This window comes from Sapajus apella, unplaced genomic scaffold (genome assembly GCF_009761245.1).
Source record: "Sapajus apella isolate SASKATOON/1434 unplaced genomic scaffold, GSC_monkey_1.0 scaffold52, whole genome shotgun sequence".
Lineage (NCBI taxonomy): Eukaryota > Metazoa > Chordata > Mammalia > Primates > Cebidae > Sapajus > Sapajus apella.
Genome location: NW_022436992.1, coordinates 11,336,463 through 11,407,829, shown reverse-complemented (window position 1 = coordinate 11,407,829; position 71,367 = coordinate 11,336,463). Strand labels below are relative to the sequence as shown.

Here is a 71,367-nt window from a genome sequence, read left to right as displayed (position 1 = left end):
CAGCCCAAGAGGAAAAACCTAAGGACACTGGTGCTTGGGTGACCCAGCACCATCCACACATGCTTAATTGATGAGGAAGTGTCACCTGAGGTAGGCCTCTGGGAATTTTAAGAGGACTTACAGAATTTGGGATGGGAGGAATCACATAAAAAAATGTGCAGAGGCTGGGTGCAATGGCTCACGCCATTACAATCCCAGCACTTCGGGAGGCTGAGGCAGGTGGCTCATTTGAGATCGGGAGATCGACACCAGCCTAGCCAACATGGTGAAACCCTGTCTCTACTAAAAATACAAAAATTAGCCAGTCAATAGTGGTGTGCACCTTTAATTCCAGCTACTTGGGAGGCTGAGGCAGGAGAATCGCTTGAGCCTAGGAGGTGGAGGTTGCAGTGAGCCGAGATCATGCCACTGCACTCCAGCCTGGGTGACAGAGTGAGACTCCATCTCAAAAAAAAAAAGAAATGTGCAGAGATCATGTGATGCTGTTCAGAGAAACGGTGAGTAGGGCATTGAGCCAGTGACCAGGAAGAGGAGAAGGAAAAATAGGAGATGAGGTTGAAGAGCTGGCTGGGACCAACAGGTGCCTGATAAGGGACCCTGGGGGTGAGTAGGTAGAAGTCAAATTCCCCTCTCCAAGGCTGCTCACCCAGCATGAAGCTGTACCAGCCAGTGAAGACAGTGCATCTAACTCTGGGGACCAGATGGAGGAAGGCCTCTAACACTGGGCTTAGGAGACAGAAGTAAATTTAGGAGATAATGGGGAGCCTGCTGAGAGTTTAGAACAGGGGAGGAACATGGAGGATTGAGTTAGACTTAAGGAGAATGAATTTCTGAGCCAGACACTGTAAGAAGTGATGCTGGGCTACACCAAAGTTAACTGGGAAACTCTGAGGAACTGGTATCTGTATAATAGGAGGAGATGAGAGACTAGAAAACAGGAATTGCTCAGAAAAGAATTGAGTTTTTTGGATGAGAAACAAGAACTCTGATGGAATGCAGGAGGAAGGATTGAGCAAGAGAGAAGGAAAGAGGCTGCCAACCCATCCAAAAGGAGAAAAATACCTTAAACACAACAGGGGACTTCACACGTCTCTAATGGCTTTGGCAGGTTTCTTTGCCTATATCAGCCTCACACTGGAAATGCAAGGAAAAAATTATTTCTTTTTCCCACTGCTGTGGTATTTCAGCTGAAATCAGCCTCATTGACGCAGCCACTGTGTACCAAGGAGTTGACAAATAAAGGAAGTTGGGCTTCTTGGTCAGTGTTTTGTCCTTGGAAATTTTGTTCCTCTCGGCCTTCTGCACGAGGACTTCCCTTACATAGCAACAAGGTCTGTCGCCTTAGGAAGACAGAGGGCAACGCCTGCTAAATGCCCAGTGGAGGAAGCAGCACCACTGAATCAGAAGTTGTTCCTCCTTTCTAGCCTGCCTGCAAACTTGGAATTTTTTCTTTTTTTCTTTTTGAGACAGGGGCTCGCTCTGTCACCCAGGCTGGAGTGCAATGGGATGATCACAGCTCACTGCAGCATCAAACTTCTGGGCTCAAGTGATCCTTATGCCTCAGCCTCCTGAGTAGCTGGGACTACAGGCATGTGCCACCACGCCCAGCTAATTTATTGTTTTCTCTTTGTTTTGTTTTTGTTTTTGTTTTTGTAGAGACAGTGTCTTCCTATGTTGCTCAGGCTGGTCTCAAACTCCTGAGCTCGAGTGATCGTCCCACCTCGGCCTCACAAAGTGCTGGAATTACAGATGTGAGCTGCTGCACCCGATCTGAACTTGGAATTAACTCCCTACTCTTATCTCTGAATAAACACATTGAAAGTTTTGGTTACAAGTACAAATAACTGTCTAGAAAGGGAAGCAAAAACTTCATTACTAACTATTCACATCTTGGTTTATTTAACAGGACCCAAAGGAGATAGGAGAGTCCAGGATAAATAGCATATTAATCACACTTTAGAGTACAGTGAACACTTTCACACCCATTATCTTGATCCTTATTGCAATGCAGAGGGCCTTATGATGATCACCTTCTTACAGCTCAGGACCCAGAGAGGTCCAGTGGCTGCCCAAGAATACACTGGTGGCTGTTGGCAGAGCTGAGACTTGAATCCCAGGCTCCTGATCTCCAGTCTGATGTCCTTTCCTAGGTGTGGATGGTGGCATGGGAGCTGTGAAGGTCTGGGTGTGGGACACCACCCCAGGGTTATGTGTGGTGGGGAAGGGTGTCCAGAGAACCTGAGAGTACAAGCTGGGAGCTGCTTTGGGTCCACCTCCACCTGCTAGGTTGAAGTCACATTCAGGTGCCCCAAATCTCACCTGTTGTCAAGGCCTCTTCCCTCCAGGCACTCTAGCCTGGGCGACAGAGCAAGACTGTCTCAAAATAAAAAACACGAAAATTATTAGCTGGGCATGATGGCACAGACCTGTGGTCCCAGCTACTCAGGAGGCTGAGGCATGAGTATTCCTGAACCCAGGAGGCGGAGGTTGCAGTGAGCTGAGATCATGCCACTGCACTCCCGCCTGGGAAACAGAGCAAGACACTGTCTCAAAATAAAAAAAAAAGAATTACCAGGATGAGCATTCATCTGTGACCCATTAGAATGTCTTTTGTGCTTTAATGTTCTTAATGGCCTAATGAATGCAGCTTGCTCAATGTAGCCCTATGAAGGGCCTACTTGAATCAGGCGTGGTGGGCGATGCTAATGATACAAAGAGGAATTCAGTGTGATCATAAAAGCAGTCACAGTGTGGGCAGGAAAACACATACACTACTTGTCACTATTCAAGCCAGTGCTAAGTAGAGTTATGGGAGGACAGGGGGGCAATTATTATTTCTGGAAAGAGAGGGAAAGTTGGACCGCAGGTTTTGAGAGGAAGAGATGTAGGAGGCTTTGGACCAATGCCAGACAAGACTCCTGATCAAAGGACAGTGGTGAAACACAGGTGTGCTGAAGAAGAGGCAAGGCTCTCACGGGGCTGATGCATGGCATCTGGGAGTCCTGGGGAATGGGAGGAAAAAGGGGAGCTAGCTCTGATTCCATTTACATCTGAGGTCCAGCAGAACAGGGATTGGGGTGGGGAAGAAGGTGTGAGAGTGAGAGATTTATAAGAGGACATGACAATATGAACACTTGGGCATTGTTAACAAAACTGCCCAGATTCTCTCTGAGAAGCAGTATCTATGGTGAGAAGCATATGAAACACGTATACCATTCCTAACTCTGGCACTCACAGGCTGGGGGATATTGGATAACGTATTCCCTCCTGGGTGTCAGCTGGCGCCCACACAGATAAGAAAAATGTGTGCTCACCATGGGTGGGGTTTGATACTGCATTCCCCCTAGCAGGAGACAAATGGCCTCATGAAAGGGGGTAGGTGAAGAGGGCTCAATGAAGGGACTATTTATAAAGGGATGGCCATGGTTAAGGAGCCGGGAAGAGATGGGGAAACTCTGGGGACTTGCATCAGCTGGAAGCACTGTCACTCCTGGTCCTGAAGGGGGAAGGGGTTGAAACTCTCTCTACAGCCATGAGAGAGGGGCTGCCTGATGAGACTCATGGCCTTTGCTAGAGAATGCAGCCACTGCCAACTAGGACAGGGTAGGGTGGGGGTCAGGGTGATAAATATCCCAACTTCTAACTACCCTTCAGTGCCTCTTGGCTGAATACATCCCAAAGCCAGAAGACAAGAGAACCCGTTGAGCTTAGCCTGTAGAGGCCAGCTTCCCCCACAGAGCAGATCAGAAGGAGGAGTGAGTGGGAACTATCTCACACAGGTGGAAGGCTGACACATTTATTGTAATAGTTGTATGTTAATTTTAATGTGTAATAAAAAGAATATACCTTGCATATCAAAACTATGAGTTCACAGCTGTTATTGCTTAGGATAAGGCTAAAGCAGACATTTAAATGATAAAAAGACAATTTAAAGAAATATATAATGGGTGGTATGAGGATATGACAAAAATCACAAAAAGAACGTTTGTAAAGATGAAATTTGGGAAATTCTGGGTAGGATGATATATACAATTTCTCCCAGCTCTGACAGTCTGGGTTTCTAAGTGTCTACATGCAGCTGTACCAAGTACAAGGAAAATACCAGGAACCGTGATAATGAACTTTCAGACCATCTTAGTTCAGTACAATGTTATGATCATGAGCAATACGGTGAGATGATCACAGAACTCCTAGTTTGTTCCACTACTCTTTTTAGATTTTTTTTTTCTTCTTTAAGGTTAAAAAAAAGCACAAGGCTACTGAAAGATTTGAGCACGAACATTCATAGCAGCATTATTTGCTGTAGGCTCCAACTTGAAACAACTCAAATATCCTTCAAGGGGACTGAAAAAATACTGTGGTCTATCCACACTATGCAGCAATGAAAATGAACACATTTAAGCTACACGCAGCAACGTGGATGAACCTCACAGATGCCATTTTGAGTGAAAGGAAGCAGACACAGAGTCCACATTGTAGGATTTCTTTTAAACAGAGTTCAAAATCTGGCTAACCTAACCTATGGAACAGAAGTCAGAAGAGTGGCTGCCACAGCAGGAAACGGGTGAGGGTGGTGACCGGAAGCAGCCATGAGGCAGTCTCAGGAAGGCAGGCAATGGTATGTTCACTTAGAGATAATTTACTGAGCTGTACATTTATGTTTTTTTAACTTTTTGGCATGCCACTTATAGTTCTGTGAATATATGTATTGTTCTAAGTGTATACAAAAATGAAAAGGTATGATTTTTTTTTTTTGGACCCCAGAAAAATGGCCACAAAGGAAGACGCTCTCTGGGATAAGCAGATGTGATGTGTCCCTGATGATTGAAGGCTTGGTTAGTTCTCCCATTTCCACTGTCTCCCTCCTGCCATCTGTTTCAGCCTCCATTCTTGGTGGAGCTTCTGCCATCCACAAACATTTTGCAATGTGATTGGCATTATCATTGTTTATAAACAATCCCATGGGATTGGCAGTAACAGTGCTCTTGTTTTTCTAAATCTGGTTCTACCTGGTTGACCTGATTTTAGCCTATTTCTTACATTGAGTCAGAAGAACAGGTCAGGGGTCTGCTCCTTGGTCTGTGATTGGTACTCTTGTTCCTATTTACCATTAGTTTGGCACTGGATATCAGCTGCCCCGGGGCCCACAGCAATGCCACCACCATGCATAGCCCAGCCACAGTCTTGACCACAAGACTTCTACCTTCTTGCACAGCTGTGGCATTTAGCGGTCAGTACCTGGGCATTCATGGACATTTCTATCATGCACTTCAGGGGAACTGGGCATAGGTCCCGGCCTCTCCAGGAAGCCTCACCCCTCTGATACTGCTCCATCCCACTAGACCTCAGTCAAGGGAAATCCAAATCCCTAGGGTGTAGATCTCCTGAAGGAGTGAAGGGAAGAAACAACATCTCCAATTCTCTGAGAATGAGACTAGGGGGAGGAGGAAGAAATAACTATCAGGTTGTTTGCCCTACCCACTAAAACCCAGGCACTGTGCCCTGTTCCATGGAATGTTCAGAGAAGGAAGTTCCTGCCTCTAAGCACCTGACAGCCCAATTGAGAATATAAGTGCATCCCTGGGTTTAAGAAAACACAAAAACAAAAACTGGCCAGACAAGCTAGTGTTGGAAGAGGCAGCAGAGGCCTGGGACCGACCTCTCCAGTCTTGCATACTCTACCATATTTCCATTTCCGCATCACCACCTTATCAGACCTTAAGGTCCTCCACGCGGAAGTTCTGTTTCACCCATACAGCATTTGTCTGCCCTGCAATTAAAAAGGTTTTCAAGCCAGGCGCGGTGGCTCACGCCTGTAATCCCAGCACTTTGGGAGGCCGAGGCGGGTGGATCACGAGGTCAAGAGATCGAGACCATCCTGGTCAACATGGTGAAACCCCGTCTCTACTAAAAATACAAAAAATTAGCTGGGCATGGTGGCACGTGCCTGTAATCCCAGCTACTCATGAGGCTGAGGCAGGAGAATTGCCTGAACCCAGGAGGTGGAGGTTGCGGTGAGCCGAGATCGTGCCATTGCACTCCAGCCTGGGTAACAAGAGTGAAACTCCGTCTCAAAAAAAAAAAAGGTTTTCAAATTTGATGTTAACATTTAAAAACTGAGATCATTCAACTTTTAAAAATCCAGATTTCTGACCTTCCTTGAAAAATCTAAAGATCTAGCAACAATTGTTGACTCCTATAAGCCAACAATTGGCAGACGCTGAGCGGGGCTGTCCTCTTTAGATGGAGCTCTCCAGCTGCTGTAGTCCTTATCTATTGTCCCCACTTACTATTGCCTCACACTATTTTGCCCTTGATCTTGAAAGATTTCTTTGTTTCTGCAATTCTAGGTTGACAATTATCTTCTAGAACTTTGTAGACACACCCTGTCTTCTGGCAATTTTCAGCATAATTTTGATTTCTCTGTAGATAATTTGTTTTTTCTCTGTGGCTTCTTTTAAGAGCTCCTTTTTGTCTTCACTGATCAGCAGTTTCACTGTGATGTTTCTAATATTTCTGTTAATTTTCCTGTTTATTGGTTTTGGGGCATTCTTAAATCTGAAGGTTGTGTGTTTTTGAATCTGGAAAAAAATTCCATCACTATTTCTTCAGTTGTTGCCTCTGAACCATTTTCTCTATTTTTTATTTCGGGAACTCTGAGTAGGCATGTGCTAATCTTTTGGCTTATTTTATTCTCCACATCTCTTAATCTCATTTGCATTTCCTGTAACCTTTTTTTCTCTCAGTGTTACATTTTGGGTAATTTCTTTGTATCCATCTTTCAATTCACTAATTGTATGTTTATCTCTCTCTTTTACTGTTTAACTGGTTTACCAAATTATTGTTGGTAGTCTCCTCCAACTCACACTTTCAATGTGTTCTTTTATTTCTAGAAACATATTGAACAACCTTATTTTATGTTTTGAATCTTTTAATTCATTCATTCTCTGAATCTTCATTTTATTATTTTTGCCAACTCTCATGTAAAATGACACTTCCTTACCTGTACTGTGATGTCTTAAATTGCAAATTCAAATTCCTTGGAATTTCGGAGAGACTGTCTTACGCTTGGGTTTAGAGAGAGCATGCCGCTAGAGGTGATTTGCTTTTCACGAGTGTCTAAGGGAATTACCAACCTGGGACCACTTTAAAAGAATGTTTGGCTTGAAGGTTTTTACTCACAAAGGTGATATAAATTCCTGTCCCAAATACCTGAATGTGGGCTTTTGGTTAGGAATTCTCAGAAGAAACTTTTGGCTTTGTTTTGCTTCTACTCTGAGCTAAAATCAGATATCTTAAGGCAAATTGACTGTCTATGGCAAACATTCGTTTCCTTTGGGGAGAAAAGTCCAACCACCCTTGCTGAAATTTCCATCTTTTGAGGGCTCTGGTGTGCATAGGGATTTCCAATCCAATTTCACCCTCTGTTCCAGTCTAGATTTTGTCTCCTATCTCCAGCCTGCTGCTTGGCCAGGATTAGCAGGTGGCTCCAGGGCAAGCGCTGGCTCCTGCTCACCTCTCAGGATGAACACTTCCTCACTGTTCCACCCCAGAGGAGCTTCCTCTCATTCCTGCCAGCCCAGTCTTGCTGTGAAACATGGTTTTAATAGTTTCCGCCATATCTTAGGGGTTTTGAGTTGGCAGATTTCTCCAGAATCTGGCTTGCCATGTTGCTGGAGACATGACACTCACTTTTCCAGCATCATTTTCCAATAGTCCCCCAGAATCCTTTGTACATCCTATTTCTTCTTCCTGGACCACCTTTCCTCATCTTCTCCATTTGCTGAATGGTAGGCAGAATTCTAAGATATCTCTCTAAATTCCTGGCTCCCAGGATATACACACTTTCAGTCATTCAAACATGAATCTAAGTGTTGCTGTGAAGAGCTTTTGCAGATGCAGTTAAGGTCCCAAATCAGTTGACCTTAAAATAAGATGATCTGGGCAGGCCTGCCCTAATCACATGAGCCTTTTAAAAGCAGAGAGTTTTGTCTGAGTGGCAGCAGAAAAGAAATTTATAGAGCTATGCTCTGACTACCCTAGAAGAAAGCAAGTGTCCATATCAGGAACTTCCCATGGGCCCACATGGCAAGGAACTTCTTATGGGGCCACCCTGGGAGCTGAGGGGGGGTCTCTGCCTAACAACTAGCAGGAAAATGAGGACCTCAATCCTATTATAAACTGTAAGGAAATAAATTCTGCCACAAAGCAGTGAGCTTGGATGAGGACCCTGAGCCCAGATAGGAACTGCAGCCCTGGCCACCACCTTGATTGATTTCTTTTTTTCCTTTGAGAAAAGGGTCTTGCTCTGTCACCTGGGCTGGAGTACAGTGGCATGACCATGGATCACTGTAGCCTTGACGTCCAGGGCTCAGGTGATCCACCCACCTCAGCCTTCCAAGTAGCTGGAACTACAGGCATGTGCCACCACAGCTGGTTAATTTTTTTTTTTTAAGAGATGGGGTCTCGCCATGTTGTCCAGGCTGGTCTCGAACTCCTGGGCTCAAGCTATCTGCCCACCTCAACCTCCGAAAGTACTGGGATTACAGGCATGAGCCACTGTACCCAGCCCTACCACCTTGATTTTGAAACTGGCCCAATTGTCCCACAGAACTGATATTTATGGTTTCTTTTGAATAACATGGAAATTGAATCAAGTCTTGAAAGTTAAGGAATTACATTTGTCTTATCTGGGTTCCTTTCTCTGGAAATCAACCATCAGGCCTTCCAGATAGTATCAAGAACAGAAACTTACATATCACTGAATCTTCTAGGCAATGAGATGCCAGACCCCTCATCTGCCAGAAAACCACTTGGTTCCTGTTGACGAACTCCTCTTCCTTACCCCTACCTAATTTCTATTTTCTCACACATGGTTACATTTCTTCCTGGCTAGTTAAACCTCTAATTTCATTTATTTCTTTATTTTTATTTATTTTTTTTGAGACAGAGTTTCACTCTTGTCACTCAGGCTGGAGTGCAATGGCACGATCTTGGCTCACTGCAACCTCCACTTCCTGGGTTCAAGCAATTCTCCTGCCTCAGCCTCCCAAGTAGCTGGGACTACAGGCATGTGCCACCATGCCTGGCTAATTTTTGTATTTTTAGTAGAGACAGGGTTTTGCCACGTTGGCCAGGCTGGACTTGAGCTCCTGACCTCAGGTGATCAGCCTGCCTTGGCCTCTCAAAATGCTAGAATTACAGGTGTGAGCCACCACACCCAGCCTAAACCCCTAATTTTAGCATGTCAGGTAAAAGATTGATACTGGATCGAGACCATCCTGGTCAACATGGTGAAACCCCGTCTCTACTAAAAATACAAAAAATCAGCTGGGCATGGTGGCGCGTGCCTGTAATCCCAGCTACTCAGGAGGCTGAGGCAGGAGAATTGCCTGAACCCAGGAGGCGGAGGTTGCGGTGAGCCGAGATCGCGCCATTGCACTCCAGCCTGGGTAACAAGAGCGAAACTCCGTCTCAAAAGAAAAAAAAAAATGATTGATACTGATCTTTTATAACCTTGGCTGCAGCAACAGACTAAAGCCTTCTTCCCTGACAATACTTGTCTCAGTAATTGGCTTTCTGTACTGGGAGTAGTGGAACTTAGACCAAACCCCTAGCATTTTGGTAACAGTTTCAGTCATGTGAGCCCCTGGGTGGAGAATCCAGTAGCACTGTACCTGACTTAAACTGTGAGATAATAAAGATGTGTTGTTTTAATCTAATTTGTGGTAATTTATTATATACAGTAAACGAAAATCAATATAGCCTGAAACTAACATACCTATCAATGTATCTGCATTATCCTTCAAAACCAGTCTCATCCCTTAAAGAGGTGGCCTTGAGCTCTGAGACAGATTCTGCTGTGCCCCCTTGATGCTTCTAGGGCTCTTTTTGGGGGGTAGGGGACAGGGTCTCACTCTGTTACCCAGGCTGGAGTGCACTGGTTTGATCATGGATCACTGCAAGCCTCAACCTCCTCAAGTAATCCTCCTGCCTCAGCCTCCCAAGTAGCTGGGACCACGTGTGCAAGCCACCACATCCAGTCAATTTTTTTGTAGAGATGAGGTCTCACTATATTGCCCAGGCTAGTCTCAAACTCTTGGGTCCAAGCGATCCTCCCACTTCGGCCTCCCAAATGCTGAGGCTGCAGGAGTGAGCCAGTACACCCTTTCTTTGGCTCTTTGTTAGTAATTTTTCTCTCATGTCTTGTTATTTTATTGGTTTTGTTTGTTTGTTTGAAGCATCTTTCTCTTCTGTTGGACCATTAGATCCTTCAGGGTGAGGACTACATCTTAGTATATTAATCTGTTTTCATGCTGCTGATAAAGACATACCCATGACTGGGTAATTTATAAAGAAAAAGAGGTTAATGAACTCACATTTCCACATGGCCGGGGAGGCCTCACAATCATGGTGGAAGGCAAAAGTCACGTCTTACATGGCAGCAGACAAGAGAGAATGAGAAACAAGCAGAAGGAAGTTTCCCTTTAGAAAGTCATCAGATCTCGTGAGATTTCTTCACTACCATAAGAACTGTATGGGGAAACTGCCCCCATGATTCAATTATCTCCACTGGATCCCTCCCGCAACATGTAGGAATTATGGGAGCTACAATTCAAGATGAGGTTTGGGTGGGGACACAGCCAAACCCTATCACTTAGGTAGGCTTGAGGCAGGAGAATAGGGTCTGGAGGCAGGGAAGCTAAAGCCGATTTGCATTGACTTCCTATAATTGAATCAAATGGAAAACCTCACCTCTCCATACCCAAATAACAAAAGGATCAGAGGCTACTCCCTTTGCACTGTAACACAGATGAAAAATGGAAAGTACCTCTGACTGGTCCCCTCCCACAACCGATGAAACTGGTCACAGTCTATGCCTTCGTTTACATAAGGTATAACCAAGTAACCAATGGGAAACTTCTAAAGGGTATTTGAACCCTAGAAAATTCTGTAACCAACCCTCTTGAGCCACTCACTTGGGTTGCTCCCACTCTGTGGAGTCTACTTTCATTTCAAGAAATCTGTGCTTTCTTTGCTTGATTCTTTTGTTCTTTTGTTTGTGTATTTTGTCCAATTCTTTGTTCAAAACACTAAGAACCTGGACAACTGCAGATTCATCAGGACCCCCTACTGGTAACAGGCCCTGGACTCTGACAGCCTGGGTTTGAATCCTGATTTTGTGACCTTGGGCAGTTTATTTGATCTCCCTAAGTTTCTCTAAGCCTCAGGTTCCTGGGGTAAGATGGGGATAAGAGGCCCTACCTTAAAGGTATACTGTGAAGATAAAATGAAGTAATTTGTTATACACTTAGCATGATGCCTCACACATGGCTTTCAGCCATGTTTGTGGAATGAATGTATGGGTAGGGGACAGACAGAAGGGCGGCCTGAAGATGTGCCTGGATCTGTCAATATGCATCTCGCCACTTCCAGAAGAATTCATTCCGTGAGGGACTGTGTCCTCAATCTGAGCCTCCTCTGCACACCACCAGCCTTCCCATGCTGTTTTTGTGTTGTCTTTGTCCCTTCTTTGTTTCACTCCTGCTTCTCCCGAGATTGCTCACAGGAAAACATTGCTAGAAAAACCTCAAGGGACCGACTTCCTTTGTGCTTCAGGGCAGCAGACAGCCTGTTTTGTTGGCTACAGCTGCGTTACAGCCCGAGGACCTGCGGAAGAGATGGCATCTCAGGAGGACCAGGGGGGAGTTCAACAGAACAAGGTTGTGTCACAAGACAAGGGACTCCTCACCCCTCCAGCCTCACAGATGTCCTCAGTCTTGGCTTCCACCCACACCTTTCTTCCCTCCTTTCCTTCTGGCCACCTACAAAACAGTCACATCAGCATCACCCTAACAGTTTCAAAGACACCGGGCCCTCAGGGAAGACCCAGCTTCTGTCGTGGTATGGATGAGGGCCATTTGGCAGGCAAAAAGAAACAAGCCATCTGGAAAGGCCTCTGAGACCTCAGTAATTTGAACCAATGACTCCCTTCATTTTTACTTATTGCAAAAAACAATATTATAACAACATTAAAGCGGATTTGTTAAGAAGGAAGAAAGATTACTCATGATCCCACCACCCTAACACAACTGTTTTCTTTTTCCAAGTTCTCTTTCAGTTTTTGGCCACATGATAGACGTTTGCATATAATCTGTAGTGCCTTTATTTTTTTCACTTAATATTATATCCTAAGTCTTTTCCAGTGTTGACATATGATCTTCACATTGGCCACATTTTTTTTCCCTGCAAATAGTCATGCCAATCAGACTGGGGCATAATTAATGATTTTTTAACCTTTGGGGATTCTTGTTCATCCCCTGGAATCTTTGAGGTTGGCTCTTGGCAAAGCTGTAAATGAAAGTAAGTTTGTTTTTTGGGCCAATCTGCATCCCTTACAAATCTTCTTTCTTCCCTGCTAGCAATTCTAGCCTAAGAGTTCTATTGCCATATCCCAGTCCCCAACCTGTTCTCTAATACTGCGCTGCCAGTCATTGTGCTATTAAAAAAGCAATAATATAGGTTTTAATTTTTCCTCAGTGTAAAAGCAATGCATATGCATATTGTCCAATTTGGGAAATACAGAAAAGCAAAAAAATAAAAATAAAAAGTAAAAATCTGCTATAATCTTGCTGTTTACGATCATATGCCACTGAAGATCCCATTTGCCTGAGCAAGGTACTTTCCTAGACCCTGCTCTCCCTTCCAGCTTCATTTCATCATTACAACTTCTGTTGTAATGTCATGGCTGAATTAGTAAACCCCAGAAAGTTTACTTAGGAATCTGTTTAGGTAAAAATATACATAGGTAGGTACATGGTGAATCAGTTGGGGCACCTGGGGTTGGCTAGTTGAAACCACAGAGGAACTCACTACCTTATACAACCAAAATGTACAGCGGCAAGATGGAGTTCAGGGTTGGTTTGATCTAATGGCTCAAAAACGTCATAAAGGAAATGGTTTCTTCCTAACTGTGGTCTTCTGCTTCCCATAGCATTATTTTCTTCCCATAATAAGCTCTTCTTGTAGTCCAAGATGTCTTATTAGCAGCTTCTGAGGCTACTTACTGCCTGGTTCCTGTCTACCAGAACATGAAAGCATCTCTTCCCCAGCATCCAATAAATTCCTGAGACTTCCACTGATTGGATCACTGTGGTTCCTAGGGGACCCATGAACCAATCCTAGTGGCAAGGAGGATGGGGCAATGGAGCTACTCTGGGTGGCTGAGACCAGTAGGTCTCAAACTCTGGTCTCAGGATCAATTTACACATCTAGAAATTACTGAGGAACCCAAATAATCTTTTTAACATAGCTTTATATCTTGATATTTGCCAAATTAGAAATTAAAATTGAAATTTTTTAAAATAATTACTAAGTCATTAAAAATAATAAATCTGGCTGGGCATGGTGGCTCACACCTGTAATCCCAGCACTTTGGGAGGCTGAGGTGGGTAGATCACCTGAGGTCAGGAGTTTGTGACTAGCCTGGCCAACATGGTGAAACCCCATCTCTATTAAAAATACAAAAATTACCTGGGCCTGGTGGTGCACACCTGTAATCCCGGCTACTCTGGAGGCTGAGGCAGGAGAATCACCTGAACCTGGGAGGTAGAGGTTGCAGTGAGCTATGATTGCACCATTGAACTCAAGCCTAGGTGACAGAGCAAGACTCTGTTTCAAGAAAAATAATAATTCCATTGCATGTTAATATATTGATTAAAAATAACTTTTTTTTTTGAGACGGAGTTTTGCTCTGTCACCCAGGCTGGAGTGCAGTAGTGTGATCTCAGCTCACTGCAATCTCTGCCTCCTGGGTTCAAGCGATTCTCCTGCCTCAGCCTCCTGAGTAGTTGGGATTACAGGCATGTGCCACAATGCCCAGCTAATTTTTTGTAGTTTAGCAGAGACAGCGTTTTCTGATGTTGGCCAGGCTGGTCTCAAACTCCTGACCTCAAATAACCTGCCCACCTTGGTTTCCCAAAGTGCTGAGATCACAGGTGTGAGCCACCATGCCCAGCCAAAAATTAACTGGTTTTGGCTGCATGCAGTGGCTCACATTTGTGATCTCAGCACTTTGGGAGGCCCAGGCAAGAGGAAACACTTAAGCCCAGGAGTTTAAGGTCAGCCTAGGCAACAGAGGGCGACCCCCGTCTCTACAAAAAATTAGAAATTACCCTGGCATGGTGGTGGGTGCCTGTAGTTCCAGCGACTTGGGAGGCTGAGGTAGGATTGCTTGAGCCCAGGAGGTGGAGGCTGCAAGTGAGCTGTGATCATGCCACTGCATATGGCCCATGTCTGAGTGACAGAACAAGACCCCATCTCAAAAAACAAAAACAAAAACAAAAAAACTACTGTTTTCCAAAACAAAAATATGAGTGAAAAAAATGACTTTTTTTTTTTTCCCTTTTTCTTTTTACTGAATCCCAAATGTGATAGTAAGTTTTGTTTTAACATTTTGGGAAGCCTCTTTAGGTCTGGTTTAACAGAAGACAGCTGGATTTTTATATCTGCTTCTGTATTCAATCTGTTGCAAATTATTTTCGTTGAAGTACTTGAAGAAAACCTGGCAACACATTGATCTGTAATTGGAAAGGTATGAGTATTTTAATAGCCTTTTAAGATAATTGTGAATATTTGTCTTTGATACACCAAAACTCTACAAGAGGTTGTTTCTTAAATGTTTGTTGCACTGTGGAATCTGAAAACTTATCTGTAAACTTCTACTCTTAAATTAAAACCCATTGTCTGCCTTGTACCTTAAATGGATCTTTACTCATGGATGACTTTGTAATGTCATGTGTTAACTACTTGGAAATCAGTGATTCACTGGGTAAATGTAGGTGTTATACATTATCCAGTATCCAAAAATCACATTCATTAATGTCACCATTGATTTCATCAGAAAAGTCCTTAAATATTGAGAAGCTGTCAAGCTCATGGTGATCCAAGTTTTCTAAAATTCTAAGTTTCTCTTGAAAAGTTGGAATTTTGTCATCATTGGCAACAAATAGTCAATTGTTTTCCTTGAAGACATAGGCTCATTTAGCTTATTTTCAAGAAAATACGTACCAAATAAGTCAGAATAATCATAGTTTGTCAGATATTTTCTCAAGTAAAAGTGGTGTTTCACGAAGAAAAACAGCAAGTTAGGCTTGCAATGCAAACAATTGCACATGTGCTTTTCTAAGTTAGAAAACGATCGCACTTAGACAACCATGTTACATAGACAACTATCTAACATCAGTTGCAGCAGAAGTATTTTACGTGCAGTTTTCGTTTTGTCATATGAAATATTAAAAAGTCATGCCTCCACTTTGGAAGGCTGAGGCAGGTGGATCACTTGAGGTCAGGAGTTCAAGACCAGCCTGGCCAACATGGTGAAACCCATGTCTCTACTAAAAACACAAAAATTAGGTGGGTGTGGTGGTAAGTGCCTGTCATCTCAGCTACTCCAGAGGCTGAGACAGGAGAATGGCTTGAACTTGGGAGGCAGGGTTGCAGTGAGCCGAGACTGCACCACTGCACTCCAGCTTGGGCAATAAGAGTGAAACTCCGTCTAGAAAATAAATAAATAAATAAAAAAGGGCCATGACTCAAAGTTTGAGATTTTAATAATTTTGGTGCCATTGCTTTGATTTGTGAAGGTGCCAGTTGTTTGGCCCACTTTTCTTTTTTTGCTGTCAGTGAAGAAGATAACTGATGTACTAGATTATTATGAGACAGTTTTGACTTCAGAGTTAACCCTGAAAGGTCCTCAGGGATTCCCAGAAGTCTTTGGACCACATTTTGAGAACCCCTGGCTTAGACCAATCAGAACCCTCTCATAGAGTGTGGCAAACTCACCTAAAAGGTATGTTGCATCACAAAGGATGAGGGTGGATGGATGTTGGGGGCAACCAAAAGCCTGCTATGAGAATGACCAAAGCAATCAGCATAAGCAAAAAATTAGGCCAGGCGCAGTGGCTCGCGCCTGTAATCCCAGTACTTTAGGAAGCTGAGGTGGGTGGATAACTTGAGGTCAAGAGTTCAAGACCAGTCTGGCCAATATGGCAAAACCCCATCTCTATTAAAAATATGAAAATTAGCTGGGTGTGGTGGCCTGCCCCTGTAATCCCAGCTACTCACAAGGCTGAGGTACGAGAATCACTTGAACCCGAGAGGCAGAGGTTGCAATGAGCTGAGATCACGCCATTGCACTTCCACCTTGATTTATAAGTAGCCTGAGTGATTCTTTGCTAGTCACTATTCAGAAGCTTCTCTGAGATCAGCCAATGACTTGGAGAGATACCAGTAAGGCTTTGAAATCTAGGTAGAGAGTGATCTGAGTCCACTGTTCGGAGATCTTTGTCTTAATCCAGAATAGTAGCTAAGGATGTCTCTGTGGCTGGTGAAAAGGAAGTTTGGGGCCCTGCTTGTCTTGCTGTCCAAGTGGGTCAACCTAATGTGAGTAGAGTAAGGGCTTAACAGATGCCATGTGATGCTGGGACAGGAGGCAGCTTCAAGCTCCTTTTCTTTCTTACCCCCACCTTACATCCATCCTTGGAAGCTGGAATATTGCTGACTCTCAGCAGCCATGACGCTATCAGGGCCTGGCTTTGCAGACAAGGGGAATCTGGAAGAGAAGGGAAAGAGCAAGGGAGACAAAGAGAGGTAAAGAGTGTTGTATCAAGCACATGTGTCACAGGCGTTTGAACCAGAGTGTCTCCATTTTGAGTGAGGGCTAGGAAAATGAGGCTGGGACTTGTTAGTCTGAGTTCGCTGAAAGCTAGGCATTCATTCCTAGCTCCAGATATTTATGGTTAAGGGAACAAATTAATAATGTTTACTGAACAGACCCAGACCTGAGAGTGTCCAGATATCCTGATATCTGGAGAACAAAGGCATTCCTACTTTTGCTTTAAAGATAATAATATTGATTCTTGCAAATATAGTAATTAAGAAAATTAATCCTTTGTCACAAACCCTTGCAGTAGAGCACATCTCTCCATATATACAAGCATTACAAGCATTGTACCTAGGTTGGATATGTTCGTCTTCTCATTTTCAGGAACGCCCTGCTGGAGTGTAGTGGCAATCTCAGCTCACTGCAACCTCTGCCTTCCAGGTTCAACGGATTCTCCTGCCTCAGCCTCCGGAGTAGCTGGGACTACAGGTAAGAGCCACCTCGCCCAGCTAATTTTTGAATTTTTAGCAGAGACGGGATTTCCCCATGTTGGCCAGCTGGTCTTGAACTCCTAACTTCAGGTGATTAGCCCATCTCAGCCTCCCAAAGTTCTGGGATTACAGGCGCGAGCCACCGGGCGGGCCACCACTTTACCTTCCTTTTGTTATTGTTGTTTCCTTCACACTCCAACATAAGTTGTCATGCTAGTACACCACTTTACTTTCTTAATAAACTTGCTTTTACTTTGCACTGTGGACTTGCCCTGAATTCTTTCTTGCATGAGATCCAAGAACCCTCTCTTGGGGTCTAGATCGGGACCCCTTTCCTGTAACACATGGGCCTTGGGCTGGTCTCCAAGAATAAGAGGGCAAGGTACTGAGCATTCTTGCCGCTGTCGCTGACCCGGGCAGCTGCTTCGCCTGGCTAGCCTTGGCCAACTTACCGGATTTAAATCGCCTAGTGACAGCTTTTCCTCCAATATTTTCGAAATGCTCCCAATGTCTTCACGTTAGAACAATTCAGATACAGTCTTACGGTTAAACCCTTTTCGGATTTGTGAAAGTAGAGTCCTCCCACCGTTTACTTTGCAAGGCTTTGGCCCCAACCTGGATCACCCAGGCAGCACATTTTTTCCGGCACCCCCGCCCCCACCGAGGGAAGAACAGAGACATCTCCAAACCAGCGGCCTTGCGCCAAGTTGTTACAAAGTAGAGCAACGAGCTCCCGGTTTATGCAAACATATTTGGCTCCATGTCTAGGATCTTCTTTTTCAAACCCATAAGGGGATCACAGACACACGGCCGCGGTGCTGTGTCTGCCCGTCTGAAAGGAAGTTCTGCAAGCCGACCGACTTCATTGGCTTCGATGGGGTCGGGTCGAAAGCACCGGAAAGTTACAGGCGCACAGTATATGCTCAGCTGTGTTCAAGAAATAACCTATTGATCATTGCCTTAAGCTTTGTTTCCTATCTTTTTTTTTTAATTTTAACGAATATTTATGTTTTTACAAACTGTATATCATTTCCTCTCCAGAGCCTAGCGGGTCTTGCCCCAGCCTGGCCTCCGCCCCGCGTGCGTACCCGTAGGGGGCGTCCTGGCTCCGCAGCTCCTACAGCTTCGTAGGGCGGAGGGGCCCGGGCACCCGGGGCCGGGCCGCAGCGGAGGCATCGTGTTCTCCGATTGGCTGTCCGCTCTTCGTGACGACAGGTCCCGCCCCCGCGCCCCTCCTCCGCATCCGCGCGGGGGAGCGGCGGCCCTGGGCTGAATGGGCGCGAGCGCTGCGCCGGGGGCGGGCGGGGGCGCGGGGTCCGGGGTTGGCGGCCGGCCGGAGCCCCCTCCCTAGTATGCGGACGAAGGCGGCGGGCGGCGCGGAGCGGCGTCCCCTGCAACCGCGGACCGAGACAGCTGCGGCACCTGCCGGCCGAGGTACATGGCGCAGCCCCCTCCTCGGCGTCACGGGGGCCTGTGGGCTGGGGGCTGCGGCGGCGACCTGTCTCTGCCCGGCCTCGCTGGTCGCTGCGTTTCCGCCTAAACGCCGCGGGCAGCTTCCAGAGCACGGCGCCCCCAGGCTAGCCCGGCCGGGGCGCGGGCCGATGGTCGTGGTCCCGGGCCGTGTGGACCGGGCGGGGGGCGCCGCGGCCCGCGCAGGTGTGGACGCGGTGGAGGGCGGGGCGGACCGCCGGGTGTCGGGTCCGGCCTCAGTGGCCCTGTCCCCGCTGCTTTCCGCAGCAGCTCTGGATTTAATTCATTGCTGGAAGCTTCGGAGCCAACAGAAGCGAGTTAACGCATTTTCCTGGGATGGGCTTAGGGGACCCCCTGCATGGTTGCTACCAGCTCCCGAAACCGCCCTCTGCATCCATCCGGGAGGCGTGATGTGGGGCCGCTGGTAGAAATTTGCCGGTGACCTTTCCTGCACCCTCTCTGCAGCCAGCCCTGCGGAGAAGACAGGTTTTGGCGACCTTTTTGTTTCTTCTGAATTGTAGCCGTGGCTTGACGCGGGCATGCATTCACTGTATGCCCTGCGTGTGTAAGTAACGCAGGGTTTTCCAGGAGCATCCCGGAGGAGCCCTGCCCCACACCAGTTGGGTGACCTTGGCAGACACTGATCCCCCTGTGGGGCTCGGGCTCTTGGTCACTCCTGGGAGGCTTACCCTGCAGATGATCGAGGTCCCTTCCAGTCCCCAGGTTTTTCTAATCATGAAAAATACGTTTCGAGGGTAGAGGGTCCTGCAGAATTATTAGCTGACTCAGACGACAAATTTGATATCCTCATGTCTTAATTCATGTATGCGGCCTTCGCTTAATTAGGCATCGTTCACTTAAAGGGGAAAATGGTTTTATGTGCTGCGCTTCATCTGGCACCGGTGGTTGCTTGCTCTTCGTGCCAGGGCCTTGCCACGGCCGTGCTGGGTGTCACAGAGGAAGGAGACTCATCTCCTGCCCTCTGGTGTTTAGCTGCCCTCCCCTGGGCTTATGGCTGCTAATCCTTTTCCCAGAAACTGCTGGCTCCAACACAGTTCTGCTGCATGAAGGGGCACAGTTTTGAATACAGTCAGAACAGGTTATGGTTTCTCTTGTGTAACCCTGAGAGCTTGACAGCTTCGAGGAGAGTGTCTAACATTGCTAGTCATAGAGCCTGGAAGCACCTGAATTCCAGCTGTCACTTCAAGAAGGAGAGATTCATACTAACTGCGAGAGCATGTAACCAGCATGTCCTGAGTCTTTCACCCGTGTGCCTGTTACATGGGTGCTGCTGTTTTTGTAAGATGAAATGACGCTTGGATATTCTTAGTTGTGATTAGCATTTCTTCGTCAGGCAAGAAGAGAAACAGGTGCGATGGGAAGGCATGAAGGGGCTTGTAGAAGAGTGAGAGGGCTGGCAAACATAAATTCTGAAACCTCACATTTATGACTATTTGGAAAATTCTTACAATTTTGACATAAACTGTAGATTCTTGCGTGTTATCAAAATAGATTGGGGATGATTGTTAAGGATATATCCATGGCAGAATAAGAACACACTCTTTGTTCTTTGGTTTGCCTCCTCTAGTTCTTCCCTGCTTGCCTTGTGGGACTATTTGCAGCAGTGAGGGCAATTTATCTAGCAGGTTGGCTCTTGGAAGGCAGTGAATGAAAAGAGGTTGGGGAGTCCTCTATGGGAGTCCATTCCTGGTCCTGCGGGGCTAAGGTGGCTGTGTTGGAGCCAGCAGTTCCTGGGAGAAGGGATAAGGCTTGCCTTCCACACCCTACTGGTTCCTGAGGAGCGATTTAATCTGCACTGCCTGTGGACACAGTGCCAGAGGGCATGCTCCGCGTTTTCAGTCTAGTTGGGAAGCTTTGGCAAAGGTAAAACAGTTGGGAATACACATACTTTAATGATGCTCCGAGCTCCCTAACTGCTGAGGAAGGAAAAGCAAGGCCGGATCAGTGTGGGTGGCATAAGTTAGCAAAGGCATGCAAAGAGGGGTGAATCACAGGCCTGGTATGGGAGGAAACCATAAATATGATGGTGACACGCAGGCTAGCCCAGGAGAGAGCCAGCTTAAGCACATGTGCAGAGGAGAAGCAAGTGAAATGCATAAGGGAGCAGGAGAAAAATCAGTTTTGAGGCTTCAAGGACACTGCCAGGCTTGTCTTATCTGAACACCAGACAGACAAAGCTTTATTATTATTATTATTATTAGATATAGCATAGATACTAGGAAAGTAGACATACCCTAAGTGTCCTGTTCAATGAATTTTCCAAACTGAACATGCCCATATACTCGCACTGAGATTAAGAAACAGACCTGGCCGGGACCCTGGGAGCCCCCCATGTGTCGTACTCTGGTCGCAGCCTCCCCGAGGATCAGCCTTGAACTCCTGGACTCAAGCAATCCTCCTTCCTTAGCCTCCTCTGTAGCTGAGACTACAGACGCACACCACTAGACCCAGCTAATTTGTTTATTTGATTTTTGTAGAGATGGCTCCCGCCATGTTGTCCAGGCTGGTCTCCACTCCTGACCTCAAGCCATTCTCCCACATTGGCCTTCCAAAGCACTGAGATTGCAGGCAAAGCAACTGTGCCCAGCTAGTATATGTCTTCTTTCCTTAAGCATTGAGCTTCTGAGAGTCACTCATGATGTTGCCCGTAGCTGAAGCATATTCACTCTCATTGCTGATGGGGCCATCAGGAGAATAAACAATATTCATGTATGGTATATTGTCACGTATTGTCTGTGAACATTTGGGCAGTTTCCAGCATTTGTCTGTTACAGATGGTGCCGCCGTGACCACTCTAGTGTCTGGCTTTGGTACATATGTGTATGCATTTCTGATAGGTCTGTACCTAGGGAGTGGTATTGCTGTTTTGGGAGCCTTGGACACAGCTATTTTATTTCAGTTTTGGTTTGACCATGTTGGTAGTTCCTCACTATTAGCTGATGAGGGTGACAGTTCTATGGAGACTGGGGCAGGAATCGGGAGTACTCTGGCAGTCAGGATCAGTTTCTACCTAGCTATGTATGGTGTCAGCAAGTGCAGTCACCTCTAGGCCCCAGTCTCCCAGTGGGCCAGGCAGCAGAGCAAGCTGGGCTATGGAGAACCGTCAGCTCCCTAAGAGCCTCTGACTTAAGGGAAGAGTTTCTCTGGTGAAACAGCCTGGCTTGGTCTCAACTCCCACCCTTCTTGCTGCAAACAAACCCCTCTTCTCTGAGCTCTCTTCATACTATACTTTCTATACTTTATGTCTACTTCTCTGGCCTGCTTTCTCTGCATTTCTGCTAAAAGTTATCCATGACCTAGGGGAAAAGTCTATTTCTTATTTGGGTTTTTGACGCCATGTAAAACATTTTTCTTGTCCTGTTATTACAGCATGGAAAAATATTCAGGATTAAGTTCTTGAATGGCTCACCAACTCCTATACCCATGAATTCATTCCTTTTTTCCTTTAATTTTTAAGAGCTGGAATTGTAACAGTTAAATATCATGTGATAGGATGGGATCAGTTTGATAGAAACAACAGATTAGAAAGGCCTACTTTGGTGGAATAGTACTTCTGTCTTTTGACTATTAAGGCTGTTTTTAAGACCATGTCTTTTTCATAATTCAGGGCTGATGTGTATTGAGTTCTGAGCAGAGGTAGTTTTTCTGTTACACGTGCCATTTCTTCCTTGGCCTCCCTCTCTCCTCCTTCGCCTCTGCTTTTTCATCCTCTTCTGCCTTATTCTTCACCCACTTTTTGCTTTTCATAAAAATGTTATTCTTATCTCTAATCTCTACCCCAGCAGAAGCGAGGAGGACACGTGCAGCCTCTGATACTCTCTGTTTGCTTATCACTTTCTGCAGTGCAGTTGTTGCCACCCAGGACTTGGGGATTGGTGTGGGCTTCTTGCTCATCCTTCCTCTAGACCAGCACTGTCCAATTGAAATATAACCTGAGCCACATGTCTAATTTTATATTTTCTAGTAACTACATTTTAAACATGGAAAAGAAACAGGTGGATCAAAGTTTCAGTTTCCCAAAAAGTTTCCATTTCTAAACTCTTATGCACCTCATAACACAGCTACACACTGTAAATTTTTAATGAGCTACTTTATATTCTGCTTTTCACACTAAGTCTGCTCCCTGCCTGCCCCCACAAATGAACCCACAAGCTACAAAACATAGATAGGACAGAAAGAAATCAATGCTTTCCTACTCACCTGATTCTCATCTATGGTAGACATGTTATATATAGTAAACAATGTAATTTTCACCACAGCCCTGTGTGTTTGGTGCCATTATAATCCCCATTTTGTAAAGGAGGGTGAGGAACAGAGATTAAGATGCCATAGGGATCTGAGCTGGGTTCAGACTCAGGCAGCCTGGCCTGGAGGTAGTAAATGAGGCTGTCATATCCATGTCTTTGCAGTCTGTAACAGCTACTGGCGAAATTGGTGAGGATGATCTCAGGGGCCTAAGATGGTTCCGTCCTGTCAGGTGAGTGTGCTCCCAGCAGTGCTGTCATCGCTTGCTTGGAGCTCCATCGCAGCCTCCTGACTGGTACTGCCTCGTGAGAGGATATCTCCGTCTCCAGTCCAGCCTCGAGAGTGGCCTCCAAAATTCCACTTTAAACTACCACACCACCAGTTGCTCCCTTTTATTCCTAGAGTAAAACTGCAGCCTCCTGCGGCATGAACTGCTTGCTTTTCTAGTGTCTCAGGGTGCTGTTCCCTCCTGGGTAGACCCTTTAGGCACACTGCACTTGGCATTCTACCATCCTTCCCTACTGTCTGGCCCTGTTCCCAAGGCACCTGCCTCTCATCACACTCCAGTTCCTGTTCAGGCCTGGGCAGAAACATTCTTTCCTCTGGGAAGCCTTTCCTAAGACACACATTGTATTAGTCCGTTTTCACCCTGCTGATAAACACATACCCCAGACTGGGCAATTAACAAAAGAAAGAGGTTTAATTGGACTTACCGTTCCACATGGCTGGGGAAGGTCTCACAGTCATGGGGAAGGTCTCACAATCATGGCGGAGGGTGAAAGGCACTTCTTACATCGCAGTGGCAAGAGAGAAGGAGGAAGAAGCAAAAGTGGAAACCCCTGATAAACCCATCAGATCTCAGGAGATTTATTCACTATCACGAGAATAGACGGGAAAGACCGGCCCTCATGATTCAATTACCTCCCCCTGGGTCCCTCCCACAGCATGTGACAATGCTGGGAGATAGTTAAAGTTGAGATTTGGGTTGGGACACAGCCAAACCTATCATTCCACCCCTGACCCCTCCAAATTTCATGTCCTCACATTTCAAAACTAATCATGCCTTCCCAACATTCCCCTAAAAGCTTAACTCATTTCAGCATTAACTCAGAAATCCACAGTCCAGAGTCTTACCTGAGACAAGCCAAGTCCCTTCTGCCTATGAGCCTGTAAAATCAAAAGCAAGTTAGCTACTTCCTAGATACAGTAGGGGTACTGGCATTGGGACAGCCATTCCAAATGGGAGAAACTAGCCAAAACAAATATAGGCCCCATGCAAGTTTGAAATCCATCGAAGCAATCAAATCTTTTTTTTTTGGAGACAGAGTCTCTGTTGCCCAGGCTGGAGTGCAGTGGCTTGCAATCTCAGCTCACTGCAGCCTCTGCGTCCTGGGTCAAGCGATTCTCCTGCCTCAGCCTCCTGAGTAGCTGGGATTACAGGTGCCTGTCACCATGCCCAGCTAATTTTTTTTTGTATTTTTAGTAGAGATGGGGTTTCACCATGTTGGCCAGGCTAGTCTTGAACTTCTGACCTCAAGTGATCCACCTACCTCAGCCTCCCAAAATGCTAGGATATAGATGTGAGCTTATCATGCCTGGCCCAAATCTTAAAGTTCCAGAATGACTTCCTTTGACTCCATGTCTTGCATCCAGGTCACGCTGATGCGAGTGGTGACTTCCCATGGTTTTGGGCAACTCTGCCCCTGTGGCTTTGCAGGGTACAGCCTCCCTTCCAGCTGCTTTTGTGGGCTGGTGTTGAGTGTCTGTGACTTTTCCAGGCGCACAGTGCAATCTGTCAGTAGATCCACCATCCTGGGGTCTGGAGGATGGTGGCCTTCTTCTCACAGCTCCACTAGGCAGTGCCCTAGTAGGGACTCTGTGTGGGGGCTCAGACCCCACATTTCCTTTCCACAGTGCCCTAGCAGAGGTTCTCCATGAGGGCCGTTGCCCTGCAGCAAACTTTTGCCTGGGCATCCAGGCATTTCCATACATCTTCTGAAATCTAGGTGGAGGTTCCCAATCCTGAGTTGTTGACTTCTGTGCACCCAAATAATCAACACCACAAGGAAGCTGCCAAGACTTGGGGCTTCCACCCTCTGAAGCGACAGCCTAAGCTGTCTTTTGGCCCTTTTCAGTCATGGCTGGAGTGGCTGGGACACTGGGCACCAAGTCCCTAGGCTGCACACAGCATGAGGACCCTGGGCCTGGCCCATGAAACCACTTTTTCCTCCTAGCTATTCAGGCCTGTGATGGGAGGGACTACCATGAAAGTCTCTGTCATGGCCTGGAGACATTTTTCCCATGGTCTTGGGGATTAACATTAGGCTCCTTGCTACGTATGCAAATTTCTGCAACCGGCTTGAATTTCTCCCAGAAAATAGGGTTTTCTTTTCTGTAGCACAATTAGGCTGCAAATTTTCTGAACTTTTATGCTCTGTTCCCCTTTTAAAACTGAATGCCTTTAACAGCACCCAAGTCACCTCTTGACTGTTTTGTTGCTTAGAAATCTTCCACTAGATACCCTAAATCATCTATCTCAAGTTCAAAGTTCCACACATTTCTACGGCAGGGGCGAAATACCTCCAGTCTCTTTGCTAAAACATAACAAGAGTTACTTTGCTCCAGTTCTCACATGTTCCTCATCTCCATCTGAGACCACCTCAGACTGGATTATTATTGTCCATGTTGCTGTCAGCATTTTGGGCAAATCCATTCAACAAGTCTCTAGGACATTCCAAATTTTCCCACGTTTTCCTGTCTTTTTCTGAGCCCTTCAAACTGTTCCAATCTCTCTGCCTGTTTCCCAGTTCTAAAGTAGCTTCCACATTTTCGGGTATCTTTTCAGCAATGCCCCACTCTATTGGTACCAATTTACTGTGTTAGTTCGTTTTCATGCTGCTGATAAAGACATATCCAAGACTGGGAAATTTACGATAGAAAGAGGTTTAATTGGTCTTATATTTCCACATGGCTGGGGAATGTCTCACAATCATGGTGGAGGACAAAAGGCATTTCTTACTAGCATTGGCAAGAGAGAATGCAGAAGAAGCAAAAACAGAAACCCCTGATAAACCCATCAGATCTCGTGAGATTTATTTAGTATCACGAGAATAGCACAGGAAAGACCAGCCCCCATGATTCAATTACCTCCCCCTGGGTCCCTCCCACAACACATGGGAATTCTGGGAGATACAATTCAAGTTTAGATTTGGGCGGGGACACAGCCAAACCATATCACACATACATCCCAGATCTTCTGAAACATCATCTGACATTCTGCCCTCATGTCCAACATAGGTAAGTTAAAATAGACCTACTTGTCTGTTTTTTAAAATAAGATTATGAGAGTTTTTTTTGTTTTGTTTTATTTTTTGAGACAGTCTTGCTCTGTCGCCCAGGCTGGAGTGCAGTGGCACCATCTCAGCTCACTGCAACCTCAGCCTCCCTGGATCAAGCAATTCTCCTATCTCAGCCTCCTGAGTGGCTGGGACTACAGGTGCATGCCACCATGCCCAGCTAACTTTTAGTAGAGACAGGGTTTTGCCATGCTGGTCAGGCTGGTCTTGAACTCCTGACCTAAGGTGATCCACCCGTCTTGGCTTCCCAAAGTGCTGGAATTACAGGCATGGGCCACCATGCCCGGCCTATGAGAGCTTTTTGAAGAAGGGACAGTGTGTGTTTCTTATTGCTGTCTTCCCAGGCACATACTCTCGTCTGATCAAAAATGGGTTGTATAATTATGTCTGTTGGGGAGCATGCCCAAATGCTGGTTTCCCAGAATTTTGGAACCAAGAATAAAAGAGATGTGATTGGGGTGTAAAATCCTTCATGTGTTTTAGTTAGACCTAAATATATGTTGTTGGTTTTAGAAATGGAAACATAACTTGTTCTGAGTTTTAAGCAGCCCAAACAAAATCTCCCTTTGTCTCCTGTGCAATTCCTCCCTCTCCTGCCAACCCTGAATTGCCAGGTCCTGCCAGACTCTGGGCTGTCACTGTCCCAGTCACTGTCCTGCCAATTCCTTTTCTAGGGTCATTACTATTTTTTGATTTGGGGCTTTCTATGACGTCCTGTTCTTCCGTTCCTATAAGACATATATGATTACTGAATACCGTGGGTTATTGGAAAAACTGCCTGGCAAATTCCCTACCTTCCCTTCCCCACCCACCTGTCCAGCTGTTCCCTGAGAAATATTTCTAAGGTCCTGCTTGGTGACATCACTTTTATGCTCCAAAACCTTAAGAACTTTTACCCTTCAACTTTCTGGGGCAGTGGGATCTTGATTATTTTAGAATTTGCCCACAGGCTTTCCCATCATCTGATACCCTGTGTTCCCCATTCTGCTCAAGTTTAGGGAAAAGCCCACATTGGAGCCTGTGGGTACTGGGTCCCAGAATTGCTTTTTGTTAACTGTCAGTTCTGCCTTCGCTTTCTCCTATTAAGTATTATTATTCAGCCCAACTACTTGTATGTCCTTTGAGTTAAGAGGGAAATATTCCATTAAACATTCAGCTTCTAGATTTGCTTTATTTGTGCCCTTTATGGGGTTGCCACGGAGCTGTTCTCTCTAGCACACTCTGTGTATATAATGTGCTGTCACACAGGCCCATCGCAGGAGAGCCACTCTGTAAAAGCTTGGTGGGACCCCGAGGGGAGAGGGAGTTCTAGGGGCAGTTTCTTCAGTTTACCCCTAGTGTCATGTCTTGCTCCCTTTGGCCTCCTTCTCTTTGAGGGACACGTCTACCTTTGCCATTAAATCATCTTGAGAAATGGTAACATTTGGAGCCTTCTTGCATACCTTCTCTCCTCTGCCTTCCGTCTTTAGCTACCTGAATTTGTTACACAGGATGGATCTTGGCTGGCCCAGTGCTACAATAATAGCCCCTCCTGGCTTGGTCACCAAGTTCTGTGGCACCTTCCTCCTCCATGTCTCTTAGTTGGCCACCTTCTGGCCTTACTGGCTGTAGCTCAGCTCCTCCATCACCCCTCACTGCACTGATCTCAGTGGTCTTTTAACCACCCCATTCCTTGGCCTCTTTCATCCCAGTATGAGCTCACCACTCTCCTACTTAAGAACCACTTAGGGCCCTCATCCTTTGTATAACTTAAGAGGGTCTGGTTCATTCCTAGCTGCACCTTCTACCCACTCTTCCCCAGGCCCGCTGTAATCTGGCCCAGCACACACCTGTCTCTGTGTGTCTGGCATTACCTTCCTTCTGTCTGGAATGCTGCCTTCTCTCTCTGTCCTGTCTCTGAAGTCTTAGTCATTCTTCAAGGACCCATTCATACATCACCTCCTCAGGGAAGCCTCCCTGATTTCCTCTGATGGAGCCTGTGGTTTCCTGCCCAGGATGCGAAAGGCATACTGTAGCTGCTCTATGACAGCATTATTTGGTATTTTGAGTATTTAGGCATTTTCAGTTTTCCTTGCTGGATTACTCATTTACAGAGGAAAGGGGTTGTGTCTTACTTATTTTTATATTCCCAGTGCCTGGTGTATGGAAGATGCTTATGAAATTTTTATTTAAAGGATTGTTAGGTAAACAAAGGAAATTATCCAACAAAACAGACCAGCCCTTCTCAGTGTTCTATAAGAGACTCGTGCCGCAGTACTCTCAGGCACCCGTTGTATGTTATGAATTAACTTCACTCCTTGCTTCTGGAATGATTCTAGTTATAGATCATTCCTGGGAGAATTGAGAGAAATTGATTCTGTTTTGTAGGACTTCATTTTCGAGTGGAATGCACCTTAAATGAGGTTGGTGTCAATAGCGTGATCACCATCATGATAATGTATCTATGCAAAGAACAGAGGCTGTTAGAACACAGACCAGAATATTAACAGTGGGTATCACTGGGTTGCAAGATAACAGTGATTTTTAAATGTTCTTTGTGTTTTTATATTATTTTCTGAAATTTCTACTTGTGTGCCAACAGGGTTTTAAAAATATTTCTTGGATAAGGCAAATTAGAGTTTCTACACCTGTTTCTACACCTGGTCATCAGTTGAGAGGAGAGTTTTTGCTTTTAAATGTAGCTCCTCCCTACATTGTGTCACAGTAAGCTGGGAATTACCAAGCTGAGCCACGCAGCATTGACCTTGGAAAATCAAGGATTGGTATGAGAATGACTCCAGTGGTTAGCTTTCTGGACTTGGATATCTCTTCTTGCCGCCACTAGACACTGAATTGATAGGCTAAGTTTCTAGCAGACATGGAAGCACCAATAGAGAAATTACCATATTCCCACCTCATATATACTGTATTCTCAAAAGCAAATCTAGAGGGTTTTTTTTTCGTAATACCTAAGAGTGAACATAAATGGGGGTTACTCAAATTAAGTCTGATAGAAGAATTACATGTTAATTTTTGTTCATCACCTACTACTGCTTTATCCAGTCCTAGTTTCATTCCTGAGGTTTGAATTTGTTTGACTCCACACAGTCATATCCTTCTCCCGCAAGAATCCACCAGCGGGTACTGAAACACATAGATTTGATGATAAACAGGATATCTACTTAGTCTCTGAGTATCTCCCATCAAGTCACTTATTAATTATGAAGGGAAAGTAGTTGACAGTGGAAAAACCCGGCTTCTACCACCTTAACCCTTAATCAAATCAACAACACATGCCTCCTGAGAAATGCTTTGAGAAGGGCACAGGGTCACTTCTGTGATATTCTAGCCAAAAAATGTGTAACTTGAATCTAATCATGAAGAAACATTAGACAAACTCCATTTGAGAATATTCTACAAAATAATTGGCCTGTACTCTTGAAAAATGCCAAGGTCATGAAAGATAAAGGAACTGTTTCAGATTATAGAAGGCTAAAGGAACATGACAGTGAATGCCAAACAATCCTAGACTGGACCCTGGAACAGAAAATAACATATATTCTTGCTGTTTTTGTTCTAAGGCCATCACTGGGACTAGGGGAGAAATTTGTATAAGTTCTTTAGATTGGGTATCAGTACTGAATCTATGTTAATTTCCTAATTATTATGTTGTGCTTGTATAAAAGTTTTGTCTGTTTTTAGGAAATATTCAGATATTTAGGGGTAGGTGTTATCATGTCTTCAACTTTCAAATGGTCAAATAAATAATATGCACACAGTATATTAATGGAATGGCAGCACAAGTGTGGTAAAATGGTAACAACTGGGGAGTCTGCTTAAAGGGCAGATGGAAATTCTTTGTACTATTTTTGTAACTTTAAGTTTGAAATTATTTCAAGATAAAGTTTAAAAACTGCAGCCTCCAGGTCATGGATGCTGTGTGGCCAGTCTAGCATCAGAAGTCACCTTGCAGCTTCTCAGTGTCTGCCCTTTCCATGGTAATTACTGAAGTCATCCCCACAACACCGAGCTTCCTTACAGAATTTGTTTTGTCTCCTCTGGCACCATCAGAAAACAGGGTGGAAGGCCGGGCACAGTGGCTCATGCCTGTAATCCCAGTACTTTGGGAGGCCAAGGCAGACAGATCACCTGAGGTCAGGAGTTTGAGGCCAGCCTGGCCAACATGGTGAAACGCTATCTCTACTAAAAATACAAAAATTAGCCAGGTGTGGTGGTGCCTGTCTGTAATCCCAGCTATTCAGGAGGCTGAGGCAGGAAAATCGCTTGAACCTGGGAGGCGAAGATTGCAGGGAGCCGAGATCACACCACTGCACTCCAGCCTGGGCAACAGAGTGAGACTGCAACTCAAAAAAACAAAACAGCAACAAAAAAACTGTTAGCTACACTAACAGCATGGCTTTGCTGGACCAGAAGTTTCCTTCCAGCCCCAGCCACTCATTGTTGCTACTTTTCTAGAGGACTGCAGTCTTTGTAGGTGTCCTCGGGCTTCTGGTCAACCAGCTCTGACCCACACATTTACCTGGTTTAGGCTACCCCTACAGCTGCCCCTGAAAGAGGCTTGCCAGGCAGAATGTAAGTTTTAAAATAAATTTAAACATATTTGAGGGTGTTTATGCACAGAGATCAGTGCGCTTCACCAAGGTAGCTGGTGGAGCCCTTGGAGGGTGCGTTTTACCAAAATCCTCAGCATTTGCCAGTTAAAGATGGGTCTCTCCGCTACCTTGCCAGAACTCAGGTTGTATGTTTCGGCAGGAATCACGAATTTACTATGCTCAGCATGATGAAGAGGGTCCTTTTGCAGCCCCACTTTTAAAACCCAGTTTAGGGCAAACTTCTACGCTTCTGGCTGGAGCCTCTCCTGTGTGGAGGGGAGCGGGCCGCAGGGGCAGGTCTTGGAATCCGAGGAGGATCTCTGCGGTGCTGCCTCTGATCGTTTTTTTGGGTAGGTCTGCTTATAAGAATTTGCAAGGGGGAGTTCCTCTGAAACTCCCCACCCCAGGCACCAGAAGGAAGAACAATGCTGGGGCTTCTCTTCCTGTTCCTATCTTTTCCTTCCAGTTTTCCCTTCCCAGAATGTCTTAAGTCTCAACTTCCACCCTGTTCTCTCCGCCCTGGTGTTCCCCTACTCTCTTTGATTTTTGTTGTCTTAAATCCCTGTTCTCCCACTTATTCCAGCTTTCTGGTTTTCTCCACTAGATGGCTATAACATATTAGCATCGATAGAGTAAGCTAAGCTTCATGCTCCGTGAGAATCGTAACACATTTTAGTGGAGGAAGGGGCCATAGAAATGTTGTCACCCAACCCTGCTTTTTACAGATTATCAAACTTCCTCAAAAAGATTAATTTGGCTGTTATTAAATAACCAACCAGTTGAGTATTTCATCTCTTTGCTCTTTTTTTTTTGAACTAGAGTCTCGCTCTGTCACCAGGCCCAAGTGCAGTGGCATGATCCCGGCTCACTGCTCACTGTAGCCTTCGCCTCCTGGGTTCAAGCGATTCTCCTGCCTCAGCCTCCCAAGTAGCTGGGATTACAGACACACATCACCACACCCTGCTAATTTTTGTATTTTTAGTGGAGGTGGAGTTTCACCATGTTGGCCAGGATGGTCTCAATCTCTTGACCTCATGATCTGCCTGCCTCGGCCTCCCAAATTTACCGGGATTACAGGCATGAGCTGGCCTACTCTTTTAAAAAAAAACAAAAAAAAAAAACAGGCAAGTGTGATAGCTCACACCTGAAAATCCCAGCACTTTGAGAGGCTGAGGTTGGAGGATTGCTTGGGGCCAGGGGTTTGAGACCAGCCTGGGCAATAAAGTGAGACCCTATCGCTACAAAAAAATAAAAAATGTAGCTGGGTGTGGTGGTGCACACCTATCATCCTAGCTGCGAAGGCTGAGGCGGGAGGATCACTTGAGCTTAGGAGTTCGAGGTTACAGTGAGCTATGATCACACCACTGCACTCTAGCCTGGATGACAGAGCGAGACCCTTTCTCAAAAAAAAAAAAAAAAAGAAGAGATCCAGTTGCCATTTTCTTCCGTGGTAGGGGTGTGACAGTCATTTTATATTGTTCCCCTCATCTCCCTTCAACAAACACATACTGTGGGTCTTGTTTGAAAAAGGATCTCAATCCTTATTTTCCATGTGCCTGGTGCCATCTGGACGTTTAACAAACACCCAATGATTATGATACTTCAACACCTGGAAAGTCTGGTCTTCACACAGGTCACTTGTTAGGGCCGTGGTAAATTTGGGTTAACTTTGTGTGGGGATCTAGTTGCAGGCCACTGATCATTCATTCATCTGGGTTCATTCGTTCTGCAGGTGCTTGTTAAATGTCTTTTACATACTAGGTACTTTTTAGGCGCCTGGATTACAGCAGTGAACAAAATGGACGCAGTCCGTATGCTAGGAGTCTTATATTTTAGTAGGGATAGCAGAGAACAGGCAAATATGTATCAGTGGCAATGAATGCTATGAAGTAAAGCAGGAAAGTGAGGGGGTGAAAGTGGTCTTTTACAGAGGGTGTCAAGGAAGGCAACTTTTGAATGAAAACCAGAACAGAGATGGTAGGGAGGGAGCCATCTAGAGGGGCAGCACAGGAAGGGCAAGTAGAGCACGAGGCCCCCTTGGTTGACATGGAGTAAGGAGGAGAGTGTGAGAGAGGTAGAAGTGGAACTAGGCTCTGGGCTCTGAGAGTAACTGCCCTCCTGATACACTTACCACTTCAGGAGAGTCTTGGAGAAATCTCATCTGCAGTTGCCAGGCACATTACAGTTTTAGAGAATGTTCATAATATTCCAAGGGCTCATAATTAATTGCCTTAACATTTTTACACTTGTAGAAAGCAGGCAGTTGAATGATAGTAGTGATGTGTTCACTAGAGGAATACTAGTAGATTAGAAATAGATTAAAAAGTAATCATTGAAGTGCTTGCATCTTGGTTGATGGTCAGAATTAGTACTGTGTTGACTGTGCATTCACAGAGCAACATTTTAATTTTTTTTCATTGCAGAAGGTAGGTCCTCTTAACTCTGCTCAGTTTGTAGGAGAATCAGAAAAATCTTTAGGCTAAAAATCTGTTGTTAATTGCACGTGCTTTCCTGCAGCTGTGAGAAACTTGCTGGTGAGCAGTTCTCAAAGTGCTGCACCCACATAACTTGGGGGAACTTGTTTAACATGCACAGTGGGACAGTGGGCATCCTCACCTGGTCCTACCACCAGGTGGGACATTCTGGGGATGAAGTCTGGGAATCTGCATGCTTTGCAGCCTCTTCCACTGGTTCTTTTTTTTTTTTTTTTTTTTTTTGAGATGGAGTCTTGCTCTGTTGCCCAGGCTGGAGAAGTACAGTGATGTGATCTTTGCTCACTGCAACCTCTGCCTGTCAGGTTCAAGCGATTGTCCTGCCTCAGCCTCTCAAGTAGATGGGATTACAAGTACCCGGGCTGCCTAATTTTTGTATTTTTAGTAGAGACGAGGTTTCTCTATGTTGGCCAGGCTGGTCTCAAACTCCTGACTTCAGGTGATCCGCCCACCTCAGCCTCCAAAAGTGCTGGGAATTACAGGCATGAGCCATCGCACCCAGCCCTCTTCCAGTAGTTCTTGTACATGTGCAGGTTGGAGAATTCCTGGTGGAGATAGTGGTGAGGGTGTTTGTAATTTCAACTGAACGAATACTAGAAGCTAGTGGGAGATAGTTGTGTGCGGTCTCAGCACCAGCACTTTCTCTGTGGTTTTGATTTCATGGGTGAAATTTTACACTCCTAAGAGACAAATGAGACACTGCCCACTCAGTTGAAATCGGAAAGCACCATAGAGTTGGGGGTATTTTTTCTTTTGGTAGTGGGTATGGAGTGATATGGTTATGAAGAGGCCCTGCTGCAGTTGTGTCAATCCGGGAGTGGGTGCTTTCCTCCCACGTGTGTGTGCAGCTGTGTACTGTGCGTGGGCCGGCTGCTCTGCCTGGACCAGTGTGTGGATTCAGGTCTGTGCATGTCTGTTGGCCCATTCACTGTTATACAGGTGAGGACACAAACACATATCCCAATGAGTCAAGAATTTTTTAGATTGTGCAATCCAAACTAACATAGAAAAAGAGTAGATATTAAAACTTGTGTCATAAACATTTATCCCACAGGCCTTGATTTCAGTATTGCATTGTCTCATTACCTTCACTGACTTTAAAAATGAGTCCATGTGAAAATTTTAAGGTATGCAGTGACTTTAATCCCAGTGGCTAAAATCAGGGGTGATTTCGCCCTCCCCAGGGGACACTTGGTAATGTCTGGAGACATTTTTGGTTGACACAACTGGACAGGAAGAGAAAGAACCAGAGATAATACTAGCATCTAGTGGGCAGAGGCCAGGGCTGCTGCTGAACCTCCTGCAATGCACAGGACAGCCCCTAGCGCACATGATTACCTGGCTCCAGTGTCATTGGGGCTGAAGTTGAGAAATCACACAAAAAGATCAATTGAATACCGTATATCTGCAGTATGATAGATTAGGGGTCGAAGTGACGTTCGATGTAAAAAAGAGTTCCACTGCTAAAACTAGTTTGAAATTAGCATCCTAGATTGTACAAGGATACTTGGATTGTATAAGCTGCTTGGGAGGACAAGGGAGGACAGGGGTACCTATGTTACTTATAATTAGGTTAAAGTGATTTTAAATGCATTTTGTTTAGGAACTAGTGTGTTTCTTAAATAATTGTCATTTCAGAGTCTGAAACTAGGCTTGAAATTGTCACATGAGAATTCCATATTTTGTTTAACACTCCCTTTCCTTTCTCTCCTACTCCTTCAAGGTCAGTTTTCCCGAAGTCAAGATAGGCCTGCCCTTTGTTCTTTAGCTTGGGGATCCTGCCTCTTTCCAGTAGCCCTTAACTGTCTTCTTTATTCAAATAACCCCAGGTCCTTTCCTCTGACTGTGGCAGACCCTACTAGTGCCTATGAAAGCTTCTCTCTCTCCTTCTTTCTTACCGTCAGAACCCTAACTTTGTTTGGGCAAGCAACCTGCCCACCTTATAAAAAGTTCCCAGCCCACTCTGCAGCTGGGGCAGCCATGTGATGGGGTTCTGCTCAAGGAGATGTGAATGGAAGCTGGTCAGGAGTCTCAGGAATACTTTCCCAGATAAACTGATCTAGGAGCTGCTGCTTCCTTCCTGCCCCTCCCTCTTTGCCTGGTCTAGGAGCCGCGCCTCTCTTCCTGTGTCTCCCGCTCCTCCGGCCTGAATGGGGTGGAGGTTGGCCACGTGCTGATGCTGGAAGAGCAGAAGATGCGAGGACCTGGGGACATCGTGATGTCACAGAGCCTCTGGGCCAGCCCTGATCTGCTTGTCCCCAGACTTTCTGTGCTATAAGAAAAATAAACCTGTTCTTGGTTACAGGCCACAGCAGCTAGGTTTCTGTTACCCACAGCCAGGTGCACCCCCTGACTGATGCTCCAGCTCAGGCCCCTCTTGGGGCATTAGGCCTGGTTCACAGCTCCCTTTGGGATTTACCGACCTGGTGACCCACAGGCATTTGGGACTCTGCAAAGCCAAGCTGAACTTAGTGTCTCCACGGTGTTTTGTCCTCCTTGTGGCATCTCTTTATAGAGGGCTCCTATGTCCTCCCTGTGACGTAAGTCATCCTCTCCCTTGACTCTCGCCTCATCTGATCTATCCAGGGCCCTGTCTGTGCTGAGCCTGTGGTGCCCAGAACGCGGCGGTAGCCCCTTACTATCCTCCCTTGTCCCCGCTGCTGCACCATGATTTTCTCCACATTTCATGTCCTCCTCCTGAATAAAATCGTCCAGGGCCCCTCCTTATCATCCGGTGATCTTCTGTACCTTGACCTCATTGACCCAGCTGCCTGTCCTAGAAGCAGAGCCTGGGACAAGGGTTCAGGGACTCCTGATTTGCTGAGGGAGCTCCTGGGATGAAGAGAGTAGGAGGAGCTGAGCAAAGCCGGGGTCTCAGCCCAGACCTCGGGGGCTTGAATTGCTCTCACGGTGGTCCCACCTCTAGGTGAGGGGGCCACCCTTTAAATGTCAGTCATTCAGTGGCTGAGGCTGGAAGGCAGATAGGCAGAGAAGTGGACAGCCGTGTCCTAGTAGCAGCCAACACTCAGTGGCCACAGCAGGACCACAACACTGCTCTAGTCCTGCCTGCACCCCCCAGCCCCACCTTGGAGTGGAACTTGCTTGGCCCCTTCATTCTGTCTTCCCTCCTCTCGGCCGCTCCCTGTGGCTCTGCTGTAGTTGTAGCTGTTGCGTGTGGTCCCTAGGCAGCTTTAAGAGGTAAGGCTTCCTGCCTTGTCTTCTGTTCTCCTTCGCCAAGTGGAATTCTTCATCTCAAACACAAAGCTCCAATGGCGACTAGAATGGCTCTTTTCTCCCTTCCCCACAGATGGTAGGTCACTGGTATCAGTCTAGGTGCATGGGAGAGGGCAGTTCATTTGTTCCGCACAGTGGGTGACTTGGGGCCTACTTCAGTCAGAACTGCTGTGGAAGGCCGACCAGCCCTGTCCATGTTCCCAAGTGCCTCCTGGACTTTTTTTTGTTTCTTTAGATGGAGCTTTTCACTCTTGTCACCCAGGCTGCAGGGCAATGGCACGATCTCAGCTCACTGCAACCTCCACCTCCCAGGTTCAAGCGATTCTCTTGCCTCAGCCTCCCAAGTAGCTGGGATTATAAGCATGCGCCACCACGCCCGGCTAAGTTTTGTATTTTTAGTGCAAATGAGATTTCACCATGTTGGCCAGCCTGGTCTCAAACTCCTGACCTCAGGTGATCTGCCTGCCTTGCCTCCTGGACATTTTCATATGGTAATTTATCATTTCAAATTCATCGTCTCCACTCAAGGGCAAAAATTGACTTCCATTCCTTTCTTTCTCTGATTGGGACCGAGGTTTGTCTCTGCATGCTTCTGTTCATCACCAGTCTTGCTTTTGTCCTGGCTCGGAAACCTCTGTCCCCTTCCGCCTCACCAGGATAGGCCTCAGGCTCCCCTCCTACCTTATCTGGACACTACAGCAGGGCGGGCCTAGGATCCTGCCTCATCACCCCAGGTGACCCAGCATATAGCAGACTAGGCTTCCTTATCTCCTGCTGTGCTGGAAGTCCTGCTCTTGGAATCCTCCCACCCCACAGGGTGTGCTCTGCTGGCTATATTAGCCTATAAGCTATTCTCAGGAATAGTTTCCCAGATAAACTGGGAAGTCTGCTTACCTTCCCACAGAGTCCACTCCAGCCATGTCAGTTTATTCACTGCTCTCCCAACTTCAGATTTTTGTTTATAACCGTTTGTGCCCTGGTGTGACTTCACTGTTTCAAGAAGCAGCCCCCTCCTGACATTAAAAATGCCCTCCTGTGTTCCAGGTCCTTCCCATCCTGACCCCTTGCCACTGAAAAAGCGTGGAGGTCAGTAGATGTGGGCTAGAGTTCTCAGCTCTGTGTCTGCCCATGTGCATCCTCTGGCAGGTTAAATGCAGATGGCAATCCAGTGATATATGTGTTTTTAGGATGTAGTGAGATCGTATGTAGGCTTGTCCCTCTCAATAAATATCAGTGCCTTACTCATGCACCAGTAATTGTCTCTATAGTTAGTTTGGTAATTCATCATGTACTGCTTTGTGGCATTTATTCTGTTCTTAAATGGTTAATTCTTAATTTTGAATAAATTACATGTCTTACAAATTGACTAAAAACCCAAATTTGCCCTTATATTTCTTCATTAGGACCTTAAGAATTACTGAAAATACAGAAATAAGTTCTGGTGTTTGATGGCATAGCAGGGTGCCTATAGTTAGCAGTAATTATTGTGTAATTCAGAGTAACTGGAAGAGAAGAGTTGAAATATTCTCAACACAAAGAAGTGATAAATGAGCCTTGGCAGCGTAGCGAGACCTCATCTCTACTAAAAAATTTGTTTTAATTAGCTGGATATGGTGGTACACACCTATAATTCCAGCTACTTGGAAGGCTGAGGTGGGAAAATTGCTTGAGCTGGGAGGTCAAGGCTGCAATGAGCCATAATTGCACCACTGAACTCTCGCCTTGACAAAAGAGTGAGACCCTGTCTCAAAACAAAAACAAACAAAAAAGATAAATGGTTGAGGTGATGGATATCCTAATTAACCTGATTTGATCATTGTAAATTGTATTCATGTATCCAAATATTACATGTATTCCATAAACATGTACATACAATTTCAGCACGTTGGGAGGCCAAGGCGGGTGGATCACCTGAGGTCAGGGGTTCCAAACCAGCCTGGCCAATGTGGTGAAACCCTGTCTCTAATAAAAATACAAAACTTAGCCAGGTGTGGTGGCGGGTGCCTGTAATCCCAGCTACTTGGGTGGTTTAGGCAGGAGAATCACTTGAACCTGGGAGGCAGAGGTTGCAGTGAGCCGAGATTGTGCCATTGCACTCCTGCCTGGGCAACAAGAGCGAAACCTCATCTCAAAGAAAGAAAGTGTGCGGTTATTTATCATTTTACAAAGCAGATAAAAAGAATTATTTCTTCATACGGGCTCTTTAAGAAGACTCTGTTACATTTTAGCTTGTGAGTAGAAAAATATAATTTTGAAAGTCAGGCCTTAGTGAAGCCATGATGCGGAGGCTGTTACTGGCAGCCTGAGGGAGAAGAGGATCAAATTGTTAAGCCCTGGGGATCCTAACACTTAGGAGATGAAAAAAGAGAACGAGGAGGGAGCCACAGGACGAAAGACGACAGGCCAGCCTTGCGATGGCCTGCCAACAAAAAAGCCTTGGAGGAATGCCTGTAACCACCATCGCCTCCGAAACCCTAAGAAACTGCGTAATTTATTAAATAAACAGATACGGATGGCCTTTATGTGCCTCTTCCCATCCTGGGCACCATGAGGACAGTGGTGTGCAAAGCAGAGACCCCTGCTTGCATGGAATCTGCATTCTAGTTGGGAAGACAAGACAAATGTGTAATTCAAAAGTAAAAAACATATGCAGAACCATGTGTTTTGTGATTAGTGTTAGAAAAGAAAGCATGCATACAGGAATATCCATGTAAGCAATTTTGCTAAGTAGGGCATGTCTGTAGTTGTATTATTCTAACCCAAGCATTCTTCACATTATGTAAGTTAATCGAATTAAGGAGAGGGTCCCATTTGCTTAACTGAATGGAGGCCGTGTGTGTGTGTGTGTGTGTGTGTGTGTGTGTGTGTGAGCGTGCACCATTGGCTAGGTGGCTTTAGTGTGGGGAGGTGTTTGCGACACACTGCATCTCTAGCTGAAGCTGCAGTACCAGAACAGATCAGGTGAGAGTGTGAGCCTTCTGAAGGCAGCGGCCTCCGTCATGCTTTGTCCATCAGAGATTCACTCACCAGCTCTTTGGAAGCCCGGTGAGGCTTCCACAGAAAGGGAGCAACCCTGAGGCAAACTGGACTTGCTGAGTGCCGACACCTTTATTTTGCATCTCCATAAATCTGTCTTTTTCCAGCTCAGCAAATGTGGTCCTTTCTTAGTGAAGTTTATCATGATTTGTTTCTGCTTAAGTCTTAAATGCTTAATTTTTAGGACATTTTTATCCCATATTAAAGAAATGATCAAGGAATCCTAAAAGTATTTTGTTTGGGTGATTTTCAAATATCTTTTCATAGCTTAAATTTAAATCATAGCTTAAAAATTTCCCCCCAAGTGAAAATAGTTTCAGTCTTTCAGAAATGGAACTGGTAAGGTATGGGATTCAGATAGTAAAAAAAGGAATGCAAAAAGAAATGAACTCAATTGCATCACCAGGCCATGCATGGTGGCTCATGCCCATAACCCCAACACTTTGGGAGGTGAGGCAGGAGGATCGCTTGAGGCCAGAGGTTTGGGACTGGCTTGGGCAACATAGACCCCATCTCTACAAATAAAGAGATAGCTGGGTGCAGTGGTACATGCCCATAGTTACAGCGACTCAGAAGACCAAAGTGGGAGGATCGCTTGAGCTTAGGAGTTTGAGGATGCAGTGAGTTATTATCATACCACTGCACTGTAGCCTTGGTGACAGAGCAAGATTCTATCTCTAAAAAAAAAAACAAAAACAAAACAATTGTAACACGTGTTTAAGACAGGTGTACTTTCTTCCAGATGCCTCTATATCTATAATTACCTATGGCTACATGAACACTCTTCCCTTGCAGTCTGATTGTTTTTTGTTGGTTAAAAGTGTAATGGCCAGCTGGGCACGATGGCTTACACCTGTAATCCCAGCACTTTGGGAGGCCAAGGCTGGTGGATCGCTTGAGCCCAGGGGTTAGAGACAAGCCTGGGCAACACTGCAAACCCTGTCTATACAAAAAAAATTACAAAAATTAGCCGGGCATGGTGGTATGTGCCTGTAGTCCCAGCTACTCAGGAGGCTGAGGTGGGAGGATGGTCTGAGCCTAGGAGGTCGAGGCCACAGTGAGCTATGATCACACCACTGCACTCCAGCCAGGGTGACAGAGCAAGACCCCATTTCAAACCAAAAAAGAAAAGTATAATTGCTATTGAAGTTTATGACACAGTTATTCAGCAATTAATCAAGTATGCCCCTGATTCAGTGTTCATATAATCCAGCCTTCAATTTCAACCTTTTCACCAAACAGAACATTGCAAACAAAAGAAATGAATGAAAACAGTACAGATGGTATCAAGGTGATTATGACTTTCAACTGATAAGCCCTGGCTTCTCCAAGGGAGGATGGAGAGGCCACTCTGCTGTTCACCTGTTGTACGTCAGTTCACCCAGCTTGGCCCTCCTCTTGTGATGCTGAGGGTTGTGGAATCCACATTGTCCCTTTTACATCAAAAGACTTAATACTTTGCTGAGCTGAAGTAGAGGGATTTGATGAAACTCTTGGGAAATCAAACTCTTATACTGTGGAGGCTAAAGCAACCCCATCTTGGATGCTAATCCGCCGTGCTGACTTCTGACTAACCTCAGTCCCAGGAATGCTTCTACGGTTTCTACTTTCATATACTTACTGTAATTCTTGCCCTTGGGTCAAAACAATCTTGGCGTTATACTGTAAGTCCTGCCCTTAGGCAAATTCTTGCATTTCCCTGAGGGTTGGATGTCAATGTCCCACACATTTCTTCATTGTGCTATATAAGACCTGGGTGGATAAGCCCTCAGTCTGGGGAGTAATGGCACAGGCAGCCACCATCCTGTCTCGAAGCCACCCAGAACATGGCTTCTGTTCATCACATTTCTTTCTGAGAAACTGGATTTGTCAGCCTCTTCCTTGGCCTTTGGGGGTGGGTTTGCAAATGCCTGCCCACTACAGAGCACATACCTTTAATAGATATATCCCAGGAGGTAACTACATGTGTAGATGCCTAGATTTTTACAAAACTGCCTTTTCCCTATGCTTTTCAGTGTCAATAAATTTAAGTACTAAGTACTTTAGGCTAGGGCTTCTCAAACTTTAGTGTTCATATGTATGTTCCGGGGCCTCATTAAAATGCAGATTCTGAGTCAGCAAGGCTGGGGTGGGGCCTGAGACTGCATTTCTAACCTGCTTCCAGGTTACACTGATGCTGCCGGTCAGAGACCCTGCTGTGTAGCAAGATCTTAAGTACTGTAGAGTGTTCATGTAGTTTGTGCTGTAATTTACCAACAAATCTCCTGCTGTTGGACATTTTAGATGTTTCATTTATTATTATTTTTTTGTAGAGGCAGGGTCTCACTATGTTGCCCAGGCTAGTCTCAAACTCCTGACCTCTAGTGATTTACCCATCCCAATCTCCCAAAGTGCTAGGATTACAGGCATGAGCTACCACGCCTGGCCATTTTAGATGTTTCAATAGAGTTTATGCTTTATTCTTACTGTTATAATTTCTGTTAACATTCAGTTTTGGTTTTACCCTTAACCAATATTGAGAAAATGCATTTCTTGGAAGTTTATCTTGTTTGATAACAGGCTACAGACACGTAATGCACATTTCATTCCATTCGAGATGTTTCTTAAGGGGCTGCTGTGTGCCAATCTCTGTCCTAGATGTTAGGGATACAAAGGTGAACAGAATTCTGGTTCTGTAGCACATTCCTCCAGGAATCTGTAAAAGAAAATTCAGTTCATTGTGGCGAACAGAGATAGGGATGTGCCCAGGGATGGGTGTGGTGTTGAAAAACGACCTCAGAGAGAAGGAAATGCTTGATGCTGGAGCTGGGTTTAAGGATGAAAGGTAATTCACCAGGCAGATTGTTGGGTGGGATTCTAGATTCTGGGCACATCATGTGCAAAGGCACTGAAGCAACAATTTGGCACCTCCAGGTTTCTAACAGTACTTCTTTGTGCAGTGTGATAGACAAGTTTGTCACATGGAGTCACAGAATCTGAGATAAGCTGAGTGCCAGTAGGCAGATACATATTTTTGAAAGATGGCTTTGAGGGGACAACATTGAGATAAGGGTGTTCCAGGTAATTGATTTCTATTAAAGGAGTGTAGTGAAGAAGAGAAATTCAGGAGGTATTATTGGCAGGCCCTAGGGATTGACCGGGGTTGAGAATGAAAGTATGGTTGACCTGCAGGTTTTCGTCTTGTGGCTGAACGGATGGTTCAGATACCAGATAATGAAAGTAATAGAAGAAAATGCCTATCAGGTTCTGTTTAGGAATGTTGCTTGAATTGCTTCAAGATAGCAAACAAGTCATTAGTTATACACGTCTGGGCTTAGGTAAGATGTCCACGTTAGAGAGACAGATTTGGTCTTTAGAGAGCCATTGTCACCCCTAGTCTGAAGCTTGTACTTGTCACAAAGTTGCTGGAAATGCCACGGCTTCTGCTGCCTGAAAACCCAAGAACCTGAATGTCCATGACTGCTACAGGAGTCACCTGTCGATACCTTCCCTTGCCTGTTCCTACTGCTGTCTGAAGCTTCACCAAGTCAGGGGAAGAGAAAGATGATTTCTTTCCCCTTGTCTCCCACTCTTTCTCTGGCACATCCTAGGATCACAACTTTACGAGAAGCCAGCTGGTAAGAGAGAGTTTGGGAAATATTTACAGCCTTGTAGTCTGACGGGCAGAGGGGAACAAGAGCCAGAGCACTGTCCGGCTCAGCGACAGAGCAGCCTAGGGGTGGAGGCCCCAGAGTCTTTCTCATACTCTCACCGCAGACATCATTGTTCTCTGGAGGTCCACTGTGCTGTGAACTGAGTACCTTTCTGGTCATCTCAGAAACTTCCATTTTAAATATACACAGGCCCAGGTGGCCTGCTGGTTCCACTTGGCTTGACCATACATGAAGTAACCACAGAGTTGTGGTGTTTGAAAACCTTGCAGGATCTCAGTTGTTCTAACTTCTCATTTAATAATTGAGCAGATTCTTCAGCAAAGGTTTATTAATAAGGCCCTCAACACTTACTGAAACCATTTAGATAGAATTATACATAATGATAAAAATTATTGCTACACAGAATTGGAGTTAAGGAAGAGATTGTTTACAGTAGCAGAAAAAAAATAACTTGAATGCCTGTTTAAGATAAACACATTTTTTTTCAAAGAAGATGGCAAAATCCTAATGGGAAAAATAAAGTGAATAATGAGATATGACTTCTTCCATCTGACTAAAAACTATAGTGAAGACATTATTTCTTATATATATGCATTTATTATAATAGTAACTCGTGCCTATATTAGTTAAGATATAACTTTTTTTTTTTTTCCTATTTTTTGAGACAGAGGCTCACCCTGTCACCCAGGCTGGAGTGGAATGTCATGATCTTGCCTCACTGCAACCTCCAGGTTCAAACAATGCTCCTGCCTCAGCCTCCTGAGTAGCTGGGATTACAGGCGCCCACCACCACGCCCAGCTAATTTTTGTATTTTTAGTAGAGACGGGGTTTTACAATGTTGGCACGGCTGGTCTCAAACTCCTGACCTCAGGTAATCTGCATGCCTCTGCCTCTCAAAGTGCTGGAATTACAGGCATGAGCCACCGCGCCCGGCCAACTTTGCTTTTAATTAACAATTCCTTAAACAAGACAGAATTTTATTCCTCTGTCATAGACCAGTCCAGAAGTAGAGTGGCAGCTCTCGGCCCTATGGAGTTGTCCCAAGGACCTCAGCTCCTCTTGTTGTTCCACCATCCTTGAATAATGTCCTCTCTGTGTGGTCCAGAGTGGTACATCATGTGTCCATATTTCAGTCAGGAGGAAGAGGGGATAAAGGAGAAGCCAGAGTATGCCAAGGAATACATGTTGAGAATTGCACAAGATGCTTCTGCTCATATCCCATTGGCTAAAACTTAGTCTTGAGTCCTAGCTCCAAGGGAGGCCAGGAAATGTAGTCTTCATTCTGGGAGGTGCTACACCCCACTAAAAATCCAGAGCTCTATTGAGAGTCAGGGGAAAATGAATATGGGGGAGACAGACCAATTTCTACTACAGTACCCCTTGGAATATTATTTAGAACTTGAAAAATTACAAATAAAATTAATTCAAAAGAGTGAGTAGGCAGGCATACTTAAGAACATACTTTTCAAGAAAAGTTTTACAAAATTGCCATATTCTCTCTTTTTCTTTTTTCTTGTTGTAGCACTTCTGCTTTTAATGTAACTTTCTTTTTAAACTTTTTTATTATAGAATATTTTAACCATACACAGAAGTGGAAAGAATTCTGTAGTGAGCCTTAGTACCCATCTCCCAGTTTAATAGATTATCAGCTTAAAGCTAGTCTTATCTATTCTCCCCTGCCCTCCACTTATCCCCTTCCTGAGTTTTTGAAGCAGATTTCATTTTCGCTATTTGATCTGTAGATATTTCTGTATATAGCTCTAAAAGGTAAAAGGACCTTTTTTAAAAAATAAACATTAAAGTTTAGGGTATTGTATTCACATGCAGTTGTAAAACATAATCTAGAGAGATCTTGTGTACCCTTTACTCATTTTCTCCCATTGGGAGCATCCTGCAAAACTATAGTACCTGTCACAGCTGGAACCTGACATGGATAGTCAAGATGCAGAACGTCTCCATCCCCACAACCTCATGTTGCCCTTTTATAGCCACACCTACCTCCCCCTCCACAACTCCTGACACTCACTAATCTGTTCTCCATTTCTATAATTTTGTCATTTGAAGAATATTAAGAATCATACAGTATGTAATATTTTGGTATCAGCTCAGCATAGTTCCCTCTAGATTCATCCACTTAGTTGCATGTAACAATAGTTCATTCTTAATTGCCGGATAGTATTCCAAGATATGAATGCAGCACCTAAAGGCTCTTTGAAAACCATAATCCTCCTAACTCTCCCCTCTCTTTGCCCCCACCGCCCTCTTCCCCTCTCTTCACAGCAATGCCAAGTGAGTACACCTATGTGAAACTGAGAAGTGATTGCTCGAGGCCTTCCCTGCAATGGTACACCCGAGCTCAAAGCAAGATGAGAAGGCCCAGCTTGTTGTTAAAAGACATCCTCAAGTAAGTACTGCCCCTGGGACTGTAGATCCCCCTGCTTTGGGTCAACTGTGTAGAAGTAGGAGAAAAATTCAGTTACAGCCCTAAAGATGGCTTATGTTGGAGAGCCATGCCTGGTCAAAGGATCATTCAAAGGCACATCTGAGTGAAGAGTGAGTGCACAGCTGGAGTGGGCCTGTACAGCTGGCTGGAGTCGGTAAGTGCACAGTGCCCGGTAGCTGCTTGGGCTCTGTACCTTGGCCTGGATGTCTGAGAGAGCAGCTCTCACTGTGTACTCCTCTTCATGCTCTTATTTAACAAAAGAGGGCTTTTCCCTTAGCTATTGGAAGTTAATCTAAAATATGGTTAATTAAATTTCCCTGAAGGCACTTGAATAGTATTAAATATTGAATACTAAAAACGATGACAGGTTTGGTCCAAGTCAACCTTATATCCTAATAAGTGGTAGAATTAATCAAGGAGGAAATTGGCAGGGTTTTTTCCTACATATATACCAGCGAAACTGAGTTGAAAATTGCCCTTTTTTCATGTCTAAAGATAGAAATCCAACCTTGCAATCTGGTCTTCTGTCTCACTTTACTGACTTAGAAGGTGTGGGAGAAAAGGAGATTTCTAAGAATAAGGCTTATGTCACATTCAGCCTCCCTTTAGTCACCAGCCAATATTTATTGAGGTCCACCATGTGCCTGACATTGTGCTGGGCATCGGCCACAAGGCAGCAGGTGGGATAGACCCATGCCCTGTGCTGCTTAGGCTGTGGGTGAGGCGGACTTGCACCAGGAATTAAGGCACAGTCTCATATGTGCCACAGACACTGGGCTCGCCTTTACACCCTTTTCTTTCTTTTTTTTTTTTAAAAATCAAAACAATGGAAGTATATGCACTGAATGTAACACCTTTTCTGGGGCTGGAGAGAAGAATAGGTAATACTAGGTTTACAAGATTGAAAATTCAAAGATTAAATTAGAGTCTCAGTAAAACATCTCATCCCTACTCTTCATTTCCACTCCATACTTAAAGATAACCTGTGTCACCAGTTTCTTGTGTGTGTGTGTGTGTGTGTGTACGTGTGTACTCTGCCGTGCCCCCTGCCCAAACCCACTTTTTTACACAAATTGATAGCATCCTGTTCACTTATCATTATATACAATCCCAGGGAAGAATTAAGTTGCTTGTCCAAGTTGTCATGGGAAGCCTGTTTAAATGAGAATTTTAAAGTCTTAGAAACACTTCCAGCAACACTTCATTGTATTCTTATCCTCGAATATTAAGAAATATTTTGCATCTATTACATATAGTATGTTATACTAGATGCTTTTTTTTGAAAAAACAAACAAAAAAACCGCCCTTTCTTTAGAAAATGGATTGTTTTCTCCTTAATTATTCCTTATATTTGTTCTTTCAAGAACAGAATTGCTTAAAGCAGTGGTTCTTAAACTTTGGTTGAAACTTTTTAGCTTGTAGTTTGTGTCACTGGAGAGCTTACTAAAAATGAGATTTCTAAAATTAAGACTAGACTCCGCTCTTTTCTCCAAGTTGTGTGTGCGTGTGTGTGTGTGTGTGTGTGTGTGTGTATTAAACTATATAATAGTGTGAACAAATATTTTTTAGGTCATCTTAAGGGTAACTAATGATTCTGTCTCATTTCATAGTCAGCTTCTCTTCTGAGTAGAATTCTTTAGAAGTACTATGAATAGACTGTTACTGTTTCTTTTCTCTTTTTTTTAAGGACTGACAGAATTTTAAAATCACAAAAGATTGAAACCAAGAATTATAGTTCAAATCTATTACTTGATTTTAAGTTCAAGAATTGCCATTGTGATTCAGATTTTGTTACAGTGCTCTTGCAAATAAATTTTTTTTCTGTGTTGCTTATAACAAAGACTCATAAATGACCAGTTTATCTTGTCAGGAAAACAGGAAATGGCCCCTCCCTTTCACCCCGACATCAACTTAAAGATTGCAGTTTTAGCTGCATAGCAGGCAAACCCATTTAGGATTCCATTTTTAGTTTCATGTTGTGTCTCATAATTCTCACATGACAAATCATAATACCTAATTGGTTTTTTTCCAGATGTACATTGCTTGTGTTTGGAGTGTGGATCCTTTATATCCTCAAGTTAAATTATACTACTGAAGAATGTGACATGAAAAAAATGCATTATGTGGACCCTGACCGTGTAAAGGTTAGATATCCCATTGGTGTGGTTTAAATGAAAACATTGCCAAGCATATGCTTAAACTATAATATCATTAGTCTACTGTGTTACAAATATATGTTAATAAAAGTTTGCACACAGAGGGGAAAGCACTTAATCTCAGCACTCTAAAACCAAACATACCACTAACTACTCCACAGTATCCTCCTCCCATTTATTGCAGCTGGGGTGCGGGGTGAGGTGGGCTCAATCCAACAGGCTCTAGGGCTCCTGTTGTGGAATTCATTTGCACTGATGCCATCTACATACATATTCTTAAAGTAAACAACAAAGAAATTCTCTGTTTTCTTTTCTCCCTCTTTTTTTTTTTTTTTTTTTTTTTGGAGTCAGAGTCTCTCTCTGCACCCAGGGTTGAGTGCAGTGGCAAGAACACAGCCATCTCAGCCTCCCCAGTGGCTGGGACCACAGGCATGCACCACCATGCCTGGCTAATTTTTAATTGTTTTGTGGAGATGGGGTCTTACCATGCTGCCCAGGCTGATCTTAAACTGGGCTCAAGCTATCCTCCCACCTTGGCCTCCCAAAGTGCTGGGATTACAGACATAAGCCACCATGCCTGGCCAGAAATTCTGTTAATATCACCTGTCCTTCCTGTGTTTTATTTTTAATTTTAATGAATTCACATTGCATTGCAAGATTTTTCTTTCAGCTTACATTTATGTTTCCAAATCAAGTGACATACCAAATACTAATTTCAGTAATGATTTTAGTGGCTAGATTATCCGATAACGTTTAGCCCAGGATGGAAGAAGAGATAACTTTAAATAAGGTGGCATGAGAGGAATGATAACTGACATGTATGGATACTTTTTATGTATTATCTCATTTAGTCATTATGCCTAGGAGATATCCCAGGATCATCTCCATCTTACACATGATGGTTTAGAAGGTTGAGCTGCTCACCCAAGTTCATGTCTAGTTTAGCTCGCTAGTTTAGTTAATGTAGTTTAGTGCTTCTGTGTGCCAGGAACTGTTCTAAAAGTGTGTTACCAATATTAGCTCATTTAACTCTCATCACATTCCTGGGGATTTAAGTGCTACAATTATACCCATCTCACAGCTGGGGAAACTGAGGAGCAGGGATATTTAGGGTCACCTGCAGCAGTGCATGGTGCATGGTGAAGCCAGGGCTTGACGTCAGTGGTGTGGTTTCAGAGTCTGAGCTCCTGACCACTCTGCTTTCTGCCTGGGTAAGGAGTGTCCACAGAGAGACCAAAGTTAAAAGCAGCATGGTGCAGAAAGGAAAGAGCTTAGATGTTTTACCTCGATTCAAATCTGTCAATTAGTAATGGTGAAACCCTAGGCAGGTGACTTGTTTTGAGTCCCAGTTTTCTCAGCTGTGAAAAGTAGAAGTTGAGTAAGATAATATACACAAAATTCCTTTCTTGGTCCTGATTTTTATTCATATGTTTCTACTTTAATTTGTACATCCTTTGAAATGCCTCCAATTTTTTCGTGGTATAGACAGGTATAAAGAAGTAAATGAGGAGCTCAATTAGTAAAGGCATAGCTTGGCTTCTGCAAAACCGTTGAGTCTTGGGGGTCTTGCTGGTTGCAGGGCCAGCCTTTCCGGCCTAGGTGTCCTCAGGTGTCTGCTGGCTCCTGTCATTTCATCAGCTTAACACATCTGCTTTGGTTGAGTGGGATGTCTCCAGTACCCTCTGCTCAGGTTTCCCTCTCCTCCGGGTCTGTCTGGCCTTGAAGACATTCCCCCCTCTCTCCCCACCAACCCCCCAGTCCTTTACAATTCTAAGGCCCTTCACAGCTCTCTTGACTCTCTTGGGTAAAGGTTTTAGACATCCTGTCTCTGTTTTTGTCTCCTGAGAAAGTCTTTACATGATGACACTTGGTATGGCTTCCTGCTGGGCTGGGAACTCTTCCCTTTGTTTCTTTGCTGCCCTTCTCCACTTTCTCTTGCATCCTCTTTTTCCTGTCCCTTACCATCTGACCAACTGTAAAGTGATTGTTCTAAAGTCTGAGGCAGTTGAGGAGAGAGGTGAGCTCTCCTGTACAAGGGCCAAGCATACTATTCCACAACCACAGGGTGGAGAAGGTATATTTTAGTAATATCTTGGGGGAAATCAACTTAGTAGTTTTACTGTCCAGCCAGGGCCATCCGTGTCAACCTGTGCTGCCTGTGATCATTTTGAATTTAAGCCACATGGTCTGCTTGTCTCTGCTGTGGTCAGCCAAGTGCTCTGGTTGTTAGGCTGTTACTTGTTACGTCTTCCCCAAGAAATCTTAGTGATTTCTGAGAATGACCAGAGTAGAAACTCAAGATCACCTCCCACAGGAATCATGGAAGGGATAGAAACATCTATGTAGCTTTAAGGAGAGCAGACCTGGTGCAGGGCATGTGGTGGCCAGTGTCAGTGAGCCAAAGGTTCAGGCCATGGAAGGATGGGCCAGTCCAGGCGGCCTTAACGGCAGGGCTCTGTATTAGGGGATACAGATGGCAGCCAAGCTCAAAGGAGAAAGGTTTGATAGCCCTGGGCATCCAAAGATGGAATAAACGGACCACCTTTGTGGTGACTCCAGAGGTCGTTAAGAAAGACAGGGGTCTGGCCGGGCGTGGTGGCTTCACACCTGTAATCTCAGCACTTTGGGAGGCCGAGGTGGGCAGATCACTGAGGTCAGGAGTTTGAGACCAGCCTGGCCAACATGGTGAAACCCCGTCTCTACTAAAAATACAAAACTTAGCCGGGTGTGGTGGCAGGCGCCTGTAATCTCAGCTCTTCAGGAGCTGAGGCAGGAGAATCACTTGAACCTGGGAGGGGGAGGTTGCGGTGAGCTGATAGAGCGCCACTGCACTCCAGCCTAGGCAACAAGAGTGAAACTCCTTCTCAAAAAAACAAAACAAAACAAAAGCCAGCGGTCCTATAGGTAGAATTCAGGCATCAGACAGGGAGGGGCTCAGGGGTCTTTCTGATCCCTACCAGGACTGAGATATGTACTGTGGTTCTCTGCAATTTGCCAGTGTCTGGAAAAATGGAGGCTGGTTTCATAACCTGGGGCTTTTCCTTTTCTGAATTCTGGGTAGAGTTGCCTCGACGGGAAGGCTGTCAAAGAACACCTGCATGCAGCCCTGCCAGTCCCCAACTCAGTGACTTTCAGACTGAACCTCACTGGTATTTCCAGGCTCCTCTGAAGCTTGCCAGATTCCATCGGTATTATCCTAATTCATGTGAGCCTCTCTTACTGCCATCTAAAGTATAAGTAACTTGAGAGTAGTGACTGTGTCTGTACAAATATGTGGTTCCTGGCATTCCAAGGAAAGGCATAGTGAGCCAGGGCTGCCTTTAGAGTCCCTGCTCTTCCCGCTGCCCTGGTTGTGTGTCTCCTCACCTGCCTTCCTGCATCCAGGCATGCCCCACCGTGGCTGGAGTAGTTGTATTCTACAATTTGAATCTAATGTGTTGCTTCCCTCCTTAAAACTCTTTGGTGCCTCTCCATTACCTTCAGGAAAATATCCAGACTCCTTAGTCTGGCCCATGAGACATTCATGACTTGGTTCCTGCTGATCTCTCCAGCCTCTTTGTGCCACCTCATTGTCCCAGCACTATGTACTTTAGGCATGCTCAGCCCCTCACAGGTCCTTGGGGGAAACTCTTCTTTCCTTTTCTCTCTTTTTTTTTTTTTTTTTGAGACAGAGTCTCACTCTGTCGCCCAGGCTGGAGTGCAGTGGCGCAATCTCATCTCACTGCAACCTTCGCCTCCTTGGTTCAAGTGATTCTCCTTCCTTAGCCTCCCAAGTAGCTGGGATTACAGGCATGTGCCACCATGCACAGCTAATTTTTGCATTTTTAGTGGAGATGGGATTTCGCCATGTTGGTCAGGCTGGTCTCGAACCTCTGACCTCAGGTGATCTGCCCACCTCAGCCTCCCAAAGTGCTAGGATTACAGGTGTAAGCCACCACACCTGACCTTTTTTCTTTTCTTTTGAATAGGGCCTCACTGTCACCTAGTCTGAAGTGCAATGGCCCAATCATTGCTCACTGCAGCCTCAACGTTTCAGGCTCAAGCAGTCCTCCCCCCTCAGCCTCCTGAGTAGCTAGGACTATAGCATGCACCACCATACCTGCCATATATATATATATAATTTTATATATATATATAAATTATTTTTTTTTTTTTTTGGTAGAGACTGGGTCTTACTATGTTTCCAAGGCTGGTCTCAAACTCCTGGACTCAAGTGACTCAAGTGATCCTCCTGCCTTGGCCTCCCAAATTGCTGGGATTATAGGCATGAGCCACCACACCCTGCCCTCAAAACATTTTTATTGAGGTATAATTAACATACCATATAGTTCACCCATTTAAAGCATATAGTACAGCCAGTCATGGTGGCTTCTGTCTGTAATCCCAGATTTTTGGGAGGCTGAAGCAGGAGGATCACTTGAGGCCAGGAGTTTGAGACAAGCCTAGGCAACATACCAAGACATCATCTCTACTAAAAATAAAAGCATTAGCTTTGTGTGGTGGCTCTCAACTGTAGTCCTGGCTACTCCAGAGACTAAGATGGAAGGATCGCTTGAGCCCAGGAGTTTGAGGCTACAGTGAGCTATAATCATGCCACTGCACTCCAGCCCATACAACAGAACAGAATAAGACACTAAGAAAAAGAAAGGGATGCAGTGCAATGGTTTTGTGCAATACACTATGGTTTTAGTGGTTTACAGAAATCTGCAACCATCACCATGACGCAAGTTTAGAAGGTTTTTAAAAGAAACTCCACATCCATTAGCAGTCACTCCCTATTTCCCCCTCCCACGAGTTCTAGGCAACCACGAATCTACTTTCTTTCTCTATAGATTTGCCTATTATGGACATTTCATATAAATGGAGTCATCCATTTCATGGTCTCTTGTGACTGGATTCTTTCACTTAGAATAATGTTTCAATGTATACCCATGTTGTAGCATGTATCAGCACTTTATTATTATTTCTGGATAATATTTCATTGTATGGATATACCGCATTTTGTTTATCCATTCATTAGGACCTTTGGGTTGTCTCCACTTGTGGTTATTATGAATAATGTTGCTGTGAACGTGTGTATGTGTTTGTGTACCTGTTTTCAGTTCTTTTATGTATATACTAGGAATACAGTTGCTGGGTCAGATGGTAACTATGTTTTGCTTTTTGAGGATCTGCCAAGCTTTTTTTGAAATGGTTGCATCATTTTACATTCTTGTGAGTAATGTACCAGAGTTTCAGTTTCACCACATCTTCATCAACATTTGTTATTGTCTTTCCTTTTTTACTACTGCCGTCCTAAAAGACGTCATGTAATATCTCATTGTGTTTTTGATTTGTTGTTCCCTGATAGCTAATGATGCTGAGCATCTTTTCCATGTGCTCACTGAGCATTTGTATGTCTTCTTTGGAGGAATGCCTGTTCAGATCCCTTTCCCATTTTTAGTTGGGTTATTTGACTCTTTATTCTTGAATTGTAAGAGTTCTGTTTTCTGGATACTAGTCCCCTATATCTGGTATGTGATTTTCAAGTATTTTCTCCACCCTCTAAGTTGACTTTTCACTTTCTTGTTATTGACATTTTTAGCACAAAAGTCTTTAATGCTGATGAAACCAAATTTACCTATTTTTCCTTTGGTCATTTGTGCTTCTTGTGTCATATCTAAGAAACCATTGCTTAGTCCTAAGTTTTCTTCTCATGTTTTTATAACGTATTCCCTCTTACATTTAAGTCTTTGATCCATTTTGCATTAACTTTTGTATATGATATATTAATCCATTTTCGCTACCTATAAAGACATACGTGAGACTGGGCAATTTACAAAAGAGGTTTAATTGCACTTACAACTCCACGTGGCGGGGGAAGCCTCCCAATCATGGTGGAAGGCAAGGAGGAGCAAGTCACGTCTTACATGAATAGCAGCCAGTAAAAGCGAGAAACTGTGTGGGGAAACTCCCATTTTTAAAACCATCAGATCTCATGAGACCCATTCACTATCACACAAAGAGCATGGGAAAGACCCACCCATGATTCAGTCATCTACCACTGGGTCTCTTCTACAACATGTGGGCATTTCAAGATGAGATTTGGGTGAGGACGCAGAGCCAAACCTTATCAGTGTGAGGTCAGGGTTCAGAGTCATTCTTTTGCACGTGGTTCTCCAGTCATCTCAGCACCATTTGTTGAAAAGAACTTCCCTGTGTTTGCTGCATTCTTTCTTTCTTTGCTGCCTTGAGCCTTTCCCTGCCCTTCACCCTTCTGTTACTCATATTTTAAGTCAAATCTCAGCTTGGGGTTGCCCCTTCTAAGAGGCTAACCCTGATCATCCCTCTCTGTGTGTGAGGGAGCCCCTTCGTGCATTAATTCTGATGTTTATCATTGTAGGATTTCAGCTGTTCATCTTCCCCACTTGTCTTCCAGGCCAGCTCTTGGGAGACAGGGGTTGCATGCTTAATGTTTTACATTAGTTAATAGGCACTTATGTATATTAGACTTTGTGGGGAGGGGGAGATAGCGCTTGAATCACAGAGCAATCTTCCATTATCTATGAACTCTAGACTGTACAGAAAATCCAGCTCTAACATGTAATTCTTTGAGTACATTCAATAATGCACCTTAGTTTTAATGTGAGCAACAGGACTGATAGTACCGTGCAACCCTAAGCATCCACTGGTAGACAGGGAAAACCCCAGTACCCACTCCCTGCTTCTTCTCCCTGAACCATGGAATGTAAGTCCTTTCATTAGGCTACCGGGCCAATTTTTAGACCTCAGTTCATGGCTGGACCAATAGCAACCTTCACAGATGCCAGAGCCCTGCCTTGATGGACTTCAGTGAGGATTCCTGACCAATCACTGACAAGGGGGGTGGGAGGACCTCTGATGGAGAAGTCATCCTCCCTGGTCCCACACCTGCCTGGAGAAGGAGCCAAAGCCACCTAAGCAAAACTGGGCAGCATCCCACAGTGTCCATCTACCATGTCACCCCAGCGCTGAGCGATTTCTAAAAGGTGACTTTTTTCTATCATTCAAAAAACACCAAAAATTCAAGTAATACAGAAACAAATTCAGGGGAAAATCCCTTATAATTTTTCATAGGGAAAGAGGAAGGAATGGGGGCAGTTATGTAGTCAAACATGTTTGTAAAACTCCGTAAGTTTGAAATTAGTAAAATACAAAGTGAAAGCCTGCTGTAATTATGGTGGAATTGAGGGTGTCTTATTCTGTTACTAGAGAATTTTTTTTAAAGTAGGTTTTTAACATTTTTGACCTTGTTAAAATGCTCCACTTTTCAAAATGGTCCTGACAGGATGTCCCGCTTCCTTCCACGCAGAAAAAAGGTGGTTTGTGCAGAAGTGCAGACTTCAGAAGGCTTTGCAACATGAGAGGAACAGCAAGAGTTGCCTATCACGGAGGATTTGGGGTGGAGGGATCACAGGATATGGGACAGAAAATGAGACAGGGCCAGATAGTGGAAGGCTTTGAATGCTACACTAAGCACGAAGCAGCTCCTTAATTTGATACCTGGTTGTGTGCTGTTGAAGCAAGAACAGAGTGGAGGATATGGCCCATGTGGCCCTCGTGTTCTGAGTGGCTGTGAGATGGAGTATGGTGTGAGCTCTCTACGAAGAAAACCAGGCAGTCAGTGGAGATTTGATCTGGACAAATTTGAATTCTCATGGATGTAGATTGGCAGAAGGCCTCAGAGCCGTAAGAGTGGGGCCCTATTAGCTCTGTTGGTTCCACTTAGCAACTCACAGCGTGAGTGGGACCCTGCTGGCCCTGCTAGACTGTTAGCGTTGTCTGTTAGCATTGTCTGGTGGCACTGGTCCCGGCCTGCATTACTGCAGCAGAGGAAGTGTGGCTGTGGCAGTTGTGGGTTTTGTATTTTCTATTTAAATATGTCCCTTAATGTGCCAGTTGTTTAAAAGTGTGGTTCAGATGTGAAATTGCACTTAAAAGAAGTTTGAGGAGAGATGAGGGCACGTTGATGTCCGTTTCAGTTTGGGCTATGTGTAGCAGCATTTTGAACTTGGCCCTTTGTCCTCGCTGAGAGCTAAAGGCCACTTACCACCCTGCGGACGGCATTGCATGCAGTTAATTATGGCCAAATGGACTCTACGTAAGAGTAAATCTACGTAAGATTTACTCCTTTGAAGCCTATTGTTTGATAAGTATTAATAAATGTATGCAGCCACACCTCTGTTACCACAGTCTCGCTTTAGCACATTCCCATGGCCCAAGCCAGTTCCCTGGAGCCCCTCTGCAGTCAGTCCCCACCCTCATCCCTCAGCCCCAGGCTGCCACCACCTGGTTGAGTTTATACTGTAGTGTTCTTTCTGTGACTTGGTTATTTAATTTTTTTTCTGCTTTTAACTGGGTAAAAGTTATAACTTAAATGTGAGTAAAATATGTCAATAACTTGACCCTCAGTTACCATCCTTGTGTGATATCATACAAGTCTCCACACATGCCAGGCACTGGGCAAAATGCTTTGGGCATCAGAGCAACCTGGGAGGAAGAGCCAGCACTGGAGTTTACAGGTGTGGGAAATGAAAGCTCTACAGGGAACTGATGCCTCCAGATCATGTGATCCCACATCTCCTTAACTCCAGACATGAGTTTTCTTTCAATCTGAATGTTCTACCCTGTTCTGGATTAAATAATAATAATAATAATAAGTGCAATAGAACATTGCCTTTTACTATGAATTATGCTGCTTGTATTTCTAAGGGTTTTCCTCAAAATTTCAGAGTGGAAATGAAAGTGGGGATTTTGCTGAGGAAAATTGCTCTGTTTTTAATACCCTTCTGTGAATTTCACATGATGTTTTTCCTGACACATTGCCACAGCATTAACAATTGGCACTACCAGATTATCTACTTAGTCTTAATCGTGGACAACCTGCAGGCTCAGCCCAGAAGATGTTAAGAACGGAAACCTTTGTTTTTGTCCCTGGATTTGAAACGAGTGGGAGTTCATGTATTTTACAAGAAAGTCGTCAGCTCCTGGCTGCCCAGGGAGCCTCATCTGGATGAATGCCATCCGGGCCCCAGCTGCCTGAGGCCTTCCTGGGAGCTCTGGCGTCACCTGCAGGGGAAGACGGCCTAGTCACACTGCCTGCTCTTCCTCGCAGCTCCTGAAGGTGGGGCGCTCCCCTTGAGGAATTTTCTTCTGAGCTGTAAGCCACAGGCAAGCAGTGGAGAGGGAGGAGAGCAGCTGAGACAAGTGTCGGTTCAACTCATTTAAAGATGTGGGACAAGCTCTAAGAAGTCCCCAAGACAATGATATCTGGTTGTGTGCTATTGAAGCAAGAACAGAAACCATCCAGAGTGGAGGACATGGCCTGTGTGGTCCTTGTGTTCTGAGTGGCTATGAGATGGAGTTCGGTGCGAGCTCTCTACAAAGAAAGCCCTGTCTCCAGGCAGGCAGTGGAGAGTTGTTAAACGAGCTGAAACAAAAGAGGATGAGGAATTGCTGTGGCTTTAGCTGTTGCCAGCGGCATGTAAAACACTCGGTCAGGATTTACTTACCTCGTCCGCTGTCAGGCGCAAGGAGGGGTCACAGTAAGAAGGAGACTATGAGACATGTGCCCTGCCCACAGTATAGAAAATTAAGTTGGAAGCCTGAAATTGACCTCTAGGTCAGAATGGAAGTGGAATGAAATTTTACTCCTTTCTAGATGAAGCTTCTGAAGATGAGACCTGGCAGCGCCACGAGCGTGCAGCTCGCTCACGCACCTCTTTCTAGTCCTGTGGCCATCGGTGAGCTTCTCCAGGTCCCTCTTGCCACTTCTCAGATGTTCCTTTCTGTTGTAGGAGATTGTAAAACCATACACTTAGGATGTGATTCTCAGTGGAGAATTAGACCTTTAGGTCTCTAAAAATTGCCATTCATGACCTTCAGGCCTAATGTTTAGAGATGAATGTGCAGTGTGGATACCTGCTCTGTGTGTCCTGCCTCCCCCAGCTTGGCATTAAGCACCAGAGCATCGCTTGCTGGAGGCCTGGCCAGAGGTGAGCCCCTCCATTTGCTGGCTAGGGGGCTCTGGGTCATGGCAGATTCCTTGCTTGGCTTTCCCATGGATTCCTCATGAAGATGCCAATCTGTATTTAAACGTTCGTTCTCAGTGGTGGTGTTTGTGTGTGCTGATTTCTGTCAGAAGAAGCTGTTGTTTTAGGAGCCAGGGAAGGACTTAGCCCAGATTGCTGTGCTAGCTGAGACCTCTTACAAAGTGAAGATACTAATGACTGTCTTTTAAGGTGCCATAGTGTCATGAGAGTAAACGGAGGTAGTAGTTATGCATGGTGTCTGTAGCAGCGTTTCTGAGGCTCCAAAAATACCAGTTCCTTTTTCAGAAATTGGGCCAGATCCTTGGGATATAGACAGTGATATCATTGGTGCCAACAATTTGGCAAAGCTATAATATGTTAACTGTTTCTGCCGTAATAGGATAGATGCATTCCTTAAAAAAATGTATGAAGCAAAAATTAGAAAATAAAAATAACAAGGCCTTGAGGAAAAACATAGGTGGGGTCAAACATTTAAACCTATACCACAGTAATAATCCTCATAATGATACTGACAAAGTTGAAAAGATATATTAAATTCCTAATAATAAATATCCCAGTAAATACAGGATCTCACACACACACTGTCTGCCTGCAAGAAGGCAGTGAATAGGAAGGGTAACTCAGGGCCAAGACTGCTAAATATGGAGACAAGGACAAAAAAGCACAAAGATTAGGGAGAACTACCTGACAGGGATTCTGAGAAGCATTTGTCCAGCTGAGCCGAGAGGAAGACTGGGGTGAATGGACACATGTACCATATTCCCCCAAGGTTGTGTTTGGGGTTTGTTTGTTTTCTGAGACAGCGTCTCCATCTGTCACCCAGGCTGGAGTACAGTGGCACAATCATGACTCACTGAAGTCTCAACATCCCAGGTCGAGGATCACTTGATACTCCTGCCTCAGACTCCCATGTAGCTGGGGCCACAGGTGCATACCACCACACCTGGCCTATTTTTAAAAATTTTTTGGCAGAGTTGGGATCTCACTATGTTGCCCAGGCTGGCCTCGAACCCCTGAGCTCAAGTGATGCTCTCACCTTGACCTCCTAAAGTGCTGAGATAATAGGTGTAAGCCACCATGCCCGCCTTTCCTCTGAGGTTTGTTGCTTTCAGCTGGGCTAATGAACTTGGGATTTAGCAGCAGCTCCTGGCTGAGACAAAACATTAAAATGTGTATGAAAACGCAGACTGGGAAAATGCCTTGAAACCAATGCAATTTCTATGTTAAGGGGACATTGTTCCCTGATTCTATTTAAGGTAATTTGCATTCTAGGCTGTGTGAAGCTCTGTACCTCAACTGATAAATAAGCCTGTTCGTCATCCTGCTAGATGAGAACCTGATATATGAAACCTTTTTTTTAATCATGGTAAAAAAAAAAAAAAAAAACATAAAATTTACCATCATAATTATTTTTAAATGTACAATTTGGCAGTGTTAAGTATATTTACACTCTTGTGAAACAAATTTCTAGAACACTTTCATCTTGTAAAACCAAAACTCTGTACTCATTAAATAGCTTCCCTTTTCCCTCTCTCCTCGACCCTGGTAACCACCATTCTTTCCTGTTTTTATGAATGTGACTACTTTAGATGCCTCATATAAGTCAGGTCATATAGTATTTGTCTCTTTGTGACTGTCTTTGCTTAGCACAGTGTCCTCAAAGTTTAACCATGTTGTAGCATGTATCAGAATGTTAATGAAACATGAAGTCTTAAACACCCTAAAGTACATTTTTTACCCCAAATGTATTTGAACAGTGTTAGGCCAGGGGTGGGAGGTGGGAGTCCTTGTTTTGCCTGTGCAATGAAATGAATACCCTGCTATGTTTATCTCCTTGTCATGTGATTCTCCCAGGCTGTTTCTTCAAGTTTCTAAGTCTAGCTTAACTCGAAAATGCAAATGTTCTTTGTTAAAAGACAGTAATCGACACAGGAGCTACATCAGATATCATAGGACAAATTGTCATCTAGAAGAGTACATTTTAAATGCAGGAGAGTTTTTATAACCCAGATTGCTGTGATTTCATTCCAGAGAGCTCAGAAATACGCCCAGCAAGTCTTGCAGAAGGAATGTCGACCCAAGTTTGCCAAGATGTCAATGGCACTGTTATTTGAGCACAGGTATAGCATGGACTTGCTCCCTTTTGTATGGAAGGCCCCCAAAGCGAGTGAAGCTGAGTCCAAGTACGATCCTCCTTTTGGGTTCCGGAAGTTCTCCAGTAAAGTCCAGACCCTCTTGGAACTATTGCCAGAGCACGACCTCCCTGAACACTTGAAAGTCAAGACCTGTCGGCGCTGTGTGGTTATTGGAAGCGGAGGAATATTACACGGATTAGAACTGGGCCACACCCTGAACCAGTTCGATGTTGTGATAAGGTACATTGCTTTTATTTATTTGTTTACTTATTGTTTTTATTTTATTTTTTGAGGCAGGGTCTCACTCCTGTCATCCAGACTGGAGTACAGTGGTGTGATCTCGGCTCACTGCAGCCTCAACTTCCCATGCTCAGGAGATCCCCCACCACAGCCCCTCCAGTAGCTAGGACCCCAGGCCACACACATTGCAGCTAATTTTTTATATTTTTAGTATAGATGGGGTTTCTCCGAGTTGCCCAAACTGGGGTACATTGCTTTTAAAACCAACCTTTCTCTCCTAGAACTCAGTGCACTGCTCTTGGTCAGTGCGGCTCCAGGAACAGTGAGGGATACAGGAAGCTCTTCACAGTCCCTGCCATGAAGAGACTTACTATTTGAGAAGTTGAAACAAAAACACAAAATGGTTGGATGCTCCAAGCGGTCATATTGACCCTAAGTTGAAGGAGCATGCTGCAGGCTGCAGCCAGTGGCAGAACATTGTCAGAGGAAGTGAGGTTTGGAAGGTGGGTAGGTTCAAGTAAACCAGCAAAGGACCCAGGCAGGGGCAAGAAGAGGACACAGCAGGAGACTTGAGTCGGTGAGGGGCCTGGCTTCTAGAGAAGGGGCTGGGGCCAGTGAGTCCTGGAAGCCAGTGCTGGCTGGGACATGGAAGGCACACAGAGAAGTTCAGACTCACCATGATAGCCAGTAGGCAGTCATCCTGGATTCTTTTTTTGGTTTCACTGTTTAAAAATTGATTTCTGGCCAGGTGCAGTGGCTCGTGCTTATAATCCCAGCACTTGCCAAGGCAGGAGGATCACTTGAACTCAGGAGGTTGAGTCCGGCCTGGGCAACATAGAGACAACTTGTCTCTACAAAAAAATCAAAAAGTCAGCCGGGCATAGTGGACTAGATTTTCCCTTCTGATTCCTTTTTTGAAATTCTGGCAAGAACTAATATCTGAGCACAATGGGAAATTTCTAAGGAAATTTTACTGGTACCTAGAGAAAGTCCCAAATGTAATATGCTTAGATTGAGTAAAAATAGTAGAGCTAGATGAAATTGCTTGACATTCAAGAATTAGATACAAATGTTCAGTCAGGGACTAAAGGCTGCATTCCTTGAACTCCTAGAAAGACGGAGCTGGGAGGGGCCATGAGACTGCTGGGAATACTCATTCCTAGTCTGAAGAGAATGAAGAAAATGTGGAGGACATGACATGGATAATGTCTGGTACGCAAAGATGGTTGATGGCTTGTTTTGTCAGTATGTCTTTGTCCTTTTTATTTAAATAGGTTAAACAGTGCACCAGTTGAGGGTTATTCAGAACACGTTGGAAATAAAACTACTATAAGGATGACTTATCCAGAGGGTGCACCGCTGTCTGACCTTGAATATTATTCCAATGACTTGTTCGTTGCTGTTTTATTTAAAAGTGTTGATTTCAACTGGCTTCAAGCAATGGTAAAAAATGAAACCCTGGTAAGCACTAGAACTTCTATTAAATGTTCCTTAGTAAAAAGTGAAGGAGACTCAGTTGTAATTATAACCTTTTATTTTTACACATACACAGTGGAGTGCATAGTTTCATGTTGTCTTTCAAATGATAATCGCTCTCTTTGTAGAAACACCTCAGCAATTCTTTCTTTTTTCTTTTCTTTTTTTGAGAGGGAGTCTCACTCTGTTGCCCAGGCTGGAGTGCAGTGGTGTAATCTTGGCTCACTGCAACCTCCACATCCCAGGTTCAAGCGATTCTCCCACCTCAGCCTCCTGAGTAGTTGGGATTACAGGCACCTGTCACCGTGCCTGGCTAATTTTTATATTTTTAGTAGAGACGGGGTTTCACCATGTTGACCAGGCTGATCTTGAACACCTGACCTCAGGAGATCCACCTGCCTCAGCCTCCCAAAGTGCTGGGATTACAGGCGTGAGCCACCACCCAGCCACCCCTCAGCAAATTTGCTGCAAATTGCTTTTAGAACCTAATTAAGAGTCACATGAAAATGGTGATCATTGCTTAATGGTAATATCCAGATTGTGACCAAAATTGCTGTTACTGAGGTTGTTCACTTACCTGGTTCTCCATACATGGGCTTGCATAGCTTTTGGCATAGTTCCAGATATTAGATTTACTTAGATGAATATAAGCCTTTTTGAGGATATTGAAAAGAATATAAGATTGTTAAGAAATACTCCTAAAGAGCTTCTCCAAAAGTGCTTTAGTCAGTGGTTCCCTTGTTGAAATAAATTCATAACATTCCAGAAAGGCAGCTATGGAGGAGATGGCCCTCACTTGGTCATATTCTTTTTGTCTTTATTGATCACATTACTTTATAGTCCAACACATTATATTCAAATACATTTCAGAGGTCAACTGTTGAGGACTGTGTGCACATTTATAGACATATGCACAAACTAGCTGTCTGTGAAACTAATGGGATGTATTAGACTTTTCACACGAACTCCATGTGATGAAGAATTTGTATTTCCAAAGCTGATTCTATACCAGTCATCATGGTCTTCTGGATTTTTCTGTTGGGTAGAAGTTCCAATTGGAAGATGAATCATATATGAAATGATTTCAGTCAGTTGCCAAGAGACTTCATGGGACTAGGAAATAGAGTAAATGGGAGAGGATGCAAGGTGAGGGCAGTCACAGCACTTAATAGCCTTTTTGCTTGGGCTGTTTGCTTGGGCTTCCCTGGACAAAATGGTAGCTTTAGAGCCATTGAGGAATGTTTATCTCAAACAAATACGAGCTGTTCTACTGTTTCTCTCTTTGTCCAGTGCTGCCTTTCGGAAGTGGTTATTTTAGAGTTACTTTTTTGAGTTGAAGGGCTGAATTTGCATAGATTTTGCAATCTACAGGAGTAGGTTGCTGCAGAAGGCAGTGCACAGGGCCACATGGGGTCATGCCCATGGCCTTGGCCTGATGAATGGGAATGCTTTCTCCCCTCCCCTGGAAGGGTGACTAACGACTACTTGCTTGCTTTCCTTAGCCATTTTGGGTGCGACTTTTCTTTTGGAAGCAGGTGGCAGAAAAAATTCCACTACAGCCAAAACATTTCAGGATTTTGAATCCGGTTATCATCAAAGAGACTGCCTTTGACATCCTTCAGTACTCAGAGCCTCAGTCAAGGTTCTGGGGCCGAGATAAGGTATTTTTGTTGCTACTCAAAGTTAATTGTTCTCTGTTTGAGGGGAGATGTTTACAAATTTCACTTTGGCTCAACTGTATACCCAAAAGCATCTCCAGTGGAGAAACCCAGCCTTTGATTAGATGCTCCATGTGTGCTTACCACTGTGCACTTGGCCGCAGGGCTCCTCATTGTTTAATTGGCCTTCTCTCCAGTGACTCTTCCGTTTAGTGTAGGCACCCCATTAACACTTACATCACTGAGATGCTATGTAAGGTATTCTTACTCCAGGACTCCATATAACTGCAGGACACTGAAAGGCACTTTCGTGATCTGAAAAGTCATTTACATTTTATTTTTTAATTTTTTTCAATTAAAAAAATCTGTGCCTCAGAGAAAAGTCATATTTACATTTGTAGGTGATAGTTATAAAAGTCAATTCTCAAGAACAGTGTTTTTCAGTTAATGCCTGGGTCTCATCTTAGGCATTCTGATTTAATTGGTTTGTATTTTAAGATTTTCTAAATTCCCTGGATGATTTTTATTTTGCAGCCTAATTTGGGAACTTTGTGCTCTAAGCTATTTATTGCAGTAGAGATTCTTTACCTGCAATTAGCAAGTGCTGCCACCAGGGGGAGCGGGGGTGCGCATGCCTTTGTTACTTGCGGCTTCTTGATCTAAATAACTTGACCTGTGTCTTTAAAACTTAAGACCTGTGTGGAAATTATCACATATACAACGAGAGTAAACACTGTCAGAATACAAAGAGCTCTTATTAAATCAAAAATAAAAATATGAACCAGTGGAAAATGGGCAAAGAATAGGAATAGATATTTCACAAAAGAATGAAAATAGCCAAAGAATACATGGAAAAATGTTCAGCTTTACCAATAATCAAATAAAAGCAAATTAGAGCCACAGTAGCATTTTTGCCCACTTTCTTAGCAAAGACTTAAAAGTTTGATAATATCCTTGTTTGGCAGGAATGTGGATAGAATGGTCAGTTGGTACTTTTCCTGGAGGCTATTTTGGCAATATTAAACCATTTTAAATATGAATAACCTCTGACCCACCAGTTTTACATTAAAAATGTTATTACAAGGAAATTAGAGAAATTTGCAAAGATGGATATTCTAGGATGTATACTATAGCGTTGACAGCAGAGGACTAAAGACAGCCAAGTGTTCGTCATTATGGGATTGTTTAAACAAATTATTATAAAGTCAATTCAATATTGTGATAGGAAAACACCTCCACTGTATATTAAGGAGAAAATCAAGATATGAAACACTTGAAAAATAAATGTATGTGTTTAGTATAAAAGCCTGGAAAAAGACACCAACCTGTGAAGAATGCCCTTCTTCAGAGGGGAAGTCTGTAGAAGGCTTCTGCTTTCTGTTTTATAATGTGTCTATTAGTTGAATTCAATGTTTGCCTATTTTTATAATTGATAACATGGCGTTTTTCTTTTGGATAAAAACATAAAAGAGGACTTCTGATCTAAAATTGCAGTGTCAGAACTCATGTATATGTCCTTCCAGCAGATGAAGAAGCCTGTTGAGCAATAGGAGGTGTGGTCTCAGAGGGCATGCTATAGAGATAACATGCTTCGGGGAGTTTTTCATCGTTTTTTCGTTCTCTCCATATATCACTCCAATGGACAGTTGAATATACACACTCCTTCCACAAACATTGAGTATTCCCTGTGTGCCAGGCTGGTCACTGGGGGTACAGGGTTGGAGAAGACAGAACAATGCCTAGAGCCGTGGCTAAACAAGAGTAAAATATCCTTTGTGTTAATTTCCCTTGGTTTCTATTTCCAAGCTTGCAGAATGGCTGTTGAGTTTCTTTTTAACAAATGAGGTTGGCTTTGAGAGGTACCAAGGAGCAGGAGGCAGGTTTTAACAAATGATGGCTTCGGGAGATGTTCCTAATCCCACCTGAATTGGTGAATTCCGAGGGTCCACTGTGGTTCCCATTTACAAAAAAGGAGAGTTATATTTATGGCAGCTACAAGCTCAACTAAGATGAATGAAAAGGGAGCCACGTTTGCACATGAAAAGCGAAAGGATGCTAATATGGAGTATTAGTAGATTGGTGTCAGCTGTCGAGGAGGCCTAGTGAGCTGCAGGACCTCCTGTATTCCTCCCTGTCCTGTGTACTGTCTTTGCCCAAGACTGGCATGGACATCCAGAAAGCACAGTGCCAGATTTGCACGTTCCAGGAGGTATGACAAGATGCCAGACATGAGGAGGGAGTGGGGACACATCAGAATCTAGAAAGGTTTAGACATAGGGCATTCTAGGCCAAAGTCAGTAGTATACATTTTTAAAGGAACAAATATGAAAGTCTTTTATTCGGGACAAAAATTTACTTGCAGCTGGGCATGGTGGCTCATACCTGTAATCTCAGCACTTTGAGAGGCCAAGAAGGGAGAATCACTTGAGCCCAGGAGTTTGACACCAGCCTGAGCAACATGGTAAAATCTTATCTCTACAAAAAATACAAAAATTAGCCAGGCCATGGTGGTGCATGCCTGTAGTCCCATCTACTCAGGAGGCTGAGGTGGGAGGATAACTTGAGCCTGGGAAGGTCGAGGCTGCAGTGAGCCGTGATTGCACCACTGCACCCCAACCTGGGTGACAGAGCGAGACGGACCCTGTCTCAAAAACAAAAAAGTTTACTTGCCCAAACCGAGGGTGGGAAGAAACTGGTTTAGCAGCTCAACATGGGGAAATGGCCCGGAAGTGCTATTTGCCAGCAAAGCTAATGGGGCCCTTAAGGTAGGCTGTAGCTGCAGGTGGTGTGAACGCAGTCTTCTGCAGTGAGAACGGAGAATCCCCTGTTCTCAGGAAGGGAAGGGCTCCACAAACCATGCCCTGGGAAGGACTGTAGAAGGTCCTGTGGCCACCTATCCCAGAGCAGACCTCATAGACATTTGTCACTGGGAAGTGGGAAGTAGGCTTTTTTTTTTTTTTTTTAATGATTCTGGGCATCACATATAGGACCAGTGGGGTAGACATTTTAGAAAGTATACCTTTTAACTTTTTGTAAGAATTGTTAGACTGCCTCGAAAGTGTGTGAATATCACAGACCATGTTTTAGAGTCTAGATTCCTGACTTAAATGGGGACTTGGACTCTAAAGTTGCTGATGTATAAAATTATGTGATGTAGACATTGCAGCCCCGGTATAGCTTTCATGACTCTGATAGCATCTGTAATATTGACAAAATGGTGAATTGTGCTAAAACTTTTTTTTTTTTGCTTTTTGGTCTTTTCCCTTTCTCAGAACGTCCCCACAATCGGTGTCATTGCTGTCGTCTTAGCCACACATCTGTGTGATGAAGTCAGTTTGGCAGGTTTTGGATATGACCTCAATCAACCCAGAACACCTTTGCACTACTTTGACAATCAGTGCATGGCTGCCATGAACTTTCAGACCATGCATAATGTGACAACGGAAACCAAGTTCCTGTTAAAGCTGGTCAAAGAGGGAGTGGTGAAAGATCTCAGCGGAGGCATCCATTGTGAATTCTGAACACACAAAACCTCAGTTGAAAATATAACTCTGAACTCTGAGGGCTGTTTTTAATAGCCTTCTTGATGTATTTCATCCTGCAAATACTTTGAAGTGCAGCTGGTGTTTTTAACTTTTAATTTAAAAACACAAAAAGATTTTAGCTGTTTCCACTTTTTTTTTCTATTTATTTCAGGTCAGTGTTTGTTTTTGCACAGCATTTTGTATGTTAAATTTTAAGAACTGCATTGGAAAGACTTCTCAAAGAGAATTGTTTGTAACGATGTGCTGATTTTTAAGAAAGTAATTTAATTTGTAGAAATTCTGTTCGTTTATACTGCACAGTGAATGCAGGTAACTAATTGGAAGGAGAGGGTAGGTCACTTTTTTGATAATGGCCTTGAGCCTCATTCTGGTTCCCTGCTGTGGCTGCGCTGCTTGGGGTGATCCACGGAGGATCCACTTTCAGGATGATATGTTCCGCAGCTATGCTGCTGATACGGGGTCCGTGACGCAGCAGTGTGAGGCCTGGGCTGGTCGGAGGAGGTCACAGCCCTCTCTGTTGGTCTGCCCTCTGCAGAAAGACTCAAGAACCAACCATGGAAGCTGTCCTGTAAGTCCCTTGTGGGGAAGGGACATGGAATCTGTGTCCTCTGACAACTGTGAAGCCGCCCTGGGCTGTAGAAACCACAGTCTTCCCAGCAATTATGACAACTCTTGAATTTCTTGGGTTTTTTTTTTTCTGCCCTTTCAAAGCACTTAAGTGTTAGATGTAACGTGTTCCAGTGTCTGTCTGAGGTGGCTTTAAAAAGCAGAACAAAACCTTTGTTATCCAGAGTCATGGGAGAGTACACCCTTTCTAGGAATAATCGTGTTTTGGGAAACTGAAATAAAATCCTCCCAGTATTATAAATTGCATACTTTAAAAAAAGAACGTTTTTTGAATGCCTACCTGGCAATGTATACCAGGCAATGTGCCAGTTTAAAAAGAATAAAAACTTTTGAGGAGCTCTTGTAGTCTGGTTAATTTCAGTGCTTATGTCTATGAGCCTACCCAAAATGTCCTTCTTGGATGCTGCTGCTAGGTGGAGATCTCACTGTGGATCCCAGTAGTGAGGGACAGAGAATTAAGGTCCCTTGTCCTGCAAGCTGCTTGAGCCCAGACAACTGTGAACCCTTCTGGAGAGATGCTAGGTGTTGGTGGCTTCCTCCTCAAGGAAGGGCTGGCCCTAGCTTCTGTCTCTTAACAGCATTAGCCTCTGATATCAGAAGATCTGCTGCTATTCTGTTCCCAGCCTGCCCCAGACTCGGCTGCCTTCATCACTGTTCTCCATTCTGTGGCTGCTATTGTCACTAATGCCACCTCCCTCCACTCTCCCCTCCTGCAACTGCTTGTGCAGCCCCAGTGCAACCTGGACCCCTAGCCCATTCCAGCGTCTTCCCATCTCCGTCCTCCTCGGCATATGCAGGGCCAGGAGTCAGGTCACAGCATTCAAAGCAGAGTCCCTTCAATCTCCAGGGATCTGGGATCCTGCTCAGAGTGGCCAGCAGAGCAAAAGTTGTATTTCTCTGGTTTTGTGTCTTGACAAATATTTTTGTATGAATTTTACTTTCTATTCTATAAGCTATGGCTTCTTTAAGAGAAAATGTTTTAAGATTATCACCCATCAAATGACAGTTTCGAAAATTGAGACTCTGGAAGATGGTCCACAGCTCCCTTGGGGCTCAGGTGGAGCTGGGTTTACACCACACAGCCCCACCCCCACATCCCTCAGGGTCTAATTGAAGAAACCCGAACCTCCTCAGGCAACATTCTTAATGCTGTGAGCAACGCCTTGCTGGTGTGAGACTTGCTCACCTGCTTCTCAAGGCTGCTGGGATGTGTGGTGCTCAAAGCTTGCACTTGGTCATCTTGTTGCAACTCTCAGACCCGCTCCTGGCTCCACCCCTCCTCCCCTCAAGACCCTTCTTGCATCCTTAGGTTGCTTTGCTCATGGCCCTCAACTTTTACTTACTCAGGTGGTAAGTAGGGATCCTAAAAAGGCATATTTTTGTAGACCTTTTATGAAGTCGACCAGCCAACAAGAGTTGGCTGTAGGTCATTCTCAAGAACTTTTAACACTCTGCATTCTTTTGTTGGAAGTTTCATTTTCACTTCAGAGCTGCACCCCGTTACCCCCCAACCCCCCACACACTTCTGAAAACGGACCTTCACTAGGTGCCTCTGGGTGCTCTAAGTTTGAGCTCCAGTAACAGAATTCACTGTCACGCCTAACAGCTTGGTATTGCATGCTAGACCTGCATGCACACCCTCTGACATAAATGAAATCATTGGTTCTGAGACAGCTTAGGAAGACCTACACATGTTCTGTATTTTAACATACTTCTAGAATTTTGAGCTGCAGACAATTTTGGTTTTAGGGATTTTTTTCATTATTTTAATTTTTGATTGACACATAATGATGTATATATTTTGAAGGTCCATGTGATAATTTAATACATTCATGTAATTATAAGGAACAAATCTGTGTAATCGGGATATCTATCACATTAAATATTTGTCTTTATGGTAGAAACAATTCTAGTGATTTTGAAATACACAGTAGATTATTGTAAATTATAGGGATTCTACTGACCTATCAAATACTAGGTCTTATTTCTTCTATCAAACTGTATATTTGTACCTATTAATCAACCTCTCTTCATTTCTCCCTACCCTTCTTGGCCCCTGGTAACCACCAATCTACTCTCTATCTTCATGAGATCCACTTTGTTAGCTCCCACATAGGAATGAGAACGTGTGATATTTGTCTTTCTGTGTTTGATTTATTTCACTTAACATCACCTCCAGTTCCATCTCTCTTGCTGCAAATAGCAAGATTTCAACTTTTTATGGTGGAATAATACTCCATTGCATATATATACCACATTTTCTTTATCCAGTCACCCATTGATGGACCCTTAGGTTGATTTCATATTTTGGCTATGTGAATAGTGCTGCAATAAACATGGGAGTGTAGATATCCCTTCAACATGTTGATTCTTATATTTTGGATATTGATATGGTTTGGCTCTGTGTCCCCACCCAAATCTCAACTTGTACTCCTCTAATTCCCATGTATTGTGGGAGGGCCCTGTGGGAGATAATTTGAATTATGGGGGCAGTCTCCCTCATACTATTCCCATGGTAGTGAATAAATCTCACAAGATCTGATGGTTGTATCAGGGGTTTCCGCTTTTACATCCTCATTTTCTCTTGCTACAGCCATGTAAGTGCCTTTTGCCTCCCGCCATGATTCTGAGGTCTCCCCAGCCATGTGAAACTATGAGACCAATTAAACCTCTTTTTGTTCACAGTCATGGATATGTGTTTATCAGCAGCATGAAAACGGATTAATACAGATATATAACCAGTAGTGGAATGGCTGGATCAAATGGTAATTCTATTTTTAGTTTTCTGAGGAACTTCTATACAATACTCCATAGTGGTTGTACTAATTTATGTTCCCACCAACAATGCACAAGGGTTCCCTTTCTCTACATCCTTGCCAGCATTTATTATTCCCTGTCTTTCTTATAAAAGCAATTTTAACTGGGGTGAGATTATATTGTTGATTTGTATTCTCTGATTATTAGTAATATTAAGCATTTTATCATATACCTCTATGTCTTTTTTTTTTTTTTTTTTAAGAAATGCCTCTTCAGATCTTTTGCCCGTTTTAAAATCAGATGTTTTTTTCTTTTGAGTTGAACTCCTTATATAGTTTGGTTATTAACCCCTCATCAGATGGATAATTCTCAAATATCTTCTCACATTCTGTGGATTGTCTCTTGTTGTTTCCTTTGCTGCATAGAATCTTTGTAGCTTGATAATTCCATTGTAATGTAATGAAAATTCCATTGTAATTTCATTTGTTTATTTTTTCTTTGGTTGCCTACGCTTTTGAGGTCTTACGCAAAATATTTTTGCCCAGACATATGTCCTGGATTGTTTCCCTAATGTTTTAATGTAGTTTCATAGTTTTAGGTCTTAGATTTAAATCTTTAATCCATTTGCTTTGGTTTTTGTATATGGTGAGAGATAGGGGTTTAGTTTTATTCTTCTGCATGTAATTATCCAGTTTTCCCAGCACCATTTACTGAAGAGACCCCCCTTTCCCCACTGTATGTTCCTGGTGCCTTTGTCAAAAATGAGTTGGCTATAAATGCATGTATTTATATCTGGGTCTGGGTTCTCTATTCTGTTTCATTGGTCTATATGTCTTTTTATGCCAGTACCATGATGTTTTGGTTGCTATAACTTTGTAGTATATTTTCAAGTCAGGTAGTGTGATGCCTCTAGCTTTGTTCTTTTTGCTTATGATTGCTTTGGGTATTTGGGGTCTTTTGTGGTCCATGTCAATTTTGAAATTATTTTTTCTATTTCTGTGAAGAA

The 71,367-nt window shown here is 44.2% G+C and overlaps 1 protein-coding gene and 1 long non-coding RNA gene across 6 annotated transcripts; one reads left to right on the top strand and one right to left on the bottom strand.

Moving 5' to 3' along the window:
• The first annotated feature begins 18,365 nt into the window (after window positions 1-18,365).
• Window positions 18,366-67,945, top strand: ST3GAL5 (ST3 beta-galactoside alpha-2,3-sialyltransferase 5). Of its 5 annotated transcripts, XM_032243570.1 has the most exons (8): window positions 42,509-42,513; window positions 43,443-43,448; window positions 45,535-45,658; window positions 47,730-47,841; window positions 59,955-60,298; window positions 61,573-61,759; window positions 63,277-63,435; window positions 66,705-67,945. In XM_032243570.1, the coding sequence occupies exons 3-8, from the start codon at window positions 45,537-45,539 to the stop codon at window positions 66,951-66,953; spliced, it is 1,173 nt and encodes a 390-aa protein (XP_032099461.1). In that variant the 5' UTR covers window positions 42,509-42,513; window positions 43,443-43,448; window positions 45,535-45,536; the 3' UTR covers window positions 66,954-67,945. The 5 variants fall into 5 exon arrangements, with proteins under 5 accessions (XP_032099460.1, XP_032099462.1, XP_032099464.1 ...); XM_032243569.1 differs by lacking the exons at window positions 42,509-42,513; window positions 43,443-43,448 and adding an exon at window positions 18,366-18,588; XM_032243573.1 differs by lacking the exon at window positions 47,730-47,841 and having other exon boundaries at window positions 42,503-42,513.
• LOC116526880 lies at window positions 61,028-65,889 on the bottom strand. The gene is made up of 3 exons (XR_004258309.1): window positions 63,826-65,889; window positions 63,666-63,673; window positions 61,028-61,038 (listed from the first exon to the last, which is right to left on the bottom strand). It is a non-coding gene; the product is annotated as an uncharacterized LOC116526880 (long non-coding RNA).
• Window positions 67,946-71,367: the final 3,422 nt, after the last annotated feature.

What these genes read in the sequence shown, in the direction of transcription:
- ST3GAL5 (XM_032243569.1), top strand. Translation starts at nt 18,507, where the DNA reads ATGCGGACGAAGGCGGCGGGCGGCGCGGAGCGGCGTCCCCTGCAACCG. An exon ending in TGCGGCACCTGCCGGCCGAG is followed by an intron (nt 18,589 to 45,534) that starts GTACATGGCGCA and finishes CTCTCTTCACAG; the next exon opens with CAATGCCAAGTGAGTACACC. An exon ending in CAGTTCGATGTTGTGATAAG is followed by an intron (nt 60,299 to 61,572) that starts GTACATTGCTTT and finishes TTATTTAAATAG; the next exon opens with GTTAAACAGTGCACCAGTTG.